The sequence below is a fragment of the Erinaceus europaeus genome, chromosome 5, assembly GCF_950295315.1.
Source record: "Erinaceus europaeus chromosome 5, mEriEur2.1, whole genome shotgun sequence".
Classification (NCBI taxonomy): Eukaryota; Metazoa; Chordata; class Mammalia; order Eulipotyphla; family Erinaceidae; genus Erinaceus; species Erinaceus europaeus.
In genome coordinates this window covers 107,038,939-107,111,027 of record NC_080166.1, presented here as the reverse complement: position 1 = coordinate 107,111,027, position 72,089 = coordinate 107,038,939, and the positions used below count along the sequence as shown (strand labels likewise).

At 36.1% G+C, this 72,089-nt stretch overlaps 1 long non-coding RNA gene across 1 annotated transcript; it reads right to left on the bottom strand.

Moving 5' to 3' along the window:
- Positions 1-46,511: 46,511 nt before the first annotated feature.
- LOC132538720 (uncharacterized) lies at positions 46,512-48,266 on the bottom strand. Its single transcript, XR_009550076.1, has 3 exons — positions 48,007-48,266; positions 47,703-47,762; positions 46,512-46,620 (listed from the first exon to the last, which is right to left on the bottom strand). It is a non-coding gene; the product is annotated as an uncharacterized LOC132538720 (long non-coding RNA).
- Between the last annotated feature and the right edge of the window lie 23,823 nt (positions 48,267-72,089).

Here is a 72,089-nt window from a genome sequence, read left to right as displayed (position 1 = left end):
TAATTTGTAATAAAGTTAACAGATCTTTGCATACAAAGCATTTGAATACAATATTTTCCCAAATAGATTGAGTCTTTCCAACAACTAGATTAATCAGATATAAAAGGAAAGTGAAGATGGCCAACGGTCAATTAAGATTGTGTTGCTTTATATTTCCTGAAACATTGTATGTCATAAGAAAGATGCCATGCAATGCAAGCAGTAGATGCTTAGTATTTTTTCTGTCATACAATGTACATGACAAAGTAGTTAATGCATGTATATATGAAAGATCCTATCTAAAATAATATTCAAAGATTTAGGCCAAAGACGTACCTCGCATGTGATACAGATTTTATTTTTGGCACTACAAGTAAGGTGCTATGACACCAGAGGAAACTTTAATGCCTTAGTCAGTCGCTCTCTCTCTCTCAATGTGTGTGTGTGTGTTTCTCCATCTCAATAAGAAGTTAACTGAAAGAGGTGAAGCTACGCATTTGCATCCCCATAACAAATAGTAATAATATCCAAATGGTTATATACAGCTGTCACTGTAGTAATGTATTTTTATAAACCAAACAGTTCCAAATAGATTATCTCCTCTCTGCACAAGATTACTCAGCATTTTAAATATAAATAATCCAAGCTGAAATGTGCTGCCAAATATAAAGGCAAATATAAGTTGGTACACTTGATAGTAAAAATATATATTAAAAATGTAATATGTCATATTATTAATTTGTTATCCATTACCACTAGATAACAATTTGATTGCTTGCAATTAGTTTGCAGTAATGAAACTTATTTTAGTATTTTTTATTATTTTATGTGACCCCTACAAAAAATTAATTATGTGCATCTTAAATATTATATAGAGAGAATGGTGCTACTTTAAAACAATGCAGATTTTTTTGAAAATGCACTCTCCACATGTCAATATTTATATGTCAGAAAATTGTTTCTTTTATATTAGCCATATATCATGTAAGATGATAATTATGAATAGGTAAATATTCCATTCTTGGTAGATGTGTTTCACTTAAGTTAAAAACAAATTTAAAAAGTGAGACTTAACATAAGAAAATACATTTAATTAATACAGTCAAAAGAAAATATGCATGAGAGACTTGTCAAAATTGTCCTTGTTTGTGTCCCAGATTGCTTTGAGCTCATTTTGTCTCTCCTTCTAAGTGTGATTAACTGACTGAAGTGTTCACTTTCTATTAATTCAAAAGAAGTTTTGTGCTTGGGTCAGCTCTGTTTGACGCTGGGGAAATGAGAAATGGGGTCATTGATATGCAAAAAAGTATGATATGGTTAGACTGAAAGAGATAGGCTTTTGGCCAGTTATTTCCAAAGTGGTTCATTTAAAATTCCCACCTGTTTAATTAAAACAAAATATTAATGAATCTGTTAAAGTAAGCTTATAAATGCTGAAGAATTTAAAAAGATAGAGTCTAAAGGGCTCTATTTATAAGAATAATTAATAATTATAAGGGCTCTATTATAAGAATAATTTTCCAATAAATTCTTTCAGATCAGTCATAACAAGGTATGATAGCAACCTCATATTTTTATGTATATTTCTCTTATTATAATCTACATGGCCTTCCCCATAAAGAAATAATACAGTTCTTTTGATATATATATTTGCCTATGAATTAAGAAAAGGAACAAAAACTGACCAAATGACTAAGCAAATGGAACATACAGAATTTGGCAGAAAAACTGAGTTAGTAGACAAATTCTGGTTTCAAGGTAAATCAACTTTAAAAATTAAAATGAAATTAGGTGTCTAAGACTAAAAAAGATTGCACATATAATTTTTAGTATGCCTATACAGCATAGAAAAGACTATTGTCTTGAATATTGAAACCACATAGCTCAGGGCTAATAGAAAAAAAACAGATTTGCAGGGAGTTGGGTGGTAGCACAGCGGGTTAAGCACAGGTGGTGTTAAGCTCAAGGGCCAGCTCCAGGATCCTGGTTCCCCACCTGCAGGGGAGTCGCTTCTCAGGCTGTGAAGCAGGTCTGCAGGTGTTTTTCTCTCTCCTTCTCTATCTTCCCCTCCTCTCAATTTCTCTCTGTTGTGTCCAATAAAAAGACACAGGGAGGCAGAAATTGAGATGGAGGGGAAGATAGATAGCCTTCTCAGGCTGTGAAGCAGGTCTGCAGGTGTTTTTCTCTCTCCTTCTCTATCTTCCCCTCCTCTCAATTTCTCTCTGTTGTGTCCAATAAAAAGACACAGGGAGGCAGAAATTGAGATGGAGGGGAAGATAGATATATAACTTTAGAGCTGCTTCACTTCTCATGAAGCTTCTCCCTGCAGACTACAGGAGTATTTTAATTTTTTTTGAAAATGCAAAACTGATTTATTGTCTGAAATACATTTTAGGACAAACCTTGAAGAAATAAAAATTAGTTTTATTAAAAATAAGGCAGGATTCTTATCATTCACACAATTCAAGATGATCTCTGGTACCTAATTTCTCAAGTAGTAGTCAGTAACATATGATTCTCTTTTTACAAATAATTATCTTGGTAGTGAAATAAAAATACACTATTGAAATAAAATTTGAAACAGTCTATGTTTTACCCCAATAAAACATATTGCTACTATTTACTAGTATGGTAATTCTTAGATGCAGTAGTTTTAAAGTATTAAGTATAGTTGCTTTTCTGCTTAGTGTGAGATGGAAAATTCCTTGCCTTTTCCTCTAGAAACAGGACCTAATCATTAAGCCACCGGTTGTTTACCAAGCATCAGTAAGCCACCGGTTGTTTACCAAGAATCAGTAAGCCACCGGTTGTTTACCAAGACCCTGCAAACAGGCAAGGCTTATCAGGGCCTTTGCACAAGGAAATTATTTTCTAGGAAGGGGCAGCTGATGGTGGGAGGATGTGGTGACCCTACCTGGCTAGATTCTATTGGTTGTGTGATTTTGCAATATTTGAAACTAGCCTGCTGTTTGCTTTGAATGGATCATGCTTTTGCTAAGTTTGAAATCATTGGATTTTGCATTTTCTATAGCCTGTTATTGGATATAGGTTGATAAGGTGATACGTATAGTCTGAATTCCCTAAGTATAGTCTGAATTCCTATAAATTGTGTGGTTTGAGCCTTGTTCGGGGTCGAGCTCGTGGACTGCTGACAGTCACCACTCGGCCCGGATTCGAATTCGTGAATAAACATCTTTTGCTTCCTTGCAGTGGATGGTGGTTTGATTTTAGCTCGCTAACAGTAATCTTCTCAAATTAATTTATTGCAGTACATAATATCATATTTGTTATATTTTTCTACCAAAGCATGGCATTCAGAATGAAATATTTATCAAAACTTAATGTAATAGTGAGGAAAGTCTCTAGGGCATATATCTATTTTATCAGCTCTTGTATATTACATTGTAACTCCAGAAATATATTTTTTACTTAAACTTTGTTTTCCCATTTGACCTTAGAAATTCCTAAAGGCAAAATTCATCACTTGTAGGTTACTGAAGCTGTTATGCATTCTGTTTCCATCAAGGATTACAGATTATACAGTATCAAGTAAGGAGCTGTTTGAAAAAAAAATCTGAGGATTAGAACAATAAGTGAATGTTAGGATTACATAAATGATTCATAAACAACTATGAAATGTATTATGTATTAGTGAAATAGCAACTGTATTAGTAAAATAGCAAGTCTAAATACATATATTTAAATTTAATAAATTTTAGAACAGTTTTCAACTTCAGAAAAGCATGTAGAGATATTACAGCGCTTCCTATGCCCTGAATAGTTTTATTATTGACTGACAACAATTTTGCCCATCTGTTACATTCAGTGAATCAATACTGACACCTTGTTATTACTAACTAAAATTTATACATTCTTCAGACTGCTCTTTAAACAGTCTTTTTTCTTTATCAAGATTTGCTCCTGGGCACAGTATCACACTCAGTCATGTCTTTTAGATTTCTTTTATTTCTGGAAGTTTTTTTTTCCCTCATATGTAATTAAATTGAAGTTTTATGGTATAAGGATTAAAAATTCTGAGGTTTAATAACATTTCCATCAAATGACACAGGGTTTAATATATCAGTATATTTTGAGGAATTATAAGCTCTTACTGACTTCTGCGTCTCTTTTACTTTCTATATTATTTCATTTCATTTTATTTTTTTAATTTTTTTTCATTTTATTGTGCCACATTTCTTGTATTTTTGAGAAGTAAAAAAAAAATACTATAGACTCAACTTCTACTGTTTTTCAGTCCTAGAGTCAACAGTTTTTTCAAAGAAAATTCTTTCTTGAATAATTTTAATAATTAAAGTAAAATCTGGATTTTTTGTGTTATTAATTATGTGTTAATTAATTATGTGTTAATTAAGTTATGAGTATTGCTATCATGAATTCTCAGAAGACAAACCAGGAAATATATTTGTATATATTAACCTATTTCTGTAAGTATTTTATAACAATATGTATATGCTTTAAGCCACATAATTTCAGTGGATTCATTATACACGCAACTGATTCAAAATATATTAACTGCCACATTATTTACCCTCCATCTATGAGAATTTAAATCCCCACAATCTTCTGTCCATTTATTTGATTGTTTTAATCTCATTATGTCTGCACAGTATTGTCAGAATTATTAACTAAAAACCAAAAGGTAGCAAAGTGTGAAAGACAAGGTATGATCCACAAAAGAGTAAACAAAAGATAATTCTGTACGATACACAAATGCTATAAAAAAGTGGACAGCTACAACATTATCATTCTAGGTCATCGCTAAGAGAAAAAAAGTAATGGAGGTACATTCTCTCAATAGCTGTGAACAATGCACCTTGCTTTGTTTGGAAGGAGAGTAAAACAGAAGTACAAACTTATATAGGCTCATGGTCTATGAGCTATGGTTTCACGGGTGTGTCAAGACGTAGGAGGAATTCGGTTGGTGAACTGGTGTCCAGGAGACCTAGCAATTAAATGTATAGATAGACACCTCTGGAGGTGCACAGAATGTGGAGTTAGTCTGTATCAATACTCATCTGAAAATGTATTCTCTCGTGTTTCCTCTCTGCTCTCTAACCTACGACAAATACTAATATTTTTATTGTGTCCGTTACTTTCCCATTTCCACGACGCTGTTTTGATGAAGACATGTAATTTGCAGTTTTATATGCTTTAAGGTTTCTCCACATCCGTTCATGGTTTGGCAATTAATTGAAGTGCTTGTGTGTGTGCTTACTTGCTTTTTTGGGGTGGGGGTGAGGAGAGTAAAATTACATTGCCTGAATATGCATAGTTTATAGTTAATTTATACATTCTCCTACTGAAGGATATTTTAATTGCACTCAAGTATCAGTAGTTAAAAGTGTGTGTGTGAATATAAGTTTTCACACTTTTTTGTGTGAAGAAGTTGTCATTTTTTTTGGACAAATACCAAAGAATTTATGGTAAAATTATGTAATTTTATAAGAAACACTTATTTTGCTTACTTATTGCAGCAAGTGAGATTTCCTGTTGCTACAATCTTTATCATCATTTAGTGGTCTTGGTGTTTCAGACCAATGAATTAATTAGTTAATTAAAATAAAATTATCATGTCAACCTATGGATATATGCTTTTATAGAACTTCTGTTTTCATACTGGAAATGGTTGTTAGGCAAAATATTATCAAAAACAGTGAAGTAATAATATTTTCCTCAATGAATTATGAAGAAATATATATATATACATATATATATATATATATATATATATATATATATATAATAGGAGGGACCTAGTCAGAAGTCAAAAATACCAGTAAAAATCCAAACTTAAGAGTACTACTTTTATGTTAGATATCCCAAGATTAAACTACTTGTTCATTAATATCAACATTTTACTACTTCCCAGGTATATTTAGATCTTTAATAAATAGAAATATTCTTGGATTTACATTTTCTTCTAATTATCATATCTAAAATATTATGGATAACATAGCACAGGAATATTATTTTCTGGAAGTGAGGGCGATCTGGCTGCGACATCTGTCACCCCACTGATCGCCAGGGTTGATTAGGTTGATCTGGCTGGCTAGGCTGGTGTCCCCTTCCTCCCTCATTGGTCCATGTGCGTCCTTCTAGAAGCTGCACGCTTGGTTGAAGAGGACAGTCTTCCCTGAATAGAGATGGACCAATCTTAGGTCTAAGGTATATGAGTAGCTGCGCTCCCCTGCTAGAACCTCCAAACAAGCTCTCAGGAATATTATTTTCAACCAAAACACCAAATAGCCTTGTTTCTTCTTCAGAAAATGATCTGCTCTCCTCCACATAGTTTCCATTTACTGAAACAGTCTATAGTAAAAAGGAGGAGGAGGTGGAGGAGGAGGGGGGAGGAGGAGGGAGAGGAGGGGGACCGGAGGGGCCCATAAGGAGGAAGAGAGGGAGAAAAATGAAGAGAAGAATAAGGAAAACACACACACACACACACACACACACAAGTTGATTTAACATAATTTTAGAAAGATAAATAAGGTCAAATTATTTAACAGATCAGGAATAATGGAGTAAAAATGGTGAAGATGTATCTGTTGGCCAATTGGATATTTCACTAGAGAAGATTCTACCCATATCCTTTCCTCCTTTCTCCATGTTTGAATTAGGTTGATTTTTTTTCTTTTCTTTCTTTTTTTTTTTTTTTTTGCTGCTGAGTTTGGTAAGTTCTTTATATATATTTTATTTACTATCCCTGCAGAATATTGTTTGGAGACTTCTCAGAAAACTAGAAAAGGACCTAGTTTATGACCCAACAATTCCTCTCCTTGGGATATATCCAAAAGAAATGAACATATTGGGAGCCAGGTGGTGGCGCACATGGCATGAAGCACAAGGACCGGCGTGAGGATACCAGTTCAAGACCCTGGCTCCCCACCTTCAGGGGGTTTGCTTCGCAGGTGATGAAGCAGGTCTGCAGGTGTCTATCTTTCTCTCCTGTTCCTCTCTCGATTTCTCTCTGTCCAATCTAACAGCAAAAACAATGACAACAACGATAAAACAAGGGCAACAACAATAAAAACCAGAATGAACATATCCATCTGAAGAGATCTATGCTTACTTATGTTCATAGCAGCACAGTTTATAGTAACCCAATTTGGAAACAACCCACAAATTCAACAGTATATGAGTGGCTGGAAAATTGTGGTATACATACAAAGTAGAATAATGCTCAGCTATCAGAAATGATAAAGTCATCTCTTTTGTTTCACCCTGGTTGAATTTGAAGGTATAAAGCTAAGTGATATAAGTTCAAGTGACAGGCGATCTTAATGTGCTGAGATATCAACAATCATTGTAAACTACTAACTCCCCCAACTAAAAACAAAAGAGAAAAGAAAAAGAAAAAAACAAGCCATGATGACAATATTAAGATTATGGTTACTCTTACTATACTACTACTCTGTATAAATAATACTAGTCTGTAATAAATAAAGATGATAATGATACTGGATACTGTGTCCTTTGGGAGATGTATGGGACTAGAGATGATTATACTTAGAGAAATAAGAGGTGAAAGACAACTTCTGATGGTTTCAATCATATGTGGAATATAGAGAACTGAAATATACGAACTTGCAAAAATAAAACTAGATATATGCAAACTATCTCTAAAATTTTTGATAACTCTGATGGTTATGTTTGAGAGGAGGGGTACACAGAACTTTGGTGGTGGGTGCTGGGTGGTAGTATACCCAGCAATTTTATAATCCTTATAATCTCCCAAACCACTGTAAATCATAAATAAAAAGCTGGTCATGGAATAACTGGGACCAAATCACCTCTCCTCCTAAGACAACAAATAAATACAAGAGACCCGACTGAAGTCGTAATCTATAGCTGAAAGTTCTACAGCCTCAGGTGGGTGCTCACGTGTGGTTGGAGTGAAAAGGAGCATGGGTACGGGTTGAAGAACAGTAAAGTCAAATCAGTGTTTTGGGCGGCACGGGTTCTGAGCCACACCATTTTGGCAATTTCACTTTAAATGCAGCAAGTTCCTATTGTCAGAAGAACAAAAAGAGGATTAAAACCTCTCAGTTTTTGACTCATGGGGGGCTTTAGTCTTCTGAATTAAGGCAAGGACACTACATAAAACAGGGCATTTGTGACCACAAGACAGCCCAAAGCAACCACCCCCCCCCACCCCATACCACCTGCCGCAGCCCATACAAACAAGAGAAACCTAGAGATCACAACAATACTACCTACTGGCCATCAATAACCAGTACAAAAAATGTGCAAGAAATAACTAAACAGCCAACTATGCCATATCAGCCATACAGAAGTGAAACAGGAAATCAAAGAAAATACAGACTTAGAGAGACTCTCTGAGACAGACTACACAGAACTCATTATGAGGAATCTCCAAGAAATTAAGCAAGAATTAAAAGAGCATGTTACTATGGAATAAAAACACAGGAGAGAGGAATTTATAACAGAGATCACTAAGAATATTCAAATCTTGAAAGATCTTCTTTCAGAACTCCAGGGAGTAAAAAACACCCTAACTGCAATCCATGCCCAGGTAGAAGGCTTAGGGAGTAGATCCACACATTCAGAAGAAATAATCTCCAATCTAGAAGATATGGCCAGCCCACTCTTTCCATTCAAAGACGAGGGAGAGGAATGGTTTAGAAAGAATGAAGCGACTCTCTGTGAAATTTCAGACTCTGTCAAAAGATCCAATGTAAGAGTGATAGATATATCTGAAGAGGAGGACAAGGCTAAAGGCCCAGAGTCCATTTTCAGAGCAATTCTAGCTGAGAACTTCCCTCACTTAGGAAACCATCGGAACACTCTCACTCAAGAGGTAGGACAATCACACAGATTTATAAATACAAAAAGACCAACACCAAGGCATATTACTGTAAAATTATCAAAAGTCAACAAAAAGGAAAAAATTATCCCTCAAGTATGAGGGAGAAATAAAGGCTTTCTCAAATATTCAAGAAATAAAGGAATTTTCCACAATCAACCCCACCTTATAAGAACTATGAACCAATTCTCACAAGAAAAGAAGCAAAGGAATACACGTTCCAAACACCAAGTTGCAGATGCTACCATGATGCCAACCTGACTTGCCCAGACAGACAACATCACCAATGTACCCTGGAACCCCATCTTTCCAGAGCCCTGCCCCAGTAGAGAAAGGTAGGGACAGGCTAGGAGTATGGATCATCCTGTCAGTGTCCATGTTCAGTGGAGAATCAACTACAGAAACTAGACCTCCCACATTCTGCACCCTATAAACCCTGGATCTATGTTCCCAGAGAGATAAAGAATAGGAAAGCTTCCAATGGAGGGGATAGGATATGAAACTCTGGTGGTGGGAAATGTGTGGAATTTCACCCCTCTTATTCTATGGTTCTGTCGATATTTTCTACTTTTTATTTTACAAATAAATTAAATTTAAAAAAAGAAAAGAAAGGAATAGAGGCAGGGCCATAGAAAAAATTGTCATATATAAAAAGAGATAGATAGATATAGCAAAAATAGTCAATTTATATCTGCAACCTTGGAAGAACTGTTATAGCTTCCAATGTAACACAAAATTTTGGTGGTGGGAATGGTGTGGAATTATACCCATATTATCTCATAGTTTTGTAAATAATAAATCATAAATAAATAAATCACTAATTAAAAAGTAGAGAACTATAAAAATCATAAATAAAAATGGTTTGACAAAATATGGTAATTATATGAAAGCATATACTAAGAATATGCATGTTGCCTTGCTTTATAAGCATGCACTCGTTCAATCTACAACTCTATTTTTCATGCTTTAGGTACTAAGATTATTGCCACATGTTTATATAGTGTGAACTTACAATTTATACATTTTTGCAAATACTGAGAACATATGTAATTAGGAATGAATATATATATATATATAAGTGATTTATGTTCTTTAAAAATCTCAATCTGGATAAAGTTTTCATCTATTTACTTATGAGAAAAATTAAAACAAAACAAATATTTTCACAATATCCTAAATATTGATGGAAAGACAATAAAAAGAATGAGACCTCATGAGTGATATTTCATCATAATCTTTAATGCCATTTCATATCTTATAAGAGCATACTTTCCTTATTTTTGCAGTCTAAGTTACTTATTCTAAACTTGACTTAACATTTTTAAAATTTGATTTTGTCAATGTTTTTTATTTTGTTTTGTAGGTCAATTCTATTATGAGAAAATAATAACTTCTCAGAAAATATTTTTAAAATTTATTTATATTTATTAGATAGAGACAAAGTAATTGAGACTGGAGAAAGAGATAAAGAGGGAAAGAGATAAAGAGATACCTGCAGGTGGAAACCAGGAGCTTGAACCCTGGTGCTTTTGCACTATAATGTGTGTGTTCATCCATTCGTGCTACCGCCTGATCCCCAGAAAATAATTTTTCCTTCTTTCTTTTTCTTTTTCTTTTTTTTTTTTTTATTTAAGAAAGGATTAATTAACAAAACCATAGGGTAGGAGGGGTACAACTCCACACAATTGTGTGGAGTTCTTTTTATTTTTTATTTCCTCCTGGATTATCACTAGAACTCCTGGTTCTAGTGATAATCCAATATCTCCCCCCCTCTCCCTTTTCTATTTTTTTATAGATGAAAATTGGAGAGAGAGAGAGAGACCTGCAAACTGCCTCCCCCAGAAAGTAATTTTCATCAAATGTTTCCTTATCAAAGTCTTCATAGTGTATTTTTTTCTAAATTCAGTCTTTAAATTTTATTGAGATATTAACCGTATATTTGGTTTTCTACAAAAAAAAAAAAAAAAAAAACCCAGTCAGTCTGTTTAATTTAATTTGATATCAGTGTTACAGAGGTAACAGAATGACTGAAACTTTTAGTTTTATTTGAATATAAGTCTTCTTGTCTGGAATCAAAGTTAAGAATGAGTGCTAACCAGTTAATGCATCTTGCAGTCATACAATTATTCACCCAACACAGTTTAATTGAATGCCTTGCATCTAACTGGAAAAATTAGTATAAGCAAACAGCACCCAACTCAAATATTGATTTTGTTTCAAAAGAGTTATTGAAAATGTGGACTAATGAAAACACTACTTGAAATTCAAAACACCTTCTAAGCTGATCTAAATAATGGAATCATAATTCAGCTAACTCATTAGAAAATCTGCTAGCTAATTATAATGAACATACTATTAAAAATAAATCAGGTTCAGGACTCAACATTTAATTCACAAAGCCCTGATGCTTTGACCTCTCAATTTTGACTATTTATTCTCACCAAATTAGTATTCTTTGTCTTGGAGTCATTTGTCTTATTCTCTGACTTGGCAGAATGACAAGAGAAAACAAGCATTATGGGAAAACACGTGGGAAAGGAAGAAGTTATATAGTTAAGCACTTCTTGGGTATCATTTAAGAACAGAACTTATAAAAGATGGAGTGTTTTTAACACTTGTGCTAAAGTTCAAGCTTTACAGCAAAACTTGGATTCTGCTTATAATAGCCTTTTTTTTTTACAAAAAGTATAGAAATTTATATCTTGACTAATATAAGTGAAGTTTTATGATTATTCTATGCATTTTATTCCTTGAGCCTTTTTCCACTAGAGATTCATTGTCACAGATGTATGTTTTAAATCTTCTTGCTCTTTAAATTTTAAAATAACCACCTATAGATAATTTTAACATTCATAATTAAAAACAGATTATTTTATTTTGTGTCAAGCAGAAATTCCTCATTCCTTCCAAATTCCTTTATAATCATTTTAGTGAGGGTTAGTTTAAAGTACAGTTGTTACCACATGGTTATAATTTATTTAAATTATTTCTAAGACTCTTTTACTCTTATAGGCTTTGCTCTGTATTTTCCAAATCAATTCAATAGATACTTTTGAAAAATTTTCTTTATCAGATAGAACAGAGAGAAATTGAGAAGGAAGGGAAAAGAAAGAAATGCCTGCAGTAGTGTTTCACCATAAATGAAGCTTCCTTCTTGTAGGTGGGAACTGGGAAATTACACCTAGGTCCTTGTTCATGGTAACATATGCATTCAAAGGGGTGTGTCACCACCTGCTTCCTTAGATGCTTTTGATTCAGTGATTTGTTGACCATGTCATCTATGCATAAGCTGACTCAGGGTATTCATAGCAATTATGTATAGGGAACAATTCAATCCAGAAAAACATGTGTTGAGAGCCTGACACTGTGGGGACAGGTGAATTTAGAATCACTTAAAATTTATATATCTCGTTCAGTTCTAACTGTTCTCTGTTCCCCAACGTCTGAGAAACAGAAATTGTGAAAGCAGAGGCCAATGTCAATATAACAAAACTGCTCTCAAGACTGTTTTTCCTATTATATTTTCCTGAAATATCTCTTGCATAGTATTCTGCCTTGCACGTGTATACACCTCATCATACATCTCTATTTTCATCCACAGAATTAGGGACTGTCTCTCTCACAGAAAAACTCTAAAATACAAAGTAAAGAACAATAAGGAGTGAAACCTTAATGGACTATTGTTTATTACAACAGATTTGGGGACTTATAAAGGAAGGTGGAGATGCACTGAAATGTGCTTTGAGGACCTAAGTACCTATGGTGGAATAGGATGATAGTTTGGTTGAGGGTGAAATGCACTGATACCTATCTTGGTAATGTGCAGACACCTATCATGAGGATATCAGAAGCTATACTCAAGTAAAAACTGTCTTACCAAGTGTTATTTCCTACAATTAAATTATTTTGAAAATAAAAAAAAACTTTGAGGTTTGACTTCAGGTTTGAAATATACACAACCGGGAGTCAGGCTGTAGCGCAGCAGGTTAAGCGCAGGTGGCGCAAAGCGCGTAAGGATCCCGGTTCGAACTCCGGCTCCCCACCTGCAGGGGAGTCGCTTCACACGCGGTGAAGCAGGTCTGCAGGTGTCTATCTTTCCCTCCTCCTCTCTGTCTTCTCCTCCTCTCTCCATTTCTCTCTGTCCTATCCAACAACGACAACAACAATAATAACTACAACAATAAAGAAACAACAAGGGCAACAAAAGGGAATAAATAAATAAAATTTTTAAAAAATTAAAGAAAAAGAAATATACACAACCGTCTATTATTCTTACTTTCTACTTCAAAAGATAGAAATAGACGGTTTGCTAAAGAAGAGATCCATGTAATCCATACTTATGAGAGAATGCTCTGCTTCTCTTATTATTATAGACATGCACATTAAAACCACACTGAAATCCCATTTCACATCAATACATAGGCCAGCAAAACTGAAAGTGTCGGTAACAATGTGGAGAAAGAAGGACTCTGATGCACTGTGGGTGGGGATGCAAACTGATACACCATTTTGCAAAACAGTATGGAGATTCCTTAAACAAATAAAAATGAAAATACCTTATGATCTAGCAATATCACCACTCTTAATCATTTATCCAAAGACATGAAAGCACACATTCAAATTCATAATGGCTTTATCTGAAACAGTCAAAATATGGGAGCAATATAAATTCCTATCAACAGATGACTGGATTAAAAAAAAAGTTACCGATGTGTAAGAATCGGCAATTTGAAAAAACTACTTTGTGTCAAAATGATTGAGACTGGAAGTGATTGTACTTAGTGAAGTCAGTGAAGAGCTAAAAAGCAACTATCACGTAGTTTAATTCATATGCAGAGTATACAGAATTTAAACAAATGAACTTGTAAAGAAAAAAAGTATTCAATCTGTCTCTAAGACTTAGAAAACTATGATAGTTATTGCTGGAGTGGGTGCATAGAACTTTGGTGATGAGCATAATTGCAACTATATCCCTATTACCTTATAATCTCATAAATCATTATTAGATTATTAATGAGAGTTTTTTTTAAATTATTACCTCCCACTTGCCTATCTTTGTAAATGTGTGCTGTTGTCATTTTTTTTCACTGTAAGGATAGTTGACAGGTAAATCCTGTTATATGTCCAAACCTCAAGTCAGCATTAAAAATGATAAATGGTATTTCTATATTTGAAAATTGCTCTGTTGAGGTCAAAAAGACAACTAAAGAGAACTAATTATTTATCTTTTTGTCAATGCTGAGTATAACACTTTCACTTTCCCATTTCTATATTTACTGTGAGAATAGAAATAAAATGGAATGAATAGATATTAATGAAGCCTTTAAGTAAGTAGAGGAGGTGAAAAGTTTAAGCAACAGAAAACTCAATAATGAGGAGAAAGGAATCTCTGGCAGTGGTTGGTGTCTGCATATTAATCCAAATGAAAGGATAGAGTACAATAGTACTGACAGCTTTGGTTCACTTTTCACATTAGTATAGATTATAATGGTATTCTGTCTTCTGTCACATGCTTTTTCAAAGCACATACTTTTTTTTTTTTTGTCAGTAAATAAGCAATTGTGAGAAGGTCAATTAGCAATTCTTAGAACATATATCAAACTCAATGTTTTCTTTTCAATGCTGAACAACAGAAAGGTGATATAAAGCACCATATTTTATAGAATCACACCTCTGAGAATATAGTATTCTGAGACAGAGAGACAGAGATAGAGACAGAGAGAGGGAGACCACAACACTGAAGCTTCCTTTACTTGAACCTGGATTACACACATGGCAAAGTAGCACACTACCACTCCTGTATACCCTCTACACATATTAACTTTTTGCTCATTTGTATATGTGTGTATGTAGTTATGCACTCATTTCCTTTTCTTCATCACTGCTCTGAGCCAGCTTTTTCATAACGACTTACACAGAGAGATGCAGGGAGAGAGGGAAAAGAAACCATAACACTGAGCCTGGATCATGTGCAAAACAAATATGATACATATATATGTTCATTTTGACTTTTGTAATAGAAATTAGCAGGTATTGTATCCCATAATCTATAAATGTGTCTTTGATGTTACTGATCAATGCAGTACATATCTAGTCAAGAACCATTTGAAATGGAACTGCACAATAAAGTGAACACTGGGTGACTTATTTCATAGCCAATAAAGTCAATTCTAAGGGATAGGTGATAGCTTACCCAGCAGAGTCTAAATGTTCATTACCATTTCGGATGACCCAGGTTCTAGTCCTTAGCCTCCATCTGTGGAGGTGGAGTTTCACAAGCTGTGGAACAGTGCTACAGGTGTTTCTCTTTCTCTGTCTCTTTCTTCCTCTTTATTTCTCTTCGTCACCCTCTATCAGAAAGAGATAAATAAATAAATTAAATTAAATCTGTTTGAATCATCAAACATGCAATAATCCTCAACAGTAACTCAAATGGGAAAAAAATCTCAATAATAAATGTGAACTTCAAGGTCTTCACATATATACATTACTAAATTCCTGAGACTTAATTTTTTTTGTTACAATTCCATTCTTAGGATTCATCTATATTACAATATCCCTAAAAATAATGTTCTGTTTTGCTTGTTAAATAGAAAATAAATAAACTTCTACTGTGCTTTTCTTTTGGGATTTAGCAGGTTTATTTGGCACATTAAAAAAAAAAAGATGGGAAAATAGGAGAAAAGGGCTAGCTAAATATGTGGCAGGAGCCATGAGTCTTTTACATTTAATCCACCATAGTTCAGCTTCAAGACATATGAATCAGGAGAAACTGCATTGAGTGGATCCTCAGAGAAGAAGGAAATGACCAGGTAAAGGGCAAGCAAGAGAGAGTGAAAAAGAGGAGAAAGGCCAAAAGAAGGGTGAACTCCAGCCAGATGCTTGTTTAAATAGTCTAGTCCTCATTCTACAATTCCTTATGAGTTTACATAAATCTGTCAGATACACTTGATGTCAGTCTAAACACAGCCATATGCTAATTATGGCCATGTTCCATGATTAATTTTATCACTGTAAGTAAAACAGAGTTCCTAACACATCATGATCAATTTTCCTGACCATTAAATCAAGTTTGTTGTCTAAAGTTCATTATAATAAAAATATTACTGTTAATATTCTTGAAAATGTGTCCTATCTATACTTTACATATGGCAAAATTCTCTTGTTGTTATTGATGAATATTACTTCTGGGTTATACTTAATAGTTTTTATTTCAGACTTAAAAAAACATTCATAATTCCATTAGCAATATATCTCCTGAAGTCATATTCTAACAACAGTTTTTTTCAGCTCTTGCTATATACTTATGGATATACAATATGTGTATCATTTTATTCACAAGTTCGTGTTCAAAATTCAAAGTTATTTCATATCCAGGAATGTAAACTTACACTAACACACAAAGAACTGTATTTTTTATTAAATTAACTGTGGTTTCATATATGACTAGTGAAGCATAAATTAGGACCACAGTCCTAAAAAAAATATATTCAATTTGAGTCTTCTTTGCAATTTTCATATTCATTATCAAAGAGAGAAAAGACCTTCCTTCTTGGAATTTCACTTTAATTTTGAGATATTAATGGTTTTCTCAAATGGTACATGTTTGTAGCTTTTTGTTCTTGTACTCTCTAAAAAAAGTTAGTGGGGCCTAGATTTGTATAAGAATGCCACCAACCTTTATATGTTAATTTTGTACTCTGATAATTTCCAGGAGATTCCTGCTGGATTCTTTAGGTTTTTCTATGTATCATACCGTCTTCAAATAGTGAGAGTTTGACATCTCTAAGCATCTGCATTCCTTTAATTCCTTGCTCTCCCATAACTGCTATGAAAAGAACTTCCAACACTATGTTGAACAGTTATGGTGATAGTGGGCAGCCCTCTCTAGTACCTGGTCAGAGTGGGAATGCTTTCAGTTTCTCACCAGTGAGTAAGATGCTTTTGCAGGTTTGCTATATATATGGACCCCGCTCGGTTAAGGAATTTTCCAACTATTCCCATTTTTTTGTAGTATTTTGATCACTGAAGGGGTGTTGGATTTTGTTGAAGGCTTTCTCTGCATCTATTGAGATAATTATGTGGTTTTGGTTTTGCTTTTATTAATGTGCTGGATCACATTAATTGATTTATGCATACTGAACCAGCCTTGCATCCCTGGGATAAATACTGTTTGTTCATAACAAACTGACCAGTGGAATAGAATTGAAAGCCCAGAAATAAGCTTCCACACATATGGACATCTAATTTTTGACAAAAGAGTCCAAACTATTAAACGCAGATCAGAGAGACTCTTCAACAAATGGTGTCGGGAAAATTGGGTTGAAACGTACAGAAAAATGAAATTGAACCACTACATTTTACTACACACAAAAATAAACTACAGATGGATGCAGGACTTCAGTGTTAGATGAGAAACTATCAAATACTTAGAGAGAAATATTAGTATAACTCTTCAATCTGAATTTTATAGGCATTTCAATAATATCAATCTAATTGCAAGGAAGACTAAAACAAAAAATAAACCCACAGGACCACATCAGAATTGAAAAGCTTCTACACATATAATCTGTATCCACTGATAAATATTAGCATCATGTAATAAAGTTTTGTCACAAGTAGTTTTTTTATAAGTTTATCCAGTTCAACAACATATGGATTAACTCCCAAATAAAACATGTAAGTGGGGCATGAATTGTTATATACGTTAACAAGTTCATTTCTTGAATACTTTTATATCATTTTTCAATTTTCTTAAATTCTACTGTTTAAATAAGACCTTCCTATAATTTCCTATAATTTCTGAAAAGCATTAAACTTTTATTTCCCTCTCCATACAGAGAAATTTTCACTGGGAGTATTAGTTTTACGTATCTCATCAGATATTAATTGCCTCAATCTATATAGAGAATATAGCTCCATCTTCCAAAATTCACAAGAATTTAAAAAATCTTGTAGTGATTTTCAGTTACCAAAATTTTTTATTCTGGCTTTAGTCACAACCATAAAAAGACATAAAGTTATGTAATGGTTAGTTAAGATAAAATAAGGTTAAAAAGTATTATAGTGGTTAATTCCTATAAAGATATATTTTTAATGTTTCATTATACAGAAAAAAATTATATGACTTTAAGACGTATAGAAATTCACTACCAAAAGTCAATAATTCACTTTAAAATTTGACAAAGAAATGGTATAGATTATTATTAATATTATTTCTAACAACATGGACATTGATTCCATAAAGTTTACTCCTAAGTTTTCATTACTAGTTTCAGAAGCATAATAATATTACTTAGTGATGATATTTATTTTTTAATTTTAAACTAGAAATTAATTCTTTTTTCTTTTTATTGAGGGGGTAAAGCTTGAGTCTGTGTTCATTGATGCATGAGTTAATTTCACTATGTACCTAGACTCCCCCCCTTTTATTTTCCTCCCTCTCTACTTCTTCCCCCCTCTTAGTCCTTTGCTTTGACACCATGTTTGCTCCACTTTTCACTTTGTGTTCTTCCTCTCCATCCCTACCCTTTAAGTTCCACTAATAAGTGAGATGATTTGGTATTCATCCTTCTCTTTTTTGGCTTATCTCACTCAACATGATGTCCTTAAGTTTCATCCAAGAGGATGCAAAGGAGACAACTTCATCATTTTTAACAGATAAGTAGTATTCCAAATTGTATATACAGAAATTTTTTTTTTTTTTTTTTTTTAGCCACTTGTCACCTTGGATATCTGGGTTGCTCCAGGTTCTGGTGATTACAATTGTGTCAATATGGTTCATAGTTTATAGTACGGTTGTTGACACAACTGTAGTTCCTTATCTTCCTGTGATAGGTGTCTGAAAAAAACTCTCACCCCTAGTTTAGTTCCCAATCTGCTATCATGCAGTGAGACTCAAAGCCTCTGCACTCCCTCTCTTCCCTTCCTTCCATGCAAAATGCGGTATATAAGATGACTTACAAAAAGTCACTAAACTCAGAAACATCATTAACAACAAACTTATTAACAAATGGTGAGAGGAAATGGGGAGACTTCACTAGCTAATGGATAAATCTTTGAACCTAATTTTAAATGTGAAGGCCCAGTATCATTATTCTACATGTTCCAACATAATTTTTGCAACACTATTTGTTGGAGTGGCTCTTCTTTCTCCATTTAATGTTTTGGATCCCTTGTCAAAAGTATATAAATAAATAAATAAATGTCCATAGGCATAGCGGCTAATTTCTGGGCTCTCAATTTTATTTCACTTGCCTGTGTGTATATTTTTTGTTTCAGTGTCACACAATATAATACTGCATGTGGGTTACAAATATGACATGGCTCAGTTTCAGCATTGAATCAAGACTTCAAAAGAAGCAATGAAAGTTTTGGCTGGAGCTTGGTCTCATCCCTACTTGACTCAAAAATAATTTTCTTCTATGCTCTCATGTGGTTGTTGGCAGGATTTTGAAGGCTGCTGGCCTGTGGACTGGAACTGCCTTTAGCCCCTTGTCATTTTGTTCACTTCCTCAAAAACATCAATGAGATATTATTTTAATAACACAATCTTACATAGCCTAATGTTTATTAAAAATAAGTTTAAGTACCCCTATTTTACAGCAGTGCACAGCACAATTTGTAATAAACCAAACCTAGTAGCAATCCAAATGCCCAATGACATATGAGTGGCAACAAATGACCTTCTACATCAGAAAACCTATATTATTGTTGATGTTGCTATGAAGATCAAGACACTATATATATATTCTTTATGAATATATAGAATTGAAATAGATAAATCTTGAGTTTTTAATATATATATATATATATATATATATATATATATATATATATATATATAGGCTAGTATATTGCTAGGGTTCAATGTCAGCACTCAGTGTCACCATTACTCCTGATGTTCATTATTCCTATTGTATAATTTATTTCTATTTCTATTTTTATTTTTTATTAGACAGAAAGAAATTGAGAGGGGATGGGGGAATATAAAGAAAGAGAGGATGACAGACACCTACAGACCTGCTTCTCTACACATAAAGTAGTTGTGAGCAGGGGCTTGAATCCAGGTCCTTATGCTTGGTAATGTGTGTGCTCAACCAGGTGCACCCACCACCTGGCCAGAGATTTCTAAGTATATGAAAGGCACTATTATCATTACTCATAATAATTCAGCAAAATACCCAGTAAGCAGCAGGTATTTTTCTACGTATTTGTACATAAAAAATGTGCTTCATTCCATTAAATAACTAATGTCACAGGAGAGGAGAAGGGTATAATTTAATTCATTGGGAATTTTGTGAATAATTAAATACATGTTACATTACCTCAAGGCGCCTCATACAGTTTATCATTTGAAAGTGAAAAATAGAATTTTTTTCATTTAAGGTTTATGCAGTTGATCTTAAAACTAATTTTATGCTTTGTTATTCCATCTAAATCTGTGGCATGAAACATTTTAAAAATTACAAGAAAGATATAACTTTCAAATAAATTCTGTGATAGAATTTCCCAAGCACATTATAATGTGTTTTGAGCTGTGGACATTCATTATAGTATAACCACAGCCTGAAGAATTTTCAGTGTGTGCTCTATGCAGTTTGATCAATATACATCTCCATTTTCATCTCTGCATGTGGGCAGAAATAAAAAACATAACTACATAACAGGCTTGTCATTTCTAGATTTAGCTCAAAAGCTTGAGGTTGTTTTTATATTTTGATAGTCTTTGCCAAATTGTTCTTCTTTCCAAATTTTAAAGTCATAATTTCTTGTCATCCAGTATCTCAAAAATAAATCTGTTGAACATCTATCTGTAAAACAGATATTATTTTTAAAGAAACAATGACATTGTGGGATGAGGAGATTGTAAAATGGTTATGCAAAAAGACTTTCATGTCTGAGGCACCCAAAGGTTCCAGGTTCAATCCCAAGCACCTCTATAAATTAGAGCTGAGCATTGTTCTGAGGGAAAAAGTCACTGTGAGTATTCTGCAAATATCAAGATTATGAGGAAATTATATCTATGTTAAAACTTATTTATCAGGCTTGTATATTACTTTTTTCCAAATATATTAAATCTCTATAGTATAACAATGACATGATGTAGTGAAAGATAGCTTAGTTTTAAATTCTATATTGTTAGTATATAATAAATACTCTCAGTATTTAGCCTCTTTCACTCTAGGAAGTTATTATTTTTTCACTCTAACTTATATTATCTATGAACTATGGTTACATCAATTTTGGTTTGAATTGACGCTATGTAAAATATCCACTAACCAGAAAAGGAATTCAAACACGTTAGAAAACTTCATGACATTGTGTAGAAAATTGCAGAAATTGACAAAAGACTGTAATTTACTTTAACTGTATATTGTAGAGTATTGCTTCTCATTTATCTAAGCATATGTAATTCTGAGCAATCTATGGTCAAGTCATAAGGATCATATAATACAAAAATTCATGCAAAACTATTTTAGTACAACATAAGTGTCTGGGTAATAAATAATTCTATGAATATTATTTAAATGGAAAATGAAAAATGTAACTATTAACTAAAACACACACAATAAATGTTGAAAAAACAGGTGAACAATGCATAGTAGTTAACTGGTTCTTTCTCTCTGCAAAATTCAGACACTTTTAATAGGGCTATTTATTCTAAGTGTAAGAGTAGTTCTTGGTTAAGATACTGCTCTTTATTTCAAGAAATAATTCTTAATTAAGGCTATTAGGAGGGTCCTCTGTAATTCTTATCTCTATCTCTGCTTCCTAGGATCTTATTTCTGAGTCACTCAGTCTTCTTGATAAATCACCTATACTTTCAGTAAAGTATCTATTAGGTTGCTTCCTGCTCATTAAAAATAAAAAGTTCATTAGTCCTCTATTTATTTTTATTTATTTATTTATTTATTTTTAATATTTATTTTATTTATTCCCTTTTGTTGCCCTTGTTTTTTTTATTGTTGTAGTTATTATTGTTGTTGTCATTGTTGGATAGGACAGAGAGAAATGGAGAGAGGAGGGGAAAACAGAGAGGAGGAGAGAAAGCTAGACGCCTGCAGACCTGCTTCACTGCTTATGAAGAGACTCCCCTGCAAGTGGGGAGCTGGGTTCGAACCAGGATCCTTATGCCGGTCCTTGTGCTTTGCGCCACCTGCGCTTAACCCGCTGCGCTACAGCCCGACTCCCCAGTCCTCTATTTATTTTAAATTATACTTGTTGTATTTAATTTAAGCAAAATCAATTCATCTAAGAATGTGCACTATCATCAAATAGAATATATATCTATTATATGATACAGTGACTCAGAAATCAGCTTGATTAAAGTTTTTTTGTACTTTACAGTGTGAGGGTGTTTACCAAGAAAAATCTTAAGAAACTTATAAGTTCTTTTGACTAGTTAATAGATTCCAAAAGGAACCATTTTCAGTTTTGCAGAGGAATAATCAAAAGGTCTTAGAGCAACATTGTATATTTGATTCTCTCCCTAAGGACATGTTTCAACAGCAGCACTTTGAATTTAATCATTACACTAAGGTTATTTCTTGTTTTAAGGAACAATTGCTAGCAGACAAAATTAAGAATGAGAATTTTATTTCCCACCCAAACAAGTCCAGTGAAAATATTTCACTAAATTCTGATTTCAAATTAAACATTTATATCCACAATACAATTAAATTTCCCACCACCTTATCATAGAAAAGTGTTAATTTACAATTTATCATGTTCAACTGAAATACTTTTTCTTTTTTTAAAATATTTATTTATTTGTGTTTATTTACTTATTCCCATTTGTTGCCCTTGTTGTTATTGATGTTGTCGTTTTTGGATAGGACAGTGAGAAATGGAGAGAGGAGGGGAAGACAGAGAGAAGGAGAGAAAGATAGACACCTGCAAACCTGCTTCACCGCCTGTGCAGCGACTCCCCTGCAGGTGGGGAGCCTGGGGCTCAAACTGGGATCCTTACTCTGGTTCTTGTGCTTTGTGCCATGTGCACTTAAACCACTGTGCTACCCCGGACTCCCTGAAATACTCTTTTTTAAACTCATGTTTGTCAAGATTACTAAGTCCTTTCTCTCTCTCTCTCTCTCTCTGTATCCCTGTCTCTGAGACTTAACTCACTATTCAATTAATAAAAGAGCTGTATTTTTACAATATCCAAAGTATCTCTCTCTCTCTCTCTCTCTCTCCTTCTCTCCCTCTCTCTCCCTCTCTCCCTCTCCCTTTCCCTGTCCCTCTCCCTGTCTCTCCCTCTCTCCCTCCCCTCTCTCATTTACATTGAAAGATTACTGTCTAGTGCTGACTTTCAGCCTTCCAGCACAGGTAACAAAACTAGGGCCCATTACAGATTTTGTCTTGGGAGACTAAAATATCACATTTCTTCTTGCACACTGTTAGATAAGGGAGTCACAAGTTAACATGGTTTAAGGGGAGTATAAATAGATTAAGTTTAATGTGACCAGTGGCATATATATATTTTGAGATAAAGTCAATTATTATAAATTCTGTTTGTATACTCATATGGAAATGAACAATATCTTTATAAGACTGTTCTTGAGGAAACAAATCATAAACATGTTTTGAAGATTAGTATTTTAATAAGCTAATGTATTTAATAATGTCATTTAAAGAAACCTATGAGGAAACCTGTGAATGTCTATAGTGGTGGAGCTTTGGACTTCTAAGCATGATATCTCAGGTTTGATCTGTGGCAGTGTATATTCCAGAGAAATGTGGTCTTTCTTTCTCTTGTCCCTTCCTATCTCTGTCTCATGAAATAAATCTTACTTTTAAAAAAGGACGATACATAAAAATTATGAAAATGTGCTTATTATAATCCAGGTAAAAATATTTATTTGTTCTATGTAATATACTATAGCAAGAGGGGAAGAGAGGGGCAAAAGAGAAGTGTGGGGTAATGATGCATAATAAAATTGTACTCATAGATCAATGATTGCAATGTAAATCATTAACGCCTTCAATAAAAAAGGAGCTATGATAAATTTACAGTGGATAATATCTGAAAACATGGAGATAACTATGGTTAATTTGAACAATGTCATAGATATGAATAAAAATAACATCGCTATGCAAATAAAATATGCTTGATATTTGTCTCCCACAAAAACTCTCATTTTAAGGCCATTCAGTGGCCATATTTTTTATTGTCATTCTATAGTTAATGAATGAGCTCAAGGGAAAAATCAGCAAATAGAGCAGCACAAGGTAGCTGTGCAACTACAATACTAAGATAACAGAGGGAGGGGCCACGCAGTGGTGCACCCCTTACAGTGCACAAGGACACAGATTCAAGCCCCTGGTCCCCACCTGCAGAGGGAAAGCTTCAAAAGTGGTGAAGCAGAACTGCAGGTGTGTCTCTGTCTCCCTCTATCTTCCCCTCCCCTCTTAAAAAAAAAACTATGATAAGAGGGAAATGTTAGCATTTGCAGCCTTCTTAAAACTATCAATCAGAAAACTAGAAGAATAAGTACTATTTGTTCTATCTCTTCCTTGTGTCTTAAAAATATTTTCTCAAGGAAAAAATTGATATGTAGGGAAAAACAGATTGTTAAAATATTTTCCCCATAGCATCAGAAATAAACGAAACACATTTTAGTTTCTCATAAAAAAATATCAGAAGTAAATATTACGAGTCATAACTTTCTACTATTTAGCTAAACACTGAGCAATATTTGAGTGGGAAATCACTGCACTTGCAAAAGTCTATCTGCTCATGTAAATAACTCCCGGAATACATACTAAAATGAATTGTGAGAACGAGTATAACAATTTAGCTTTAAATTAAAACATGAAATTTATAAATTGATGTTTAATTACAAAAAAAATCATTGATTTGGCAAATATTAAGCTAAGTTGGAGTTTAGAAATTATATGTAAAAAATCACTTCAGGAGGATAATATACCATTATGCCATAACTTTAATATCTATATGAAGTTTACTTATTTAATATTATTTATATTTATTTTCCCTTTTGTTACCCTTGTTTTTTTATATTTTTTTAATATTTTATTTATTTATGAGAAAGACAGAGGGAGAGAGAAAGAACCAGACATCACTCTGGCACATGTGCTGCCGGGGATCGAACTCGGGATCTCATGCTTGAGAGTCCAAAGCTTTATCACTGCGCCACCTCCCGGACCACTTGTTACCCTTGTTTTTTATTGTTGTAGTTATTATTGTTGTTATTGATTTCGTCGTTGTTAGAAAGGACAGGGAAAAATGGAGAGAGAAGGAGAAGACAGAGAGAAGGAGAGAATACAGACACCTGCAAACCTGCTTCACAGCCTGTAAAGCAACTCCCCTGCAGGTGGGGAACCTGGGTCTCTAACAGGGAGTCTTACACGGGTCCTTGCTCTTCACGCCACGTGCGCTTAACCCACTGCGCTACCGCCCAACTCCCAGCAGTTGATTTATTTATTTTGTCTGTTTTTGCTTCCAGTTGCTAGGGCTCCATGCTGGCACTGCAAATCCACTGCTCCTGGAAGACACTTTTTTCCTTTTTTCCCCATTTTATTCATTAGGACAGAGTGGAATTATGAAGGAAGTGGGGCTAAAGAGGGAGAGAGAAAGATAGACATCTGCAGACCTGCTTCAACACTGGTGAGGCTTCCCTGTTGCATGTGGGGCGCCCGGTTTGAGCCTGGTTCCTTGCAAGGTCCTTAGGCATAGTAGTATGTATGCTTAACCAGGTGCGCCACCACCTGGCCTGAGTTATTTTTCTTACAATGAGCTTATGTTAACAATCACACCTTTCATTATTCATTCATTCATTCATTCATTCATTCATTCATTCATTCATTCATTCATTCATTCATTCATTCCTTTTTGTTGCCCTTGTTTTATTTTTGTAGTTATTATTGTTGCCATCGTTGTTGGATAGGACAGAGAGAAATGGAGACAGGAGGGGAAGACACAGACGGGAGACAAAGACACCTCCAGACCTGCTTCGCCACTGTGAAGGGACTCCCCTGCAGGTGGGGAAGTGTATACATCTTGAAATTGTGGACTGACAATCAACCACATTGAGATTGAGGGTTATATAATCAATTGATGAATTTATGAAATGATATAAATTAAGGAAACAGTTTGGTCAGCATTGGCAGGAAACCTTTACTTCCACTTTCTTTGGGTTGAATGATTGAGGTCCCTGAAGTTAATGACAGATTAATGGGAGTAAAAAACAAAGTATATGCAAATGCTTATGAAAGTACACAAAATACTTGAGCAAGGCATCAACATCTTTTCTTTTCTTCTCTTTTACATTATCTTTATTTTATTTATTGGATAGGAAACAGCCAGAAATCAAGAGGAAAGGGGGTGAGAGAGAGGGAGAGAGAGAGAGAGAGCTGCAACACTGCTTCACCACTAGCAAAGCTTTCCTCCTCCAGGTGGGGACCAGGGGCTCAACCTGGGTCCTTGTACATTGAGATCTGTTTGCTCAACCAGATGTGCCACCACCCGGCCCCTTCTCTTTTCTTTTTTTTTTCTTTTCTTTTCTTTCCTTTTCTTTTCCTTTTCTTGCCTCCTAGTTTATTGCTGGACCTGGGTGCCTGCACTACGAATCCACTGCTCCTCCATGGAGGACTTTTTTTTTTTCCCATTTTGTTGCCTTTGTTGTTGTCATTATTTTTATTGTTGCCATTTATGTTGTTGTTGTTGGATAGAACAGAGAGAAATGGAGAGAGGAGGGGAAAACAGAGAGGGGGAGAGAAAGACACCTGCAGACCTTCTCCACCACCTGTGAAGGACCCACCATGCAGGTGGGGAGCCAGGGCTCTAATGGGGATCCTTATTCTGGTTCTTGTGCTCTGTGCCATGTGCTCTTAACCTGCCATACTACTGCTCAATCCCCAGGGATAAACACCCTTATCCTTTTTAAAAACTAGAAATATTTAGGTCCATTTTGAAAGTTGTTAAAAGGCAGAAAAATAACAAAGGTAATGTGGAATAGAATATGTGTGTATAGTCTTTTTTACAGCAGCTACATAAAGATATATATAGTTAGTCTTTGGGTTAGGTGGTAGTACACTTGGTAGAGTGCATACATGTAGTCTGCAAGGACCCAGGTTCAAGGGCCCAGTAGCCATGCACAGGAGTAAAGTTTCATGAGTGATGTAGCAAGTGCTGCAGGTCTCTCTCTCTCTCTTTCTCTCTCTCTCTCTCTCTCCCTGCCCTCTTAATTTATCCCTATCCAAAATAAATAAATAAAATACTACAAAAAAAGATAAATACACACACACACTTTTTTTTTTAACCGGAGCTTCATACATAGCTCCCAAAGTCCTGAGTATCTCCTAAGTGAGAAGAGTATCCTTGTATACTAATATAATGACTCTGACTCTATATAGTTCTAAGGTAGATTCTGGTCACCACACTACAAATGCTAAGCTATGATTAAAGGGTTATTAATTTAAGTTCCACCTTTGGATCTCCAGGAACAAAAGTCTGGGGAAAGTATACAATCATCAATGACCAGTGATCCAGTGATTTGATCAAGCATGTACATGTAATGAAACATTTGTAAAAACACATAACTAATAAGGTTTAGACAACTTTTTTAATTGTGTTGTGTGGGAAGGGGGTTATACCCAGAGAGGCCATGTTAGCTCTATGTCTCTCCCTCATATTATGTATTATTTGCACTTTTCTCATTTTCCTTTCCTGAATTACATCCTTTATATTAACCTGCTAATTGTGGAGAGCCGGGCAGTAGTGTAGCACAGCGGTTAAGCACATGTGGCAGGTTAAGTGCAAGGACCTGCATAAGGATCCTGATTAGAGCCCCGGCTCCCCACCTGCAGGAGAGTCGCTTCACAAGTGGGTGAAGCAGGTCTGCAGGTGTCTATTTTTCTCTCCCCCTCTCTGTCTTCCCCATATCTCTCCATTTATCTCTGTCCTATCCAATAACGATGATATTAATAACAACAATAATAATTAAAACAATAAAAAAACAAGGGCAACAAAAAGGGAATAAATAAAATATTTTTTAAATGAACTGCTAATTGTAGGTTCAGGCAATTTCCTGAGTTTTGCATTTGCCATCTGTTAACTAATCTTGACAAAGGGATTGTGAGAACACTGAAACTTCCACTCAGTTCAGGAAAGTTCTGGAATACAGCTGGCAATTGTAAGAACAGTCTTGTGTAATGGGACCATTAAACTGTGGAAATGATGATAAAGGAGTTAGTTAGTTGGGCAAGTTGAATTATTTGACCTCCAGTTTATGTCAGAGGATAGGAAAATTGGGATTGGAAAAGATGCATGCACAAATTTGGTGTTATGAAATCCCCTGGAAGAATAACGTACTGCCTCTGATTATGAGAAAAGAAATGAAATTAAGAGGGTATTCGCATGAAGAGAATTCCAATTCATCTTAAACACATGCTGTGTAGTTATTATCTAAACTTATAAACCATTATTTCTGCGTCCATTAAAATATATAATATATATTTATAAAAGTAGTTATGTTGACACATAAGGGGACTTCAAGAGATTTGTTACAGATTTTAGAGATATACACATGTACACGTACGTATTGAGAACACCTATAATTACTGTTCCAAAGTATTTAATTGGACATTTTAAATTAACAAACCTCTGTAGATTTCAAAATGCACATTATACAAACTTTGAAGTGATAAATTATTGTAATAATAAACTGTCACATGCATTATAATGAGAATGTGAATAATTCATGAGAAGAGAAACAATGGGAAATTAAACTGGGAGTCAGGATGTATCATTTTTTTTCTTGTCATTGTATCACTTCTCTGTCATATGCAATGATCCCACAAGTGAAAATAGACATAGATATCATCTTGTTTTATTTTTTCTTTTAAGACATGTGATTAAATGATTTCTCAGTGCTCCTTTTATTCTTCATGGGATGCATTTATAATATTAGCACCTTTTATTATTTGATAAAGTCATCCCTAGCACCATACTTTCTTCAAAATGAGAAACAATGTGTTATTAACACTGTAAATATTACTGAATTGACTATTTACTCAATCACTAGGTCCAGTCTTCAACAACAGACATGAGAAAATTACTTTAACTCATGACAAACTTGTGAAAACAATTATTGTGTGCTTTTTGAACTGATTACTAAAATACCTTGACAATAAGCATTTTACATCAATCTTCATATTAAAATACCTACAGTAAATACATATGCCTCACTAACCTTTAATGAAATTGTTGGGTTGTGTCGCGGGGGAGGGGGGAGAGAGAAGAGTCCAGGAACTCCTGGCAGAGTGGGAAAACAAATCTTTATTCATGCAGATGCCCCAGAATTGGGTGAGAGCACAGTGGTTTAGGTCACGTGGAGTTAACAAAATGGCCACCTCCCACTATGTCCATCAGCCCTTCTCTGGAAGAGAAAAGAGAGCGAAAATGGAAACAGGAGAGGCTTTTATGTGAGAATTCCCGAAGTGGCAAGTCGGGCCAGGATTGGCTAGGAAAGGGGATAGAGAGGCAAAAGGTATGCTGGGAAGGTGGAAGCGTCCTTAGCAACCATTGCAATGGTTTTAACTGAATTAGCAATACCCTGAGGTGATAATGTGGTGGAAATCTGTAAATAGTACTTGCATGGAAATATAGTGGTTTGTGGGCCCTGCCAGAGTTCAACCACATCTACACAATTTCCCAACATTAAGCTAAAGATGAATGTATTATCCCATAATTGGGAGCTACTCTCTTCCCTGATCCAGCTTTCTAGCCCTTTTTCCATTCATGACATCATCTCCCCAGACAATAACTTGTATCCATCTGCATATCAGATGTCAGCCTCAGGCAAAATCTAACACGTCATGGGCCCTTTGGAATATACCTAAAATAGACCTACTAGGTATTTCTAAAATGGAGACCCAAATCTTCATCTGCAATATTCCAGCCTTTAGGTTCATGATTAATCAACAATTTGTATGTTAACTCTTTTTTCAGCCACCAGGTTCCAGATGCTACTGTGATGACAACCAGACTTCCCTGGACAGACAACCCCACCAGTATGGCCTGGAGCCCTGCTTTCCCAGAGTTCTGTCCCACTAGGGAAAGAGAGAGATAGGCTGGAAGTACAGATCAACCTGTTAAGCCCATGTTTAGCAGGGAAGCAATTACAGGAGCCAGACCTTCCACCATCTGCACCTCATAATGACTCTGTGTCCACACTCCCACGGGGTTAAAGAATAGGAAAGCTATTAGGGGAAGGGATGGGATATGGAGCTCTGGTGGTGGGAATTGAACCCCTTTTATCCTATGGTCTTGTCAGTGTTTCCATTTTATAAATAAGTACATTTAAAAAAATGAATGTATTAGTTTTCTATTGTACCTATAGAAAAGTTACTTCATATTCAGGGGCTTAAATGATACAAATTTCTGATTTTATAGTTTTGGGCATCAGAGACTTTGTGTGACATATATTTGTTTACTAGTTGGCAGGTAATTTATATTCTTTATGAGAAAGTAAGAAAGAAAGAGAAAAAAGGAAGGAAGGGATGAAGGGAGGGAGGCAAGGGTTGGGAAATATAAGAAGATCAGAAGGAGAAGAATATTCTTTAGAGGCTATTATGATATAAACAAAACTTTTTAAAGGAAAAGTTTACACACATAAACACACATCCAATTCACATATTCAGACACAAATTTATAGTAGTAGAATTGATAGTATAGTACAGAATCAAAACATTTTAAACTAATATCTTTCTGTTAAAAGGACAAATACTAATTCTAATCATAATTCTAATGCTCACACATTCTCTATATTTTGCTCAAGCTATCTCTTTATACTCTATGTCTCTGAGACGAACTTATATTTTTCAAATAACAAAAGCATAGGTTGCAACCCCAATTATGTGGTAAGTTAGTCATCTCCAGCATTAAGTAGAAGAGACCTTGCTTTATTGTGATTTGTAGGACATTAAAGGACATTCTGTTTATCTTTTTTAATTTTTTATTTAAGAAAGGATTAATGAACAAAAACATAAGGTAGGAGGGGTACAACTCCACACAATTCCCACCACCCAATCTCCATAACCCACCCCCTCCCCTGATAGCTTTCCCATTCTCTAGCCCTCTGGGAGCATGGACCCAGGGTCATTGAGGGTTGCAGAAGGAAGAAGGTCTGGCTTCTGTAATTGCTTCCCCACTGAACATGGGCGTTGACTGGTCGGTCCATATTCCCAGTCTGCCTCTCTCTTTCCCTAGTAAGGTGTGTCTCTGGGGAAGCTGAGCTCCAGGACACATTGGTGGGGTCTTCAATCCAGGGAAGCCTGGCCAGCATCCTGGTGGCATCTGGAACCTGGTGATTGAAAAGAGAGTTAACATACGAAGCCAAACAATTTGTTAAGCAATCATGGATCCCAAGCTTGGAATAGTGGAGAGGAAGTGTTAGGGAGGTACTCACTGCAAACTCTAATGTACTTCTGCTGTCCGGTATATATTTTGCAGTAGTTTATGGATACATGTGAACATAAGCTCTCTCTCACAGAAACTGGTGTATATCTAGGTTATGGGACTTTGTTAGAAAGTGAACTACCTGAGATGAAATTAGAGTGTACTATAAAAGGAAAGGTCTCACCCGAGTAATGAAGCCGAAGGGTTGTCATTCCACATGTGATGTCTCTGGACGCAGTCTGAGGTGAAGCATGTTGAGGTGGCAATCGTTGCGTTGGTTAGGTTGTGATCGGCGGATGCAATATTATTTGGTTTGGATTGGGAGACGCAATCAGTTGTATGTCTCAAAGTTTCTCAAAACACAAACTGAATCTTTTTAATATATAGGCTGTGTATTTGATATGCGGACTCTCTCAAAAGCCTAGACCAAGTAGATTAGAAGCATCCAATAGCACAGCTATATACAAGATACTGGATACGTACAGCAAACCATAACAAAAGGACTTTTCAAAGTTCACCCAATTACCAAATAATGTGATGATAACATTAACTATCGATTGTCTTTTTGAACCCTAAGACAGCAGGAACCTCACATCTCCACTATAGAGCCCCTACTTCCCCCAGTTCTGTTTATCTTTTAAGAATAGAAATTTGCTACAATTAGTTCTTTTAACTATTAGCAGCAGGACACTGCTGCTAAATACAGTTACAGAGTTCAACCACACTGATGGGGGGCTTGTGGACACGTGAATTTTTTTTTTATTCTGAGTGCTTGAGCTGTACTTATAGCAGTAGACTCATTAGTAAACTGACATTTTTAGCTTTTAGAATTTTCTGTGAGTGTTTAATTTTTTTTTTCTGAAATAGACTATAAGTTTTTCTGGTTTTCCTGCTAGCTCCTTAGATATATTTTTACCAAACATGCTTTCTTTTATTTCAATTGTTTATTGATTTATAGTTTTCCAACTAAGAAATCTCACTTAAAAGACTATGTTTATTAGTGATTTAATATGGATGTACAATTAAAAGATAACAGTGGTATAATTCCACACTGTTCCCACCACCAGAGTTCTGTGTTCCATTCCCTCCATTGGAAGCTGCAGTAGTTCTCTCAAGGTCACAGACATAGTTGGACTATTATTTATATAACTACCTATATTTGTATATATTTGCCTTTTTCTTTCCTTTGATCCTACCTTCTTTTCCTTTCTAAGTCACACCTATACATACCTCTTACTACTTCTGAATGTCTTTTTTCCTCTTCTCTCTCTGAGTCCTGATGGAATTGAAGTTCAGAGCCCTCTGCCATATTCCCCTAATATTTCTGCCCCTTTGGGAGTATGGACCAACATTCTTTTGGGGGTGAAGAAGGTGGGAGTTCTGGCTTCTGTAATTGCTTCTCACTGGACATGGGTGTTGGCAGGTTGATCTATCTCCCCAAACTGCTTCTATCTTTCCCTAGTGGAGAGGTGAGGTTCTAAGACACATTGTTGTCTTCCCATAGAGGTCAGGATGGAATCATAGTAGCATCTATAACTTCGTGGCCAAAAGGTAAGATACAAAGCAGGACAAAATTATTAATAATCAGGAACCAAAAAGTAGAAGTTGTAATAACAGATGAGATTAGGGATCTTGGTGTGGAAGAATTTTGCAAGTCTATTTTATTTTAGCTCTGTTCCTAGGGGCCCATGACTTTAGTAATATTTACCTAAACTTGACAGCTAACATGCTTATTGAGTAAAAATATTATTGGTAAAGAGGGTATCAAGAGAAGAATGGAACTAGAAAGCTGGTTTAGGAAAGAGAATAGCTGCCAAACTTGAAGAAAGTATATAAATACAATTAATGGTTTATCCCATCAATCTGACCCAAGGCTCATATATATTCAGGAGCCTATGTAACTTCTGAGTCCTTATCAATTTGAGCAGTCCATGATCACAGCTGGGAACATTTTAGGTTGTACTCATCTCAGGGCCTTTCTCTCTCTCTTTCTTTCTTTTTCTTTCTTTCTTCTTTCTTCTTTCTTTAATATTTATTTATTTATTTCCTTTTTGTTGCCTTTGTTTTTATTGTTGTTGTTGTTGTTATTATTGTTGTTATTGATATCATCGTTGTTGTATAGGACAGAAATGGAGAGAGGAGGGGAAGACAGAGAGGGGGGTAGAAAGATAGACACCTACAGGACTGCTTCACTGCTTGTGAAGCAACTCCTCTGCAGCTGGGGAGCCGGGGGCTCGAACCAGGATCCTTACACAGGTCCTTGCGCTTTGTGCCATGTGCACTTAACTGACATTACCGCCTGACTCCCCCATTCTTTCTTGAGTGGTAGAGTAAAAATCCTTGAAAAGATCACAGGAGTATTTTCTATATTTTTTTCTCCTTACATCTTATGACACACAGAATAGAATGTATCAGAAATGATATCAAAGGTATCATAAAATATACAAAAACTTAAAATTACTGACTTCTATATTTTCTATCACTTTTGTTCAGGTATTCAATTAAACATACTGTAATTATTTTTTCAGTGCATTAGAGATTTATTCACTTTTAAAAATGTATTATTGGATAGAGGCAGAGAGAAATTGAGAGGACAGAAAAGATAGAGTAGGAGAGAGACAGAGAGATACCTGCAACCCTGCTTCACCACTCTTGAAGCTTTCCCCCTGCAGATGGGGACCTGGGGCTTGAACCTGGGTCCTTGTGCACTGTAAAGTGAGCATTTAACCAGCTTGCTACCATCTGACCCCGATATTTATTTACTTATTAATGAAGGAGAGAGAGAGGAGATAGAACTTAATAATCTCTATGGAATATGTAATTCTGGGAATTGAACTCCAGGCCTCATGCTCACAATTCCTACTGTCTATTAACTATGTCACGTCCTGGATCAACATAATTATATTCCTTAACATACTTTTCCTGCCATTTTGATGTGAAATCTCCAAAATGTTCTTCTTTTTTATTTTTTATCTATTTTTTATTTTTATTTATTTATTGGGTAGAGACAGCCAGAAATTGAGATGAGGAGGGGAGATAGAAAGAGACAGAGAGACACCTGCAAACCTTCTTATAAAGCTTTCCCCCTGCAGGTGGGGACTGGGGGCTTGAACCTGGGTTCTTGTGCACTGTAATATGTGCGCTCAACCAGGTGCACCACCACCCAGCCCCAATGCTCTTCTTTTAAAAAATATTTTATTTATTTTACTTTAAGAGAAAGAGATAGAGATACAGACGGAAAAAGACACAGACAGAAAGCCCAGAGCACTTGCTTATCTCTGGCTTATGGTGGATCTAGGGATGAATTTGGGACCTTGGAGCCTCAGGCATGAAAGTCTTTTGCAAAACCATTGTTCGGTCTCCCTAGACCCCAAATGCTCTTTGTATTATGGACTTTTAAATGTACCAACACTTGGAATCCTCATAAAATTTCTTAAAATAAAATTGTTTTTAAAATGTGCATTCCTTTGTGTTTAAGGAATACATATTATCTTAAGACTAAAGACAAGGCTTTCCTTAGTACACATAAACCACCATAGATTTTGTATCTTGGTGAATTCTTAAAAATTATAGTTCACTTTTTGTATATATCCCTAGAATTTAACTCATATTCTACAACAAGAAAGAATCAATATCCTTTAAACAGCAGCCTGTAAATTGCCACCGCTTTTGTGCCATTATCTCTCATTTCTTGCACAGTTGGTTACTGTCTCTGACACTGTTATGCCCTGAAACTAATTTCCAGTTGCACAGCTGTTCACAGGTCTAAACAATACAAAGACTACAAATGCACATGTTGTAATGCAGAGAATTTTTGCTTTGGGAATACAGAAGCCCACATTTTACCATATAAAATCTATGTAATTTCAAACTGACATTTTTATAATATAACATTGTATGACTTATTATAATAATGATGAAAACTCTCTGTAACCAGCAGTTATGTGACCTTGAATAATTCCTGAGTCTCCACAATCTCAAATCTCTTATATATTAACTGAAAATTCCAGTACATGTATGTGTGCACACACATACAACACACACACACACACAAACACACACACTGTCTCTTTTTAGGAACTGTTGTCAATACTCCATAAAGTGAGCAAAATCATTCAGTCATCTGAAGGAGTTAAGAACAGTGACTGAGCTTTCCTCTAGAAAGGACTGAATTCCTGGCACCAGGTGGTGGAGCTCTCAGTTGGATACAAGTTACAGTGCACAAGGACCCAACTTCAAGTCCTTGCTCCCCATGTGAGGGGGGAGGATTTTCACAAATGGTGAAGCAATACTGCAGATGTTTTAACTTCTACCTCCTCTTTCTATCTCCACCTTTCATTTCAGTTTCTATTTCTATCCAATAAATGAATAAATAAATAAATAAATAACATAAATAGGACATCTGTCTCAGTGTCATAACTTAAAACCCCCACCTAGTGTCCTACTACACATTTCAGACAACCATATGAGTAGATTCCTCAAATACATATACATACATATGTATATACATATACATATACATACATATACATATATATACTTATGACCATAAATATGAATTATTGATAACAATAACAACCTCAAAATGCATTATCCGTAGTATTTAAAATAGCCTAGGACCATATAAATAGGCACATAAGGAACCAATATGACAAATTAAATTAAAATGATAAGAATCAAGTTAGTTTCATTCCATTTATCTTTTTTTTTTTAATGATTACCGCCTATAGCACTATGAAGAAACACATTTCCAGGGATGGATGATGGCACACCTGGTTAAACACACATGTTACATTGTTCAAGGATCTAGGTTCAAGCACCCTGTCCCCACCTTTTCCTCAAGTAGGGGGAAATCTTCACAAGTGGTGAAGCAGTGCTACAGGTGTCTGTTTCTCTCCCTACCTATCTTCCCTTTCCTCTCAATTTCTGGTTGTCTCTATCAAATAAAATTTTAAAGGAGATAATAAAATATATTTAAAAAAACAGAAATTCCCTATATACTAAACTCTTAGTAGCATTATGATAGCTTTATGTTTCTATTTTCTATACTATTCACTGTATCATTTCTTTGATAGTGTTTAATATTATCATTTTAACATCTACATTTTACATGACAACACCAAATACTTGATTTACAAATATTCAATGAGATAATTATTTTAAAAATATATGTTGGGGGTATACTGACAGTGCATTCAATTTTTTTCAAGGTAATTCATAAGAAAATAAAATTATGTGAATTGAAGTAGGAAAAGAATGTTTCTAAGGAATACTATTAATCAGAATTTCCAGCTGAAATATTTACAATATTTAATGGCAAAATTTCCAAGATCTATAACCCTTCCTCATATGTTCATATTATGCCATAATAACAATCTACTACTTCCAGCATTGCTTACTGTAGGGGTCTCCTTTTGATAATTTGTATAACAGTGGCAGATTCTACCACATCAGTAAAAGCAGATGGTAATTACAAAACAAATGAAACAGATTGTTACTACACATCATGCAGTTTACAAATATCTGTTATTTTTCATGGAATTAATCATCTAATGACTCAGATGAAGCACATTCACATTGGTAATCAGATATCTGGATTAACATTTTGGAACACAGAGAGTCACAGAGTTGGAAATACTTGACTAATAAGGTATGGGCATTTCAACTGTACCAGATAAGAATATCTGCCATGAGTGAATTACCATCTGGTACTGGTAAGAGAAAAACCTTGAGTAGAATAACCATTACACATTTTTAAAAAATAAGCAAGGAGTGGTGGTGTGAATGGTGTTAATATACGTTCCTAGTAACTTATAGTCTTATAAATCACTAATTAATATGAGAGGAGAAAATAGATTGAATGCCTCGAATTTTTTTAATGCATGGATCCCAGTTCTAAGTATATATTCTTTCAATCTAAGCACTTAATGTCTCAAATCGGTAACCTGATTGAATTTCAACAGTGGGCTTAAATTGTTAATACAATTCTAATATTGACCTTTCCTTAAAAAAATGTAAATCACTTATAATCTTTGAGCAGATAGAAATGGGGTTATGGAGGTGAGAAAACAGAAGGGTTGAGTCTGTAATTCTTATGTCTAGTTATCCTAATAGTTCAATTTATAAAATACAAGTATTATGTCATCTACTAGACAAAATAATGCACACGTATTTTTAATTTTTGTCATAATCATTATACATATTTTTTAAAAGTATTGGGAGGCAAATGGATTATAATGTACAGTTGTTGACAAATATGTTCAATCTCTCATTTTCGAATGATAGATGATAACAGAATTACTCCAAACATAGGTCCTTTTCCACCATTAAACACTATGTAATCTTTAAAGATTTAGTATCAAGCAACTTACCATTTTCTTATGTTTTATTATTAAAGTTAATGATATAAAATGCTTATGATGTAGACATAATGTTAAAATTAAATTCTTTATATCCTGTGATCATTCTATAAGGCTGAACATAATGTGAATTAATGCATTTTCAAAACAAAATTTTATAGATTTGGTAAATAAATATATGTGCTATGTCAGAAAAAGCACCTTTGTACAAAGTTATACAGTTCCTTATATCACATTCACTGATTATCTTTTAATAGCTCTGTTCTTTTTTCTGCAATGTTATTAGTGAGTAAGAAATAAACAAAGGGCGGGGTATAATTTAGTGGAACATATGTCTGTTTTTTGATACAAATGAGACAGTTTCAAACCACTAGGATCAGCCCCTGTTCCTATTTCTATGTGCAATTGTATATTACCACATTTAGCTATGTATAAAAATAAAAATAAAAACTAGAACATCTAATTTTTGCTTTCTAGGTACACTTTCTCAGTCTATTTGTTTTAAGCTTCATAATAATACCATCGTGTTTGATGTTTAGTATTCCCCAAATCTATCAGCAAGTTTAACCAAAGAGAATTGATGTTTTCTCAAATGATAATGTTTTAAATATAATTCAAGCAAATTGACATCTGGATCCTAGTTTGCAGAATATCAATGATCTACAATTATTGATTTGGTAATTTTAGTAAAAGTCTAGTATTTTAATTATTGCAAAAGATCACATATTTTTTTTTATTTTCCCTTTTGTTGCCCTTTTTTATTGTTGTAGTTATTCTTGTTGCTGTTGATGCCATCGTTGCTGGATAGGACAAAGAGAAATGGAGAGAGATGGGGAAGACAGAGTGGAAGAGAAAGATAGACAACTGCAGACCTGCTTCACAGCCTATGAAGTGACACCCCTGCAGGTGAGGAGCTGGGGCTCCAACCAGGATCCTTAAGCAGTTCCTTGCACTTCCTTGCGCTTGGCACCACGTGTGCTTAACTTGCTGCGCCACTGCCTGGCTCCCAACATATCTTAATTAGTTTTCTTTATTTTAACATTTGCAAAAATTCTTTTTTATTAGAGGAAGTCTTTCAGAATTTAGCAAAATTACTGCTCTTTCAATACTTCTTTGGGAATACACTAGCATTTAAAATTAAGCAAACAAAGCCTACCTTCAAATAAGTGATCACTGCCTTCTGAAACATGATTATTAGTTTCAAAGCTCTATATTTCAGGAGGGATTGTATTTCAGTCTTCAAAGTTTTCACCTCACTACTGTGGAAATAACTTGACTGGAAGAGCATTACATTTTCATGTCTGAGGTTCCCAGTTTTATCCCCATCCCCAGCAATAACTGTACTCATGTAGTGTTCTGTTTTTTTTTCTCTCCATTCAAAAAAAGAAAGAAGAGTAGAAAAATGGGGGGGGGGTAAAAAATATATACTAATTAAGACAGAGAAGTAACATCACTGTGTTGGGTACCCCCTGGGTTCTTCTCAGGCTGATCACAATAGCGACTGGTTTCAATGAAAAACAGTTTAATAGTGTTGTGCACAAGGTAGTTTCCACTATTATACAGGTCTATAATCTGCAACAAAAAGATGGGATACAAATTCCTGGTTGGGGATGCAGATTCTGATGTCCCAAGGAGAAATGTAGAGCAAAGGTCGGGGAAATCATATTTATGTTTTCAATAGTGTTGAGAAAATAGTAGAAAATATTTAACCTTGTCAGAAAAATAACAAATACTGATACATGGCAGAACAATTAGCAAAATGTTTTTTTTGACCAATGACATATATTTTGTACACAGAGAAATATTTATCAAGACTAGTAACACATGGCTTTTCACAGACTTAACTTTAAAAGTCCTACTATTAAGAATGGGCTTAAGGATTCCGGTTCGAGCCCCAGGTCCGAGCCCCCGGCTCTCCACCTGCAAATGGGGTCAGTTCACAGGTGGTGAAGCAGGACTGCAGGTGTCTTTCTTTCCCCCTCTCTGTCTTCCCCTCCTCTCTCCATTCTGTCTGTCCTATCCAACAATGATAACAATGACAACAACAACAATAATAGCTACAACAACAATAAAACAACAAGGGCAATTGTTGTTAAAATTCGGGGGCTCTAGCTGGGCGGGCTAGCTTCATGGGCGGGTAACAGAGACGCGGAGACAACGGCTGGGCAGGGAAGCTGTATTTCTTTATTCAAGAACAATGATTCATAAACTAAGACAAACTATTCACCAAACAGAACTCTGCTGTCTCTTTGCCGCAGCGCAAGCACTCTCTCTTACTCTCGAACTCTGGAACCCCTCTCGCTCTCGCACTCTGGCAGGGTTCCTTCGGGGCGAGGCCAAGCAGGCCCGCGAAACTAACTGGACTGATCCAATTCTCTTGGCGGGGGAGAACTAGAACCCAATGTAAAGCATACAACAATTCCCCCTTTTCTTTTTAACTAAATGACTACAGTATCAAGGGTGTGGGGTGAACAGAAACATATATCATACAGGCATTTTTCAAAAAGAAACTGACACAAACATGGAGAAACATGTAAGCAAGTAACATAGCAACAACGTCTTTTAACCTTTTGTTACACCCATTGAAGATGGAGTCAGGAAAGGAAACCTCAGGCATGAGAATAATTAGCATAGCCATTGTGCGATCTACCATTTCTAATAGAGAAGGTAATGGAGAGTTTTACACATCAACAAGTCTATTTAACCTTTTGTTTAGACCAACTTAGTTAAAATATATTGATTAACTAATTTTTACCTCAGACTTTAAATGTAAGTTAATTTTATCTTTATGAGAATTACGTTGAAAACCTTTTTCATTTAACTTTGACTAGTAAGAATTTAGCCTTAAAGTTACTGTTTACCAAACTTTAAACATACACATAAACATGGTCATTAATACACTAGGAGAGAAACCTTTGTTACGAAGACATGTCATTTTAAACACAAATTTAGGTATGTACTGTCTTAGTTGTTGGGGGGTGGTTCACCATCCGGAGGTGGCTTCCCGCGCAGCTTCACTTCTAGGAATTGCAGGTTGCGATCTCTGCACAAATCTCTGCGTACTCCAGCTTGTCTGCCTTTAGACTGGACCGGCGACTGGAGATCTCGTGTGCCCAGTTTCGGCAGGGAGCCCGGAGATCCGGGAGGTCCGGGATCATTCCAGAATTCATAGTAAGAGGGCAGGCGGGCCAGTTTTGTAGAAGGCGTGGGCCTATGTGCCCAGGGGTGGTGGCCATGATAGGCCGCCGCGGCCCTGCCCCATGGCCCTGCCATGTCTGCTGCCCTGCTCGCAGTGGCTGAGCAGCATGGAGGGATCATGCGTCCAGTGCCCTGCGCCACGCGATGGAGAGCCGGCTCCTGTGGGCTGGCCTGCATGCTGGCATCGGGCTCCTGCGTGGTGGAATCGGGCTCCAGAGGGTTGGCATCAGGCTCCAGCGTTTTGGCATCGGGCTCCTGTGTGCTGGCGTCAGCCTCCTGCGTGTTGGCCTCGGGCTCTTGGGGCTCTTGTGTGCTGGCGTCGGCCTCTTGCGGGCTGCGGGGCTGTGGGCGCAGTGCGCGGGGTTGTCTGGGTGCAGCCGGCTGGCTGGCTGTTTAACCAGGTGGAAACAGCAGCTCCGTGCCTTGCTTCCTGCCCACTGGCTATTCCCGCTGGCTGTTCTGAGTTCGCCCGAGCGAGTGGAAACCACAGAGTGGTCCAGAGATAAATGTTCCAGAAACAGCAAAACAGTCTCATGAAGAAAGAGCAGAGGACTTTGGAGATCTCTTCACAAGCAGAAGAGAAGGCCATAGTACATAGGCAGCCAAATTGTCTTTACTTATCTGAGAGATGCACAGGTCAGGTCCACGTGGGCGCCATTTGTTGTTAAAATTTGGCGGCTCTCGCTGGGCGGGTAGCTTCACGGGCAGGTAACAGAGATGCAGAGACAACGGCTGGGCAGGGAAGCTGTATTTCTTTATTCAGGAACAACGATTCATAAACTAAACCAAACTAATCACCAAACAGAACTCTGCTGTCTCTTTGCGGCGGCGCAAGCACTCTCCCTTACTCCATACTCAGGAACCCTCTCTAACTCTCGAACTCTGGAACTCTCTCTTACTCTGCCACTCTCCAACTCTGGAACTCTTGAACTCTGGAACTCTGGCCCTCTCTCCAATTCTAGAACTCTGGCACTTCTCTCCAACTCTCGAACTCAGGAACCCCCAAACTCTGAAACTCTTCAACTCTGGAACTCTGGCGGGGTTCCTTGGGGCGGGGCCAAGCGGGCCGCGAAACTAACTGGACTGATCCAATTCTCTCGGCGGGGGAGAACTACCCAATGTAAAGCATACAACAGGCAATAAAAGGGAAAATAAATAATAATTTAAAAAAAGAATGGGGCCTGCAGGGGGCCTTGATGAGGCTTGACATGGCCTCACAGAACCCTGTTTCAGGCTGTGTGGTGGCACACCTGGTTAGTGCACATATTACAATGGGCAAGGACCTCGGTTCAAACTCCCAGTCCCCACCTGCAGGGGGGGAATCTCTGAAAGTGGTGAAGCAGGGCTGCAGGTGTCTCTCTGTCTCTCCCTCTTTGTCTCTCCCATCCCCTCTCGATTTCTAGCTGTTTCTAGCCAATAGAGAAAATATAGAAGGTCGGAGGTCTGGCTTCTGTAATTGCTTCCCTAATGAACAAGGGCATTGACAGCCAGACCTTCTACCTTCTGCATCCCACAATGACTTGGGTCCATACTCCCAGAGGGCTAAAGAATAGGAAAGCTGTCAGGGGAGTGGATGGGATACCGAGTTCTGGTGGTGGGAACTGTGTGGAGTTGTACCCCTCTTATTCTATGCTTTTGTCAGTGTTTCCTTTTTATAAATAAAATGAAAAGAAAAAAGAAAAAAAAAGACTAAGATTAAAAAAAAAGAAAGAAAAAGAAACAGGCTGGGGGTATGGACTGACCTGTCAACACCTATGTCCTACAGAAAAGCAATTACAGAAGCCAGACCTCCCACCTTCTGCACCCCATAAAGATCTTTGTTCCATAGTACCACAGGGATAAAAAATTGGACAGCTTCCAATGGAAAGGACGGGATATGTAACTCCGGTGGTGGGAACTGTATGAATTGTGCCCCTCTTATCCCACAATCTTGCTGATCATTATTAAATCACTAATTAAAAAACAAAACAAAACAAAAACACTGTCTGCAGTGCAGATTCCAGCCAGGAGTGGCTGCGGAGCAGTTCTGTGACCAACCACCCAAGCACCCTGAGCACAGGCAGCTATAGAAAGCGCCTAAGTGGGGAACCTGCAGACAAACAACCCCTCTTCAAGGGACATCTCCCCTCCCCTGTGGTCTGCTTGCTCTTCTTCTTCTAGCCTTTGCCCTTCTTCCGTAGCCAGTTAACAGCGTCAGGTTGAGCCTGATGTAAAGTTTCCAGACTTCCTTTGAATCTGAAGAGGTGGCAGTCGTTGACTATGTGGGTCATAGTCTGTCTGTAGCCGCAGGGGCAGTTCGGCTTGTCTCTGGCTCCCCAGCGATGGAACATAGCAGCGCACCGTGTTCGATAGCGATTGAGGAGGGCCCAATCATAACGTGCTAGGTCAAAGCTGGGTTGACGCTTGCAGGGGTCTGCTTGCTCTTCTTCTTCTTCTAGCGTTTGCCCTTCTTCCGTAGCCAGTCAACAGCATCAGGTTGAGCCTGATGTAAAGTTTCGAGACCTCTATATCAGAGCCACTCAGCACAGCCTGCTGTGCCTTCTTCCTGCTGGGGCTGCAGCTGCTGTCCAGCTCCAAACCCAGCTTCAACTGCGGCGGCCTGTGGGCAGTGGACCCACGGAACCTGCAGCGTGTTGGACGCAGCTGCGAGACCACCTTCCTGAGCCTGCTGGTGGACTTTGGGGCCCAACGCATGCGCACTGGGATCCCTCTGCCTGGAGGCCAGTGGCTGCAGGAAATTGGACCTGGTGCATTGCAGCTCTTCTGGGAGGCCTGAGGGGAGTGACTGCCTGGCTTTCCTGTGCTCTGGGCCCAGCCCCCTGGATGAGAGAACTCAGAAGTTAGAGTACAGAACCAGTCTGTGGAGGAGGTAGCTCAGTGGCTAGAGCGCAGGACTGGCAGTCCTGAGGGAAAGGGTTCGACCCTTGGTACCACCTGTACCAGAGCTCAGTGGGTCTCAGGTCTCTCTCAGAAATAAAATACTTCAGAGCCAAAAAAAAAAAGAGAGAGAGAGAGAGAGAGAGAGAGAGAAGAATGGAAAAGGAGATTTTTAACTCCACTGTAGGTGGGTAGGGATAGGGACACAGATTTTGGTGGTGGGAATGGTGTTAATCAACACTCCTAGTAACTTATAGTCTTATAAACCACTAATATGAGAGGAGGGAAATAAATTAAATAGCTCATTTTTTTAATGTGTGTACTGCATTTCTGAGTATATATTTTCCTTTAATCTAAGCACTTAATGTCTCAAATTGGTAAACTGATTGAATTTTAACAGTGGGCTTAAATTGTTAATACATTTTTAATAATGACTATTTTGAAATTTTAGATTATCTATAATCGTAGATCAGGGAGACCAAGCAACTGGTCTTGTCAGTATATAAGTTACAGTTGTTTGTAAATACCATTTAATGACATAAATCATGGCAAGGTTTTTATGGTACACTAAATCCTAACCACGGGATTTTCAAATTACATCAAGTTCCCAAATATCTTGGTTATAACAATAACTATCTATAGCCTTCTTAAACTCTTAAGACAGAAGAAACTTTCCACACTCTATAAAACCTACATTTCTCCAAGTCCTGCAACCTCTGGAGGCTTTGCCTATTTTCCTCCGAGCTTCTCTTGATCCATACCATTTGACACTGCATCTGCGGATCTCAAGCAGATCAATGCAACCAGTACCACCTTGACATATTTCACTTCGGGTTGTGTCCAGAGAAGCCAGGTGTGGGATTTCAACCTTTCAGCCCCATTACTCTGCCACAAAGCTGCAGATGCTACCATGAAACCAATCTGACTTCCCTGGGCAGATGACCTCACTCGTGTCCTGGAACAGCCCTTTCCAGAGCTCTGCCCCACTAGGGAAAGATAGAAACAAGTTGGGGGTATAGATCAACCGGATAACACCCATGTCCAGGGGAGAAGCAATTACAGAGTCAGACCTTCCACTTTCCATATCCTATAATGATCCTGGGTCCATGTTCCCAGAGGGATAAGGAATAGGGAAACTTCAAGTGGAGGGGATGGGATATGGAACTCTGGTGATGGGAGTTGAGTGGAATTGTACCCCTCTTATCCTATGGTCTTTCGATCATTACTAAAAAAAAAAAAAAGAAATAAAAAATTTAAAGTTTTTGCATATGACAAAAATTAAGGGAAAGAAGAATACAGTTAGCTGTTTAACAAAAAAAAAAAGATAAGCTAAAATAAAAAGTATGTAGATTACATACCTTCTCCATTAAAACTATGTAAGTCAATTCAGTCTTTTGTTTTCTTCATCCAGATATAAAACCCCCTCTCATGAAATCGGTCTTTGACAAAGCCATATTTTGGGGTAGCAAAATTTTGCTTTTGTAAAAGGTTTTTTTTCTTACCTTGGCAAATTCAAGATTTCTTCTCTAAGAAAAATGTTAAAATTTATGAAATATTTAAAGAACTACTTGAAGCCTTCTTCAGGTTGACAGAATACCTCACAGTAATGAGGGTGCTATCTATCTCTCAGCCAAAAGTAAAGATATATACTATACTATGGATGTGAAGTTTGGTTATAGAGAAAGGGATCCATACCAGAAGTCTAAGAAACTCATAAACTTTTAATAAAGTTGTACTAGCAAAATAAGTATTCATCTTTGAGGAAGATGAAAGAGAAAATTAAAATTTTAAATCAAAATGTAGGGAAAAGGAATGTTATCTCTGAATTTTCTACAGTTAGGAAACTGACTTGTAAAGTAAATGCTAGCAATAGAAACAGAATTCTTTATCAAACTAAAAGCAACACAGATATGTATAATGTGTTATAATGAACTTGGCAGTCACTTTGAAAAAATGTAGGTTTTCATTGAAGAATATCCTCTCTTTTTACTATATTTATTTATTTATTGGATAGAAACAGTCAGAAATTGAGTGGGGGGGGGATAGAGAGGAAGAGAGACACCTGCATCCCTGCTTCACCACTCCTGAAACTTTCCCCCTTCGGGTGGGAAACAGGGGCTCAAACCTGGGCCCTTGCACATTGTAACGTGCACTCATCCAGGAGATCTACCACCCAGCCCCAAGAATGTTGTCTACCATTAAAATAATCATAGGTAGTTGTGTAGAAAAGAAAGGATGAGTGACTTGAAAGCAAATCTAATCAAAAAGTTTGAATATGATAGCATGTAATTCAGAATAAGTTTCAAAGACAAGAGAAGTGAAATCTAGTAGTTTAGGTAACACAATAATCTTCACATACTCAGAAGTTTTCCAGGAATAATCAAGCCTATTTATGAGATGGAAAGTTGGGCATGCTCAGTAAGCAAAAGTACATTGATCATACAGTGTATGTAAGAATGGTGGAAAAAACTTCATCAGGATAGATACAATAAGACTAGGTTGCTACTTCAAGTATTTTATTCCTTTTTCATGGAGTATAAGTTTGTGGGATCAGTTACTTGAATACTAAGTCTTATATTACCTGTCAAGGGAAAACTAGAACTTTCAAGATGAGAAACCTAAAATGAGTCATTTCCATTTATCCCCTACATGAACACTTTTGCAAAAATTCCAAGTTTCTTTTGCAGCAGTGATAATAATTTAAAATTCCTTTGGTCAGAAAGTAATTCAACTTTCATTTTAATGGGCTGAAGAAAGTGCGTTTGAATCAAAGCAGGAAATAATGACTCAGTCTTTTTTGATTTAAACTAAGATAGAATGCCTTAATATTTGCAACAGTTCCAAAATGAATGATGTTTTTATCACATAATAAGTTCTTCATTCCTGGAAGTGCTTAAGCAGTATCAGATTCTCAGAGGTATACGTGACACATGGAGAACTGGCTGAAACAGAGAATGAAAAATAAGTTTAGCTTGACTCTAAAGCATGATTCATTGAGACTAGCTCACTAAAGGACTATTAAGGACTGTTGAACTGCAAGTCTATTATGTTCACAGTAAGAGCATCATAATAAATAATCAATAATGCTCTTTCAAAAGGAAAAAGTGAGTGATGGTAGGTGGTTCAATAGTAAAAGCCAGGACTTGAAAGCATATGGTCTGAATTCAGTCTCCAGTATGGCATGTGTCACAATTAAAGTCTGATGCTGATTCTTTATTTTTCATTCTTTCTCACAAATATATATATATATATGTGCATATATATATTAGAAAACTGAAATGGTCATTAGATACTTTTTTTTTTTTCACCAGAGCACTACTCAGCTCTGGCTTATGGTGGTGCAGGGGATTAACCCGGAACTTGAGGAAGCCTCAGGCATGAGAGTCTGTTTGCATAACCATTATGCTATCTACCCCCGCCCAGTCATAAGATTCTTAACTAAAATTCTATAGTTGAAATAAGAAAAATATTTTTGTAATCTAAAAATAAAATGTCAGTTCATGTAGAATATCAAATTATTCATAATATCACTGCTCATTAAATATTTTCACTTTAATTAAAACAACAAAGGCTGGCATAGCTACTATCAAAAAACTAATTGAACTTATTGATCCTTTAAATTTATCTATATAGTATACTGCAATATTGTCTTTGTTATATCAAGGTAAAACATATTAAAAATACAATGTTGTATTTTCTTTGGCACAATGATACACTTTAGCTAAACCTACAGTTTATTTAGCTAAGTGTATACGAATGGAAAGCATATAGAAATGGTTCCCTGCTGAAAAAAGTATACTTATCTATTGTCTCTCAAGAGACAGTCTTTTCCACTAAGGAAGTCCTTTCAGTATTTATTGTCTGAAGAGCACTATTATTAGCAAGTTTTTTTTTTTTGTTTTATTTTTTAATTTTCTCTAAAGAGCTCCATATTCCAAAAGAAATTAACTTTTTAAAAGAGGGAGTTAAACGTATTTTAAAACAGGGAACCATTTCTATATGCTTTAAATTCGGATACAGTAACCTCTTGGCAGTTTCTTCCAGGCTATTCTGTTAGTCTCAACACAGCACTGGTAAATTAATTCTGCAAACAGAAATTAAGTAGATTTTCGACCAAGATCCTCTGAAATAATATCCCAAGTTTACATGTACCTATTAGGAATGACATGAAATGAAATTTTTCTCTTTTGTCCTTACATCCTAGAGAATTTGATTGTTTAAGAAAATTGTGAAGGGAGGGTGCCAGGTAGTGGTACTCCCAATTAGGTACACATAGTCTATGTGCAAAGACCTTCACAAAGATCTGGGTTTGAGCCCCCAGTGCCCACCTGCAGAGAGGATACTTCATAAGCAGTGAAGCAGATGGCTGCCAAGATCAGTGGATTCCTACTGCAGACACTGAGCTCCAGTGACAACCCTAGAAAAATGAGAAAAAAGAAAGAAAGAAACAAACAAAGAAAGGAAGAGAGAAAAAGAAAATTGGAAAGAAAACTCATGTTATGTGTTGAATATAGTTCAGAATTATTGAAAAGAAACACTAATGTTTTTATGAACTTCTCATGATATTAATATGTTATGTAGGGGCAGAGGAGTGATTTTCTTGTTCTACACCAGGTCTTTCTAAGCTAAAAAAAAATCAAAGTCTAGATATATTTACAAGAAAAATTACATAGTTCAATATATATTTATATGTATATATATTACCTGTATATATGTGAAAGTCTAGCAAAAATTAGTAAATTAATAAAATTATTTAATATGTTTAAATAACTTCAGCTACAGACAAAGGTTATTTGGATGGGTGAAAACTCAGTCAGGAAAAATCACTGAAAGATGTAGCTAGAAGTGTGTAATCACTATGTAGATTGAGATGTAACCATCTCCTCTGATAAGAGTTAACAATATTAGGTCGTCTAGTCTGTCATACAGCAAGACAAACTTAAAAAGGGAGACTAAAAGGCAACCTCTACCCAGTCTTCAGAAATCTTCCTATAAAGTAAATCCTAAACCAAAAATACTTACCATAATATCAGTTTATTTTACACTTCTACAATGGCATATAGACTACTATTGATGTCATAATATGAAAGATTTATTGTAGAACACTATAGTGTGAACCAAAATTATAAAACAGACCTTATAGATAGACTATTTAAAGCAATTTTTTTTATTATGGCAGTACCTATGTATAACCATCATTAATTCTCAGACTAATCCTAGGAGGTTAATAGCATTATTAGATTGAATATGCTGGTAAAGAAAAAAGCAGAATTCATATATATACATACACACACACACACACACATAACTTTATTGTGTAACTGATAAGTTAGATGGAATTCACACACAAAGACTTTACAAGGTCTATACAAATGCAGTCTTTTATAGTCAGAAATGGAGACATATTATAAACAAGAATCAACTAAGACTATTTCAAGCAAAACCAGAGTCCCCTAGGGAAAAACAGGATCCTTTTATTATGCAGATTAACTCACTTGTCTGGACCAGACAACTCCAGATTGACTGATGTTAAAATTCTACTTTCCAAACAAATTGAAGCTACAATTACGTTAATTTTTAAGTCAGTAACTAAGAGTTTGTAGGACCTGAGCATACAACCCCATTTGGATCTGTTCTTTTTTTTGAAAAATTAGTGCAAACAAAATGAAATGCAGAGTAAAATAAAGTCCTCAATGTCACAATTTAAATGGAAATGTAATTTTTTTAGATAATATCAAGAGAGGCTAATCCCAGAATCTATGCTACTATTTATTGTAGACAAATGGATTGCAGATGATAGTCTGTATAGCATTGGAGCTTTAGAACGGTTTGTTTATTTGTTTTTTTTTTTTTTTTTGTCAATGAAAACTTTTACTGGTTCACTTCAAACCCAGTTCTAGGGTGTCATATCTCAAGTTATTCCTGACTCCATTCATTAGAGAATAGAATTTGAAATCAAAATTTTAGGGGTTGCTGAGGGAAGACTCCTGGAAAGGAAAGACATCAGCAAGCCTACACTAGTAACCTCCTTTCCACCTGATTGCCAATGTCATAAAATGCAGATGTGCTCACCAGGAGACAATGGCTAAAATTTATCCCCACAGGGATAAATTAGCATCCCCTAAACTCATATAAAAGTTAGAAGAAGGGGAAACTGTGGCCCTCCAGCATGTGTTCCCTCATCTTCCTTTCCTCTTTCTCTTTGTAACATGTGTACTCAACCAGATGCACTACCACCCAGTCCCTTCTATTTGTTCTTTGCATTCATTCTTCTCCTAAATCTCTGGTTGATATATGTCATTAACTTAGAATCACTCTTGGTTATCAATATGGTAAATATTTCTTGTCTATACCTCCTAGCATGTGTAGAGCTGGGGTTTAATCTAAGTGATGTTGTGGTCTCATAAAAATAAAAAATAAAAGACTAATACTTGTTTTAAAAAGAAGAACTTGAAGTCATTGGCAGGGATATTACATAAAACTCAACTATAAGTTAGATTAAAAAGAGACTTTGGAGGCTGTCTGATGCACAGATGGCTGAGAACACACATTACAGTGCTCAAGGACCCAGGTTCAAGACCTAGTCCTTACCCGAACTGGGGAAGCTTTACAAGCAGTGAAGCAGTGCTGCATTCCTCTCTCTCTACTTCTCTCTCTCTCTTTTTCTCTCTCTTTCTATCTCCCTTTCTCTATCTTCCTTCCCTCTCAATTTATATTCATTGACAACAATAAAAAAACAAGCGCAACAAAAGGGAAACTAAATATTAAAAATTTTAAAAATTCTTATTGAAAAAAGTCATTACAGAATGAAGCCTGTTGATGACAGGGGGAAAAAAACAGTAAAGTAACATTTTCTATAATTCCTGTCATCATCTATTTCCATGTTTAACTTGTAGTAAAACATTGCATGTCACTCTAAAACATAAAACGTTGTTTGAAACGACAGTTGAAATAGATTTACAATTGACAAATATAACAGAATTATCATAGAATTTAAAGCAGCTATAATTATTAATTGAAGAAATCTAATGATGTAGAAACATCCATAATATAAATATCAGAAGTGAGCTTTATCACCAAGCTGTCCACCTGGCATTAATGTCCTTTTTTTTTTCACCACCACTACCCCACCCCACCCCAAATACATTATTCAGATAGTGCCTGTGTCTTGCAAATCTTTCACTTGAGATGAACTCATAATATTCTTATGTTGATGTGGAGCAATGGTAGAAGAGAAGAAAAGTAGTCTAATATCCTCTCATTATCAGATTTTAGTGAATATATCCTTAGACCCTTGTATATACTTTTCTTCTTAGGCAAAACAAAAAAGATGAGCTCAGTGAATCTTTTGGGAACATTTGTCTATGGTTCCTCATCATCTTCTTTTGCTTGAGCCATGGTTTTACTGTATAGTATTTTATGGTGGTCTTAGATATAAAACTCATGAAACCATGTGTCCTACAGCACTGCAGGTCCCAGGTTTTAGGTGTGGTTTATGTGTTTTTGCAAGATTGTTACTCCAGTACTTGCTTCAGATAAGGGTATCTTAGCTATCATCCTAGATTCAACCATATTTCCATGTTTCATGTTTTTGGTTTTCCCCATAGTTTATAAGTAAACCATACAACATACTATCCTAAGGGCTTAAGTGATAGCTTTTATCTTAACGTGTCATAGCTTAAATTGGAGTTGCAGTTGTTAAATAGAAGTTAATGAGAATAAATAAAATATAGAATCTATTTAATTATATATTACATTTTCATGGAAGGGAAGTATTAATATTTGTAAGAAGTTGGCAAGCTGAAGCATTGGGAATATAGTTGTGTTTTTTTTTTTTTTTGTCTCCAGGGTTATCACTGGGGCTTGGTGCCTGCACTACTAATCCACTGCTGCTGGAAGCCATTTTTTCCCTTTTGTTGCCCTTGTTGTTTATTGTTGTTATTGTTCTTATTGTTGTTGTTATTGCTGTAGTTGTTCTTGGATAGGACAGAGAGAAATCAAGAGAGGAAAGGAAGACAGAGAGTGAGAGAGAAAGATAGACACCTCCAGACCTGCTTCACCATCTGTGAAGCAACCCCTCTACAGGTGGGGAGCCGGGGGCTCGAACTGGGATCTTTATGCAGGTCCTTGAGCTTCGGACCATGTGAGCTTAACCTGCTGTGCCACTGTCTAAACCCCATTATAAAGATTCGATGACATTCTACTCACAAACATCAATTTCTTTTCCCATTCCATTTTATCAAGAATTATTAAATTTAAATAAGTGTAAAATTTCCATATATGTGTCAAAATACCCATTTTTTTGTGTATTCAGTTATTTCCCTGTTTTATTTGATGCCAAGTGAATAACTGAAGACTAGTCTTCCACTTTGGAAATGATGTTAACTCTAATTTCTCTACATTCTGGTCTTTAGCCACATGCAATCTGTTTTGAGAGTGCAAAATAATTGACTTTCTCAAATTAAACAATCCGGTACAAAGTAGCTATGTTTTTTATATAGTTATCTACTTACTTAATATGACTGAATATTCTGCTATGGTGATCAGTAACACCAATATATTATAGTTCATAAATTTCACTACTTCCACTTTAAGACAGAAGTATTTTTTATTTTAATTTGTGACTACTATGTTATAAGATTGTAAGATTATAGTGTATGACTCCATATGACACCTACCACTAAGTCCCCTTGCTACAAGGTCTGGATTCAATCCCCCACACCATCATAAACCAAAGCCAAACAGTGCTATGATGAAAATAGATAAATAAATAGATAAATTAAAATCAAGCACTGACCCAAATATAGCAATAAAGTAGAATAAATTATTTGGTACATTATATAGGGAAAAAAAGAACATTGTATTGGTAATGTAACAATACAAAAATAACTGGACATGAAAAACAAGAAAACTCAAATAAATTTTATAGAAACAGATATCTTAGGAAAAATCCCAAGCCACTTGAGATACTAAATCATTTTTCATAAAAAAAAAAAAAACTTTAGTAATAGGGGGAAATAGTATAACAAGCATGCAAAAAAGACTTCATGATTGAGGCTTACAGGACCCAAGTTCAGTACCTGGCGCCATAAATTAGAGCTATGGTAGAACGAATGAACGAATGAAATAAAAATAAAAATGAATCACTTAAAAAATATATGACCATTGGGAGTCAGGAGGTAGCACATCAGGTTAAGCGCATGTGGCACAAAGCACAAGGACCGGAGTAAGGATGCCAGTTCGAGCCCCTGGCTCCCCACCTGCAGGGGAGTCGCTTCACAGGCGGTGAAGCAGGTCTGCAGGTGTCTATCTTTCTCTCCTCCTCTCTGTCTTCCCCTCCTCTCGCCATTGCTCTCTGTCCTATCCAACAATGATGGCATCAATAACAACAATAATAACTACAATAAAACAAGGGCAACAAAAGGAAATAAGTAAATAAATATTTTAAAAATACATGAGCATTGATAAAATGATATACTAAATAGGTGATTAGTCAATTTCATATTTCTATAATGTAGTTAAACTAAGTAATAACATATAGTTAGCATTTTATGCAACTGTATATGATTACAGAATATGGTAACTATAAAATTGAGCCAATAATGTGAAACATTAGCTGATTTTCTAAATGAAGAAGGAACATTTTCATAGACCTTTATTTTGGAGAAACATAATCTGAAAAATTTTTTAAAAGAAAGGTATTTATGTTGGACATAATTTAAATTAAATTTAAGTGGATATAGCAATATTAATGAGAATTCATGTCTCTTGACTCTTATCCCACATGAGTGACAATGATGCTGTGTAAGGTGACAGGAAAATGACACAGTCTTTCTTATTTTTAATAAATCTTCAAGAGTTTAAAGCCATCATTGCTTTCTAATGATACTAGCCAAATATTTCAATTACAACACTATCCCATACACCTCCTTTAGATTATTACTCAGATATCTAAATAAAATATTCACCTAAAATTCATTCTTATCCTTTCAGTATGGATTATGAAAAGTTAAATATAGTTTCTAAGATTTATAGAAGCTCTTCCTAGAATGACTAGTAAGGCGTAAAAACGTAATCTACTGTGAGATTGAAAAGTTGTTCAGAAATAAATGAGAATGGCACCTAAAAGAAAGCACTTTTGTTTTTCTTCTACTTTCATGCCATTACTGTTCTGTGTTCTCTTTTATAAGTAAGCTGTGTAAATAAGTAACAGTAGGAACTGGCATTTCATACTAGTAAGAAGCCAGAAGCTGTAATATATTCTCACTATGCTATTTTTCAGTGTGTTTAGAAGAGCTCCATTTTCCGTCATAACTGGAATATAAGTATATTTGAGTAAAGATATTATCCTTCTGCTTTTCAGTGCCACTTCCATTCGCCCATGACTTGACATTCATCTATGGGTACCACGGAGTCACTGTAAACCACATTAAAGATGACATTTTACACTGTCAGACATTGCCACAGGTCCTAGAGTAAAAAATGAAGAACTTCACTAGCTTTCTTTTTTATTTTTTTTTGTTTGATGACTTCAGTACAGCATCCCAAGCTTATGGATAGAGCATATTTACACACAGCCTGTACCACTTCATTTTCATTCCTATTGAGTTCAGAGAGAAAATACCATGTATGCACTTTTATGCACTTTCCCTAAATGCATTTGAAACTCTACTGTCAGAAGAAAGATTTATAAACATATCTCCTTACAAATATATACATGGATTCCTCCATACACAGCAAGGTTCAGGTATTAGAAATGCTTAAAACATTTTTTCATCCTGATATTCCTTCAATATTATTCTCTCATTCTCCTGCATGCAGGGTATCAAAAGTCAGGTGGTTTTCCTAAAGAGCATGAATATGGAAAATGTATACTTTAACTTTTTACATTATTTTAAAAATAGTTATTTATTGATTTATTTTTACCAGAGCACTGGCTCATCTCTGGCTTATGGTGATACAGGAATAGAATCTGGGACTTTGGAGTCCCAGGCATGAGTCTCACTGCCTGAAGATAGTAGATAGGGATTGATTATGGTACCTACTATCTACCCCTGCCCTATTAATTATTTACCATCTGCCTTCAATCTGTAGTTTTTTTGTTTGTCTGTTTTTACTAGAGCACTACTGAATTCTGGCTTATGGTGGTTAGGGAGAGGGAGATTTGAACCTGGGACTTTGGAGGCTCAAGTGTGACAATCTATTTGCATAACCATTATGCTATCTACCTCTTCCCCCAACGTGTAGTTTTAATTGGCAGGTTTTTTTCAGAATTTACTTAATGCAAGTCATTAAGCATATGAATAATGTAGTAGAAGAAAATTAATGTGAACTTTTTCTTAAATAAAATTATCCAATAAAAAGACACACAAAACATCTGATTATAAGCATACATAATTTAAATAACTAATATTAAAATGATGTTTAGTAGACACATAGAATTAATTATGGCCTTATTTTGTTGGGGGGTTGGCAGAATATTATTAAGCAAGGCATTAGATAACTTCTGATCTGAGATTTGAAGAATACAGTGAAGATAAGGATTCAGAAAAGGAACACAGCAGGTCAAGCCTAGTGTCAAAGAAATAAGGATAATAAGCTGTGCTATGATGTGCTCTGATCATCACAGGGTTGCTGCCAGTGGATACCTATGAGAGGCATGAGAATTCTGCTGTAGTAGTGAGTGGGTAAATAAGAAAAACTTCTGTCAGCTTGCATCAAATGCATTTGATTTGAGCAGACATCTACCCTGGGATCAACTCTTCATAAATCACCATAGTCATTAAAGGGAACTAAAATAGTAAGCTCCTAATACACACACACACCACACACTTTTCCTAACTATTTATTATTTGCTAATCATTAATTTTGTACATGCATTATCACATTAAATCCTCTGTAGAACTTTAGGGTGCTGGGAAGTGGTGGCTTACCCAGTACAGCACACATATATGTTGTTCAGAAATCTATGTTCAAGCTCCCAGACCCCACCTGTATAGGGAGAAATTTGCATGAGCAGTGAATTTGCATGAGCTGGAGATCTCTTTCCTTCTGTCTCTCTCCTGTCTTACTGTCTCCCACACTATGTCAAATAGAAAATTCACTTGGAACACTGGTGACAAGAAAGTGGAAAAATAAAGCAATTTTAGAAATTGTCAGTATTTGTATTTACAACTCATGAAACTTCTCCCCTGCAGGTGGAGACCAGATGTGAACCTGGGTCTTTGGGAATGGTAATATGTGTGCTTAACTGAGTGTACCATCACCTAGTCCCAATATGGACCATTTATTTAGCATCCTAACCTTTATATATCTCAATTCTAAAAAAAATACTGATAAAAATATAGACTTACAGACACAAAAAGCCCTCTACAAATGTTACTTTCTATCTAATTTTCCTCACTTATTTTTTAAATCTACTTATTATTATTTTTTCATTTAATTTAATTTAATATTTTAAATTTATTTTTTATTTAAGAAATGATAAATTAACAAAACCATAAGGTAGGAGGGGTACAACCCCCCCAACACTTCCTCTCCACTATTGCAACCTTTGGGTCCATGATTACTTATTATTTTTTATTACCTTTATCTATTTATTGGATATAGACTGCAAGAAATTGCAAGAGGGGGATAGAGAGAGAGAGTGACAGAGAGACACCTGCAGTACTGCTTTACTATCTGGGAAGCTTTCCCCTTGCAGGTGTGGACTAGGGCTTGGACCCAGGTTTATGCGCGTTGTAACATGCACTCAAACCTGTGCCTCACTACCTGGCCATTCTACTTCCTTATTCTGATTTTATTTTGGGTGTTAATGGTTTATATAGTACAATTGTTGACACATGGGTACAAGGGTACAATTTCTCAATTCCCAGCAATAGCTGTCTACAAAACACCATATATGCCAAAATCCGTTCATTTCCACCATCATGCACAATGCTCATCACTTCTTCAGTACCTACCTTTCCCTTCTTTCCCATAGTCCTTTGCTTTGATGCACTCTATCACCTCCGCTCCAGTCCAAGTTTCACTCCCATCTAAATTTTGAAGAAGTCTTTGAAGAGAAAAACTGCCATTTATAATATTCTCACTGTAAACTCACAAAACTAGTCAGTATTCCAAGTCTATTTCCATTTGAATGCATCTATAATAAAAATAATTTTCTCAAAGACCGCTATGCTAAGACCATCTTTTTTTTTCTTTTTTTCCCCTTTTGTTGCCCTTTTTAAATTGTTGTTGTAGTTATAATTGTTGTTGTTATTGATGTTGTCATTGTTGGATAGGACAGAGAGAAATAGAAGAGGGGAAGAGAAAGATAGAAACCTTCAGACCAGCTTCACCACCTGTGAAGGGACTAACCTGCAGTTGGGAAGGAGCGGGGGCTTGATCCGGGATTCTTACACTGATCATGGGCTTTATGCCACATGTGCTTAACCCACTGCATTATTGCCAGACCCTACTAAGATCATATCTATCATAGAAATCTACAGTGACACACAATGTTGAGATGGAAATACCGTTCCTTTCACCTATACCAAGTATAATAACTTGGAAATTATGAGAGGTTGACTTGCATGTCTTCTTGTTCAATGTCATGTCTATTAAGTAGCAAACAACATGTCAGACAATGAACATATAAATATGAATCAATGGTACTGCTACTCCTCATGAGTCCTCCCCCACCCCTCCAGGGTTATTGCTGGAACTGGGTGCCTGTACCATGAATCCACTGCTCCTGGAGGCCATTTTTTTCCCATTTTGTTGCCGTTATTGTTGTTACTATTGTTATTGTTACTGTTGCTGTTGTTATTGGATAGGACAGTGAGAAATCAAGAGAGAGGAGGGGAGAGAAAGACACCTGTAGACTTGCTTCACCGCCTGTGGAGCAACTCCCCAGCAGGTGGAGAGCTGGGGGCTCCTACCGGGATTCTTACACATGTCCTTGTGCTTCATGCCATGTGTGCTGAAACCACTGCCCCACCACCAGGCTGGCCCCATAAGCACATATTTTATTTGGGATCATCAGTTGTAAATAATTACATAATGAAAAGAATATATATGATCCATATATAAATCCGTATTTGATAGAATTTACTTCTGTGACAATACGGGCAGATTTTAATACTAGCTTACAACTCACCGCGTTTAGCCCTTTAATATCAGACACACACACACACATATATATAATATATATGCATATATACATATATATATGAATCTTAAAGTTGTATTATCTGTAAGATGGAGAATGGAATGCTTTTCAAAAATAATATTACTAAAAACTAGTTTTGCACTGTATAAAAGACATATGAAATATCTAGGCATCCTACTGATTGTGACCTTTGCAGATACATTTGCAAACAAATCACTTTTGCTTGTTATTTGTCTACAAGGCACATTCCTTTGACTAATTTACCACGAGGCCTGTGTTTAAGGCTCCGTCCCCATTATTTTTAAATCTTGCTTTAATTAGAAATCTGGATATGTCAGAGATCTCTGCCCACAGGAAGTAGAGGTTTGGATTTCTGTAGTGATCACCCATAAATCTTGCTTGCCTAAGGGTCTGGAGATTGTGAATGGTATAATTGGAATAAATTCATTATCTTATGGCACCAAAGGAATGTACCTAACATTATGACATTCGGATAATGACAGTTTTAAGTATACTTACCCTGATGTTTTCTCCCTTAGACATATATTCTGATATTTGTTTATGTTATGTATAACCACCTGTTGTTTTGTCTGAACATCATATAATGCATAATTTTTACAAATGAATACTCCTTGAAGCTTGGGATGGGGGTGGTGGTGGTACACACTCTACACTGTCCTAGCTAGGGATGTCATGTGTATGTGTTCCCACTTGACCTCTTCTGATCAACTGTATGGTGACTGACTGTGGTTACTTTCTGTCTACCCTGGGATGTGTCTTCTCAAGGCCCTGGCAACTGGCTAATATTTTCCACTTGACTATTCTCAATAGTAACACATTTCTTTCATTGTGGGGAAAACACAGCACCTTTAGGTCTGTTGATTTACCTAGGCTGGCTTTGTTCTCAATGATTGAAAAACCCAGATAGGTTCATGGTGTTCTGCAGACATCCCTCTCTGAAGGCAAACCTCGGAGAGAATAAACTTTACTGGCTATCTGGAGGCAAGCCACAGATGGCTACTCATCCTGGGAAATAAAAGTTGATCATAAGCACAAGTTACTTATAAGGTTTAACTAAAACATATTTTTATCATAAAAGTTCACTCCATGCTTCTTTGTCACAATTGAGCTCTATATAAGTAGTAACAAAATCTAATAAAGTGCCTTCAGTCCTAGAAACTGTTGGTCCTCCACTGATGTTTCATGTTCATTCCTTGCGTCTCCTCCTTTGTCAGACCCAGAAACACCCCAACATTTCATGTGCAGAATTAATAACCTAATATAGGTTTCCACTGGAGACCATTTTGCTACAAATAGAAAGATAAAACTAAATGACCCACTTAGAAATTGGAGAATTATCTACATTGTCATTTATAAATAGATTTAATTACACTTGAAAAACAAAAGGAGTGGTGCAGAGTGGCAGAACTCTTTTCGATCTAAGTTTTAAAAGCATGTTAAATAACAGAAGTACACTCACAAGGAAAACAAAAATAAACTACATCAAATCGAAAATCTACATAACTAAAGAAGCCACCATTCAAATAGACTCCCATGAAATGGGAGAAAATCTTCTATGCCATAGATCAGATAAGAAATTAATAACCAAATACACAAAAGGCTCACCAAACTAAGCAACAAAGAAACAACCTTATTCAACAGTAGGATGAGGACATAGGCAGAATATTCACCAAAGACATATGAATAATGCTCAAGTCCCCACCTGTAGGGGGAAAACTTTGTGAGTGTTGAAGCAGTGTTGCAGCTTTCTCTCTGTCTCTCCCCCTCTCTATCATCCCTTTCCCTCTTGATTTCCAGCTGTGTCTATCCAATAAATAAATAAAGATAATTTAAATTAAAATAAAACATGCTTGTCACTAATTATCAGAGAAATGCGAGTAAAAACAACAGTGAGATACCACTTCACTCCTGTGAGAAAGTAATGCATCAAAATGAACAGTAACAACAAATGTTGGCAAGAAGTTGTGGGTAAAGAAAGCTTCTAAATTGCCAGTGGAAATGTAAATTGGTCCAACCCCTGTGTAGACCAGTCTTGAGAACTCTTAGATGGTTAGAAATAAACCAACCCTGTGACTGGGCAGTTTTTCTTCTGGAGATATACCCTAAGGAAGCAAACACACCTGTCCAAAGAAATCAGTACATACCTATGTTCCTTTTTTTTTTTTTTTCCTCCAGGGTTATTGCTGGGCTCAGTGCCTGCACCATGAATCCACTGCTCCTAGAGGCCATTCCCCCCCTTTTGTTGCCCTTGTTGTTGTAGCCTCCTTGTAGTTATTATTATTGCCATTGTTGATGTTGTTCGTTGTTGGATAGGACAGAGAGAAATGGAGAGAAGAGGGGAAGACAGAGAGGGGGAGAGAAAGACAGACACCTGCAGACCTGCTTCACTGCCTGTGAAGCAACTCCCCTGCAGGTGGGGAGTCGGGGGCTCGAACCGGGATCCTTACGCCAGTCCTTGTGCTTTGTACCACATGCGCTTAACCCACTGCGCCACCACCCGACCCCCATACCTATGTTCTTATCAGTACAACATGTGTCCTAAAACAGATGAGTGGATTATAAAGTTCAGCCCCAAGACCCTCACCTTCACCTGAAGTTGGGGTCCTGTGAGGCACTGTGTGAGTATCACATTGAAGATTAAGCTTTATTTATATATGGATAAATCTGTGAGCACTAAAAGAAATTCCAAACACAGAAATAACCCCCCTAGCAATAAGTAGAAGACCTATAGTTCAAAACTTTAAGGATAGGAAATTTTGTACTGAAAAGATGTGAACAAATGCTAGTTTCACTACTAATTCATAAATTTCTCCTCAGTTATTTGTCTAAAATAATATAAAAGGTAAAGTACTCCAATTTCTCTAGGTCTCATATCCATAGGTTTCCATGTGTACAAAAATATTTTTCTACTGTTAATCAAAGTCTCTATAGTTTTCGCTATTTTTTTCAGTTCATTATATCATTTTTTTAAATTCACTTTGGAGGAAAATCATCTAAGTCATACACTGGCTTATGTACTTTGATAATAAAATCAAAGTATTTGAAATGAAGAATGATATTTTAAAACTTTGACATTAATAAATTATTCATATTTCCTCCTTAAACTTACATATATATCATATTATCATTGTGCTAATTCATTGAAAACAGTTATAAAACTTACTGTTATATAAAATTTAATATCCACAATAAAATATTAAGTAACAACAAATGAATATCTTAAGAACTGGTAGGATGATGATAGCTCTTTAATATTAGTATTGTAATTCCTCTCTGCCAGGCTAGCTTCACAGGTGTGAGAGACCAGGAACTCATGACCGTGTGGTAATACAATTCTTTATTCATGTGGGAGCCCCAGAGTCGGGTGTGAGCACAGCAGGTTAAACCACATGGCGCCAAACCACAATGGCCGGTGACTGCCTCCTTGTCTGCACACCTGCCCTCCTCCAGTCCAGGTCGGGACATGGAAAGAGGAATAGAAGAGAAGAGAGAGAAACCAGAAACAGAAGTGGCTTTATAGGATAAAACTAAAAGTGGCAAGTCGGAAATGGAAATGGCTAGAAAGGGGGTGGAGAAAGGAAAAAGGCATGCTGGGAACTTCCTTAGCAACTGTTGCAATGGTTTTAACTGGTGGGATTAATGTTACCCTGCAGGCAGGGCGGGTCTCAAGGTATACAGAAGATAGATCAATGGGTGGGGATCTTTCAGGCAAAACAATGATCATGCAAATAGGCCATAGTATCAGCAATGCAGGGGGGGCTGGCTTAATGTCTGACACCTCTCTCCTTAGTAAAGGTTAGTAAAGGTTACCTCACTTGAAAATATGGTCTGTACAGAGGTAATAAGTCAAGTACCTCAAAATGATATTGTCATTCTAGATACCATCACAAATAACCTTACAAAAAGGGGCAGAGGGATATCATTCAAAGAATAAGCAATATGAAAACAGAGAAGGAATATTTATCCCATGCCAAAGCATGTCAAATTCGAAGTAGACAAGGTACAAATTCTGTCCTACAGTCTCCAGAGGGTGAGTGACCTTACTTTAGATCTTTGGATTCTCTCTCCAATGCCACGAATGTGTTTATTTATTATAGCAAATAGTAATTAGTACAGTAATGTCAGTTAAGCATTGATTTTTCTCTAGGCATTCTTTAAAATAACTCTGTGTTGGTTATATTAAATAGATTATATTTATTTCATGACTAATCCAAAACAGACATTGTCCTTAGCACACCACATGAATAAACTCACTTATTGTCAAAATATTTGTATAAGTTAATACTCTTATTCTAATTTCTCAAAGACCAAAACTGATGTAGAAAAAGTTAATTTTTTTATTTTTTACAAAGCCACACAGCTAGAAAACTTCAGAACTGTATACTATGTATACTGTATACTTCTACTATACTATGAAGCTCTATACAGTACTGAAATTTGACACACAAAACCTTAGCTCTAAATGCTTTTTTCCTATGTTTTATATAATGAAAAAGAAACAAAAGATTATTAAGAAAGTTCTTAATGTCATCTGATCAGTGATGTTAGCTGTATTTTAACCTATGTGGTTTGACAAGACAGATGGATTTCTAATCATTATACTATCCATCTCTCAAGTAGTTTCATTAGACTGAGTCTGTTTTCATAAATAGATCTGCAGAAGAACAGACTGTCTGATCAACACATGAATTATGGTTGTATGGATACTTAGTAAACAAAGATTGGATATTTGTCTTAATATCTTGTGAGGTGACATACACACAACACACACACATAGACTCATAATCTATAACTGTAACTTACATCATGGGCTTTATTCAACATAACTATTTTATTGTCATAGCCTCAATGAAATTTGAACTTCATAATCAAGTTTCAATCACTCTACGATAAATTACAAGATACTCTTAGTATCTTCTTTCCTAAAAAGATCTCTTGCATTTAGAGATCTCTTTGTAATGTCAAACAAAATTCAATACATAGTTATAGAATAACATTTTAACTAAACTTTTTTTTGAACTTTTAGAGTATTTGTGCTGTTCTAGATTGAGGTGTTTGAAATTCACTGCATAAGTAATGAATAGTTTTACTATTTTGTTCACAGTGACTCAGCAAGTGACTGAGACTTACTTTCTATATTCCTTTCCTTATATATTGTTTACATACCCCTCTCATTAACATCCTACATGCTTGTCACACACACCTACACATACTCACACATGATAATTTTATATATTTCTGGAAAATACAAAGGAAACTGTCTAGTATACCTTTCTAAATGCTAAAAGAAAGTACTATTAAATGGAGTGTAACAATAACATTAACACTCTAAAATATTAATCATATATGTACACTGTGTATATGCATGTTTTTCATTCAGAGATTTCACATTATGACCATTTACAATTTATTTTTACAGTCATTGATTCCATAGGCAGGTGTGTAACTATGAACAGGTAGTAATATTAGAACAATTAAAATTAGCTAGTGTTTGGTGCTGGAACAATTATTTATATCATCTAAAAGATTTTGTTTTTGTTAACTGTTTTTGGAAATATAAATAATTCATTTGAGTCACTTCATATTATAAAATTGGAGGATAATGCATTCAGTTATGTTATTAATAGTGTTTATGCAATGTTGAAGTGAAGATATATGTACATATATCTAGTGTACATATATCTTCATTGATAATATAAGTTTACTTCTCTATAAATTTTTTACTTTATGATTACATTTTGCTTTGCGACAACCTACAGGGAAGACAACTTTTCTCAAGACTAATGTCAATTTCTGTATTTGACATTGAAGCAATTGAAAATTATTTATGTTTTGACATGCTATCTTATTTTGAGATTGAATTTTAAAAGTAAATTAATGTATCCTTTTCCAAGTTTTTAATTTATTTTTTTTTCTTTTTGCCTCCTGAGTTATCTCTGGGGCTCTGTGCCTGCACCATGAATCCACTGCTCCTTGGAGGCCTTTTTTTTTTTTCCTTTTTGTTGCCCTTGTTGTTTATTGTTGTTGTTATTGCTATTGTTGTTGTTAGATAAGACAGAGAGAAATCGAGAGGGGGAGAGAGAGGGAAGAGAAAGATACACACTTGCAGACCTGTTTCACTGCTTGTGAAATGACCCCCCTGCAGGTGGGGAGCTGGGAGCACAAACCAATATCCTTATGCAGGTCCTTGTGCTTTGGGCCAGGTGCGCTTAACCCGATGCACTACTGCCTGGCCCCTATTTTAGTTTTTTATAAATGAATTTTTCTTTTCTTTAAAAAAAAACTTTTACAAGATAAAGAAATTCACATGAGAGAGTGGGAGAGAGATAGAAGAAAAAAAAAAGAAAAATATTTCTGAATATGTAGAGCAGGAATTGAATTGATAAATTTAGGCATGCAAGTTATCTGGTGAGCTATTTCCCCCATCCACTAACATTAACTTTCTCCTCCTTCTCCTTCTCCTTCTCCTCCTCCTCCTCCTCCTCTCTCTCCTCCTCCTCCTTCTTCTTCTTCTCCTTCTTCTTCTTTGCCTTTTCCTTCTCCTACCTCTTCTTCCTCCTCCTCCTCCTTCTTCCTCCTCATTTTCTTCATCTTCTTCTGCCATTTGATTATTTCGGTCTTTTGTAAAAATGATTTTTATTAGTGATTTAATAATGATAGACAAGATTGTGGCTAAGAGGGATACAGTTCCACCACAAGAGTTCTATATCCCAGACCTTCCACTGGAAGGTTCTTTTATCTTTCTGGTAGTATGGCCCAAAGGTCTTTATGGAAAGACAGAAGCAAGGCATTCCCTTATTTAAAAGTTGAGCCTTAAGGGGCTACGTGGTGGCATACTGGATTAAGTATGCATGCTACCATGTGCAAAGACCTGGAGTCCCTACTCTCCACCTGCAGGTAGTGGGGGGTGGCATTCAGGAGCATTGAAGTAGGTCTGCATGTTTCTCTATCTCTTTCTCTCTCCCCCACTATCTACTCCTCCCTTTTGAATTTCTCTTTGATTTATCCAATAAAAAATTAAAAATAGCTACCAGGAGTAGTGGCTTTATAGTGCTATCAGTGGACCCCAGCAATAATCTTGGTGGAAATAAAGAGAAAAAAATTAAACTTAAAAAAAAGGATGTTCTATCTTAATGGGATTAATTTCCATATGAGATAGAAAATTTCACATGAGAGCTAGAGAAAAGGTAGAATACCACCCTAGTACCTAAGTTTCTGGAAATTGTTCCAGGAATCTTAAGCGGTCAAACTGTGCATATGAGCTACCCCTTAGGGTTTCTCTTAAAAAATATGAAGACATAAATATTGAAAATTGTATTATTTTCTTTTACCAAAAACTGAAATTGAACACATACCAGAAACTCTAGTTTTTATTTATTTATTTATTTATTTATTCATTTCCTTTTGTTGCCTTTGTTATTTTATTGTTGTAGTTATTATTGTTGTCTTTGTTGGATAGGACAGAGAGAAATGGAGAGAGGAGGGGAAGACAGAGAGGGGGAGAGAAAGATAGACACCTGCAGACCTGCTTCACTGCATTTGAAGAGACTCCCCTGCAGGTGGGGAGCCAGGGGCTCAAACCTAGATCCTTCCACAGGTGCTTAGGCTTTGCACCACGTGCGCTTAACCAGCTGCGCTACCGCCTGACTCTCCAGAAACTCTATTTCTATTGGATCAAGATTTGAATGAATGACTGAGGCTGTTCTATGTTTTTATTAGTCTACTACAAGATGCTGAGGCTGGGATTTTTCACCGAGAGTCTTTGAGTAAATGATTTCTCAGGATCTGACTTAGTCTATACATGAACTTGAGGTCAGAACCTCCCCGTGTTTGCTACTAAACTGTTAATTAACAAAATATCTTTCAGGATTAAAGCAAGCTCTCTTGACGTTCAAACCTACTGTAACTTTCCTTTAGCCAGAAAGTCATGCATTCTGCACCTCAATATAATTATTTTCTAAGGTTAACTCTTCAAAAAGGAATGAAGTTTTTCTCTTAATCTTTGAAGTAGAGACTTCCTATTCAAAATTTTTTGAACAATTATCTTTGATTTCTGCATATCTGAATTCCCACCTATTAGTACTCCTATGAATATCTCGAGAGCAATTTCTCCAAGCTTTCTGTAATTCAAGAATCTTCTCTTTTTCTTTAATGTGTTTCAGTAGTTACTATGTGTGGATTATGAAGACAAGACACTAACAATGAAAAGGTAACAATTTTAAGCAGGTCCCCCATGTAGTCAGGTATCATTATTTATACACATTCTGAAAATTTCTTGCCACTTTAGCCCACATCACTATTCCTTTTTACAGCCATAACCAAAAGATTACAGAAATAAGTTAACAATACTGAGCGTGCATCAATATATACATATTGTACAGAAGGTATTATTCTTATTGGATATACATATACATTTGTATGTATCTCTCTATATATGTGTATATATATAACATGTATAAAATATATGTCATTATTTAATTCTCATAATGTTCTGAGTTATTTTTATTACAACTGGTGAAGAAACAGTCTAAATAATGAAAGAGAATAATAATTACTCTATTTGTATTAAGGTGAGGATTTGACACAGATAAGTAATCTGACTCTAATATTTACTATTTGGGTAACTGCTACTTTTCCTGTTATATAAAAGCAGTCTTTAAGGTAACATTACATGAGCCTATATTAGACAGATGTTTAAGCAGCACTGTGTAATCACACAAGTTAAGCGCAGGAGGATCCCAGTTCAAGCCACAGGCTCCCCAGGGCGGGGGGGGGGGGGGAGTCACTTCACAAAGGGCAAAGCTGGTTTTCAGGTGTCTTTCTCTCCCTCACTGTGTCCTCCCCTGCTCCCACGATTTCTCTCTGTCCTATCCAACCACAATGACAGCAATAACAACAACAATAATAGCAACCATAAATAGGACAACAAAAAGGAAAAAAAAATAGCCTTCAGAAGCAGTGAATTTGTAGTGCAGGCACTGAGCCCCAGTGATAAATCCCCTGGATAACCCTGGAGGCAAAAAAAAAAAAGAAAATATTTATTGTCTCATAGAGCCAACTTGCTCATGTTTCTTTAAATAGGGTGATAGGGACTGGCCATATTTATTAAAGTAGAAACACTCTTCCCCAGTTATTTTCTAATGTGGAACTACTGTAAAATTGCATATTTTTTCTTATACATTTGAAACATTTAAAAATTAGTCTTTTATTTATAATTCATTATTCCTGTGCTTCTTACTTCTTTGGCATGAAATAATGCTGGATCCTTTTTCCACTTTAGTTATAAAAGCTTTTTCTAGCCTTATCAAACCTTTTCCCACCACATACCAAATTGTTACCACTAATGACATAATTAATAGTTCAAGGTACACTTTTCTTTTTTCTTTCTCTCCTAGGTCCCAAATACCCACTGTAACTTTTTTCTTTTATATTAAAATGGAACTCAGAGAACTAGAATTTTGCAGTATATTTGAATAAATATCTGACATCAATCATCTGAGGTGTTGTAATAGTAATAATCATGAAATTTAGCATAAATTATCTTAAAGTTCTTCATGAAAGCTCTGTGAAATATCATTAACTTGTTTTTTAAAATATGAAAATTAAATCTTTGTCTGTGAGCTTTTTATAGATGGTACATCTAATAATTGGCAGAGTTCAGAGTCAAATCCAATTCTTCTGGCTCAGTTAGCTTTCTTTTTACCAAGCCACAGCTGCTAGTTAAGAAAACATTTTAAGGAAGACATCCTGCAACTAGAGCAGATCAGTTTTCTTTATGTAGTCACCCAAACACCTGAATTTACTAATTTCAGACCCTCTGTGATTTTCCACTCCCCAGAAGCCAATGCCATTTTGTTATAGTATTTTCCCAAATAACCAAATTTCATTGGTTTCTTACATTTTCCTAAATATTTGAAATAGTTCCTTCAAACATGAAATCAAACTGTTTAATTAAATTTCCACTGAAAAGAAAGAACTGCTAACTGTAGTGTCGATTTTAGGAATTGTGTTTTTTATTAAAAATCTAGTGAATAATAATAATTTTATTTTCAAAATTTTTTTCTAAGAGAACTACTGTTGTTAAATTCGGGGCTCCAGCTGGCCAGGCTAGCTTCGTGGCGGCAGACAGAGAAGACCAGAGACACACGGCTGGGCTGGGAAGCTGTATATCTTTATTCACGAACGGGCAAATCACCACACCATATGCTTCCCCATGTTTCTTCCTTTGCTGCTGCTGGGACTCTGCATGTCCTTAGCATATGGGGTGGGGAGAAAGAGGGGCGCGAAACTAGCAAGGACCAAACCATTTCTCTCAGAGGTAGGGGGAAGGGGACCAAACCAACATGAAGAATACCAACATATTCCCCCTTTTCTTTTTAACTAAATGACCACAGTATCAGGGGTGTGGGGTGAACAGAAACCTATATCGTACAGGCATTTTCAAAAAAGAAACTGGCACAAACATGGAGAAACATGTAAGCGAGTAACAAGAACCAGTGTGCTGCCAAGGGAAGGCCTGAGGGGGCCATTTTTTGCCTCTGGGCAAAACTTTATCAGCTTAAAAAAAACATTTCCTGCCTTTGGGGGGCGTACTTGCCTCGAGGGGCATTTTCTAGCATGGGGGAAGGGTGAGGCCTAGAGTCCCAAGGCATGGCTGCAGTCAGTCTTTGAGAAACCCAGCAGCATAAGGGAAGCTGCTAGTTTTGTGCAAAGTATCCGAGGTGTACCAGTGAGTCCGATAGAAGTCCAAAGCAGATGTCCACCAAAGAATTGCCAGGGGGTGAATTGTTGTACGTCTGTCTCGATGGGGAATGCCAGCCATCGGAATTTTGCTTTTCTGTAGAGAACTTGACAGCTGCAATTCACTTACTTATGAAACAAAACTTGTAGCAGGTTAGAAGTTTATCACAATTGATGACTATCACAATTAGAAGTCTTTTTTAGAATGATTTTAAGGTTGTTTAAAGTTTAAACAATAGAATGTGAAAAGGTAGACATAAGAATCAAGGAAAGAAAACCTCAGGCATGTGTATCATTAGCATAGCCATTGTGTAATCTACCATTTGTAATAGAGAAGGTAATTGAGAGTTTTACATATCAACAAGTCTATTTAACCTTTTGTTACACCCATTTAAGATGAAGACACATCCTAGGTGTGCACAGGTTTTTTTTTTTTAGACCAACTTAGTTAAAATATATTGATTGTTAACTAATTTTTATCTCAGACTTTAAATGTAAGTTGATTTTATGTTTATGAGAATTATGTTGAAAACCTTTTTCATTTAACTTTTCTTAGTAAGAATTTAGCCTTAAAGTTGCATTTTTAACCTTAAAGTTACTGTTTACCAAACTTTAAACACACACATAAACATGGTCATTAATACACAAGGAGAGAAACCTTTGTTAGGAAGACATGTCATTTCAAACACAAATTCAGATCTGTACTGTCTTAGCTGTTGTTGGGGGTTCACCATCTGGAGGTGGCCTCTCGTGCAGCTCCACTTCTAGGAATTGTAGGTTGTGATCTCTGCATGAATCTCTGTGTACTCCAGCTTGTCTGCCTTCAGACTGGAGCTGAGGATCTCACTCAGGGGGCCCAGTTTCAGCAGGGAGCCCATGGTCTCTGGGTGGTCCAGGATCTGTCCAGACTTCATAGCAGGAGGACGGGCAGGCCAGCCATACAGAAGGCGTGGGCCGAGGTGCCCCGGGGTGGCGGCCAGGATAGGCCGCCGCGCCCCTGCCCCATGGTCCTGCCATGTCTGCTGCCCTGCTCCTAGCGGCCGAGCAGCATGGAGGGAGCCCACACCCAATGCCCCGCGCCACGAGGCGGAAAGCCGGCTCATGCGGGCTGGCGTTGGGCTCCTGCGAGCTGGTGTTGGGCAGAAACCACAGAGTGGTCCAGAGATAAATGTTCCAGAAACAGTGAAACAGTCTCGTGAAGAAAGGGCAGAGGCCTTTGGAGATCTCTTTACAAGCAGAAGAGAAGGCCATAGTGCATAGGTAGCCAAATTGTCTTCACTTATCTGAGAGATGCGCAGGTCAGGTCCACGTGGGCGCCATTTGTTGTTAAATTCGGGGGCTCCAGCTGGCCGGGCTAGTGTCACAGCGGTAGACAGAGACAACCAGAGACACACGGCTGGACTGGGAAGCTGTATATCTTTATTCACGAACGGGCAAATCACCACACCATGTGCTTCCCCATGTTTCTTCCTCCGCTGTTGCTGGGACTCTGGACGTCCTTAGCATAGGGGGTGGGGAGAAAGAGGGGCGCAAAACTAGCAAGGACCAAACCATTTCTCTCAGAGGTAGGGGGAAGGGGGCCAAATCAACACGAAGAATACACATCCTGCAACTAGAGCAGATCAGTTTTCTTTATGTAGTCACCCAAACACCTGAATTTACTAATTTCAGACCCTCTGTGATTTTCTACTCCCCAGAAGCCAATGCCATTTTGTTATAGTATTTTCCCAAATAACCAAATTTCATTGCTTTCTTACATTTTCCTAAATATTTGAAATAGTTCCTTCAAACATGAAATCAAACTGTTTAATTAAATTTTCACTAAAAAGAAAGAACTGCTGACTGTAGTGTCAGTTTTAGGAATTGTGTTTTTTTTTAATCTACTGAATAATAATAATAATATTTTTATTTTCAAAAATTTTTTCTAAGAGAACTACTATTTTGAAATAATGTTGAATTTTCAGATGAAGTGTTATATTTTGATTAATCAAAATTTAAATTGATGCCTTAGAGTTGTAGGTATAGGCATGCTATACAGCTTTTTGTATGGTTTAAGAAGGAAAATGATTGGATGTACTAGATAGATTATGCAATTTTAAAGTAATCCCACATTAGAAAATAACTGGAGAAGCATGTTTCTACTTTAATATAGCCAGTCCCTATCACCCTATTATCTAGCCAGAGGCAGGGGCATAGGAGATGGACAGATAGATAGAGAGATATATATAGACGATATATAGATAAATAGATAAATATTTCTCCTAAATTATAGTAATAAAATGAGGTTTACATTTGAATGAGAACTGTATGGAATAAAATAATGAATGGAATGAAATAATACTGAATATGAGAAGATATTTGAATATAGTAAGCCTGACAACATATTAATATACAAAATAAATCATAAAACTAAACAATAGAATATAGAAAAACCTAATTATAAACAGAAAATCTGTTTTGATACTGAGAAGATAAAAACATGATCAATTGGAGTGTGAAAAGATGTTCATTGAATTATGCTGAGACATGCTAAAGAATGAAACAGACCATCACATGGTGTTGTGCACAAAAATTAAATAGTATCAATAAAAAACCATGAAATAAATTAGCAGAACACTCTGTAATATCTCCTTCAAAAATGTCATAAGAGACTTGAGATCTGCAGTATAGAAAACAAATGCAAATAAAAAAATATCTAATGTGACTATATCAAACTAAAATCTGCACAGCAAAATGAACCATCACCAAAACAAAAAGATACACTATTGAATATGGAGGGGGCAACTTTTTAATGCCATATATCAGACAAAGTATTAATTATCAAAATAAAAATGTCATAAAACTCAGAAGCAATGACAAAATTAAAGCATGCATAAAGAATTAGGAGAGGACATGATGACAGACATGAAAAAATACCCAAAGTAACTGATTATCAGAGAAATGCAAATTAAGAAAGAAATGGGATAACACTTTACACCTGGCAAATATCATGCATTAGAAAGAACAGGACGCCGGGCGGTGACACAGCTGGTTAAGCAAACATGGCACAAAGCGCAAGAACTGGTGTAAGGATCCTGGTTTGAGCCACCTGCATCGTAAAGCAGGTCTGCAGGTGTCTGTCTTTCTCTCCCTCCCCTCTGTCTTCCCCTCCTCTCTCCATTTCTCTCTGTCCTATACAACAACAACATAATAACAACCATGACAATAAACAACAAGGGCAACAAAAGGGAAAAAAATAGCATCCAGGAGCAATGGATTCTTAGTGTAGGCATCCAGCCCCAGTGATAACCCTGGAGGCAAAAAAAAAAAGAAAAAAAAAGGAAGAAAGAACAAAAACATTAATTATTCCTGACGTGCATGGCAAAACAACTTTTCTAAACTGTCAGAGGAATGTAAATGGGTCCAAATCCCAAATGGCAGTCTAGAGATTTCTCAGAACATTGGACATAGATCTATCATAAAATGTCATAATTCCTCTCAAGGGATTGTTCCAAAGAA